This window comes from Camellia sinensis, chromosome 5 (genome assembly GCF_055761805.1).
Source record: "Camellia sinensis isolate YWXY chromosome 5, ASM5576180v1, whole genome shotgun sequence".
NCBI classification, from domain to species: domain Eukaryota; kingdom Viridiplantae; phylum Streptophyta; class Magnoliopsida; order Ericales; family Theaceae; genus Camellia; species Camellia sinensis.
This window is the reverse complement of record NC_138965.1, coordinates 23,534,653-23,606,741: the sequence shown is the minus strand read 5'-3', so window position 1 is coordinate 23,606,741 and position 72,089 is coordinate 23,534,653. Positions and strand designations below refer to the sequence as shown.

At 33.4% G+C, this 72,089-nt stretch overlaps 3 long non-coding RNA genes across 3 annotated transcripts; 1 reads left to right on the top strand and 2 right to left on the bottom strand.

The window, feature by feature from the left end:
- Window positions 1-31,976: 31,976 nt before the first annotated feature.
- On the top strand, window positions 31,977-33,461 carry LOC114287253 (uncharacterized). The gene is made up of 2 exons (XR_003637847.2): window positions 31,977-32,175; window positions 33,186-33,461. It is a non-coding gene; the product is annotated as an uncharacterized LOC114287253 (long non-coding RNA).
- Window positions 33,462-34,188: 727 nt separating this feature from the next.
- On the bottom strand, window positions 34,189-36,177 carry LOC145790489 (uncharacterized). The gene is made up of 2 exons (XR_014329240.1): window positions 35,406-36,177; window positions 34,189-34,703 (listed from the first exon to the last, which is right to left on the bottom strand). It is a non-coding gene; the product is annotated as an uncharacterized LOC145790489 (long non-coding RNA).
- Window positions 36,178-38,770: 2,593 nt separating this feature from the next.
- On the bottom strand, window positions 38,771-39,877 carry LOC114287254 (uncharacterized). Its single transcript, XR_003637848.2, has 3 exons — window positions 39,462-39,877; window positions 39,229-39,269; window positions 38,771-39,109 (listed from the first exon to the last, which is right to left on the bottom strand). It is a non-coding gene; the product is annotated as an uncharacterized LOC114287254 (long non-coding RNA).
- Window positions 39,878-72,089: the final 32,212 nt, after the last annotated feature.

The following is a 72,089-nucleotide window of genomic DNA, read 5'->3' as shown; positions in this document are numbered from 1 at the left end:
TCCGGTTGTCAGTGACCCTGACGAACAATCAGTTCGGTTGGAGCCATTGGTGAAAGACCTGACCGGCGAGCTGCCTATTGAAACCGTACCTCCAGCTGACACCGAGCTCTCAACCGAGGCCGTACCACCGTCCGAAACCGGGCTTCGTGTTGATATTGATGCTGATCTTGACGCCAAAATAGATGATCTTTTTAACTGATTTTGTATTTTTCTTTTCTTGTTTTTGGTCTTGTAACCGGGCTAAGGCCCCTCCTTTGTATTTTGATTTGAATTTGATCAATGAAAATCATATTTTGTTTTCAACACTTATTCCGGTTTGATCTATATGCTTGCACTTGTAATGTGTTTTTCAATGAATTCCTTTGCTCCGACTGTTATCTCGGTTTACTTTCTTGTTTATGCTTGCTTTCTAACTGCAACTTGAGCGAAACATAATATTTTTCGACCGAGATATTTTATTCCGGTCTTAGCTGAGCAATCTGACAGCTTACTAGCCAACCACTCTTTTGCCGATATACTCACTTCGGCTGAAGAGTACGAAAAGTGGTTTAATCCAGTCAACCACTCTTCAGCCTATACCCTTACTTCGGCTGAAGAGTAATAAGAGTTTAATTCAGCCAACCTCTAAGTTGGTTTTTTCCAGCCAACCACTCTTTAGCCGATGTCCTTACTTCAGCTAAAGAGTACTAGGAGTTGGTTTAGTCCGGCCAACCACTCTTTAGCCGATGTCCTTACTTCGGCTAAAGAGTACTAGGAGTTGGTTTAGTCTAGCCAACTACTCTTTAGCCGATGTCCTTTTCTTCGGCTAAAGAGTATAAGAGTTGGTTTAATCCAGCCAACCTCTAAATTGGTTATTCCTGCCAAGTTAGAATAAAATGTTTGGTTATTCCGACCAAACGTCATGCAGCCTGGATTCTTATCCTGGGCTTAGGAGGGGTGTTGGTTTTTCCAACCAACCTATAGATTGGTTTTTCCAGCCAACCTAGAGTAAAATGTTTGGTTATTCTAACCAAACGTCCTGCAGCCTGGATCCTTATCCTGGGCTTAGGAGGGGTGTTGGTTTTTCCAGCCAACCTTGCTTTTGATGTCCCTAACTTACTAATACAATCTCTTACAAAAAATAACTATGCTGAAAAGAATCGACTTTGTTTTATTGAGACAAAGGAAAATTACACATACTAAAAATAAAATAATTTGAGATTGGTAGTATTCCATGGCCTAGGAATGGCTTTGTCGTCCTCATCTTCCATGTGGTTTGTCCATTTTCCAGCTAATCCGACCACTTTGTAAGGTCCTTCCCAATTAGGCCCTAACTTGCCATCTCCTGGTACCAAGGTGTTACCCATCACTCTGCACAGCACCCAATCTCCGATCTTGAATTGCCTTGGATACACTGTTTTGTTGTATTTCCTGGATAACTCTTGTTGGTATAAGGCAATGTGAACTAATGCTCTTTCTCTTCTTTCTTCGGCGAGGTCGAGTTCCAATGCTATGGCTTCTCCATTCAAGTCAGGATCAAAATTTTCGCTTCTAATTATAGGAAGGCCAACTTCCAGTGGGATTACTACTTCCATGCCGTAGGCTAAGGAGAATGGTGTTTCTCCTGTTGATCGTCGAGGTGTGGTACGGTAAGCTCATAAAACATGAGGAAGTTCCTCCGCTCATTTACCTTTTGCCTTCTTTAACCTTTTCTTCAGTTCATCCAAGATGACCTTGTTTGATGCTTCTGCCTGGCCGTTGGCTTGGGGATATGCTGGTGTAGAATTGTAGAACTCTATTTTGTATTCTTCACAAAAGCCTCTAAAGATTCTGCTATCAAACTGGGTACCGTTGTCTGATATTAGGGCTTTAGGTATGCCGAATCGAGTAATGATATTCTTCTAGACGAACTTCTTTACATCTTTTTCCTTGATTGATGCCAATGCTTCTACTTCCACCCACTTTGTGAAGTAGTCTGTTGCTGCGAGAAAGAACTTCCTGTTTCCGAGCGCTGTTGGAAGTGGTCCTTCTATGTCCAAGCCCCACATTGCAAAGGGCCATAGGCTGGTCAATGGTAGGAGTTCTCTGGCCGGCTGATGTATTTGATGTGCGAACTTCTGACATTTCTCGCACTTCTTCACATACTTTTCTGAGTCTGCCTGCGTGTATGGCCACCAGTATCCTTGTGAAATGGCTCTGTAGGCTAACGATCTCCCTCCTTGGTGGCTTCCACACACCCCGTCATGTATTTCGAACAAGAATGCTTCTACTTTACTAGGGTGGACACACTTTAGATAAGGTCCTGAGAATGACTTTTTGTACAATGCCATAGATGGGGAGAGCCAAAATTGTTGTGACTTTGCTCTAATTTTGTTGGCTTCTTTTTTGTCTTCCGGTAAGACGCTGTCTTTTAAGAACAGTATGATGGGATCCATCCATGAGGGGCCTAATTCGGCGCAACATACCTCTTCTACTTCGGGGTCCTCAATGCTTGGTCTTGGTAGGTAATCAATTAGTAGTGGGTGAGGGATGAATGTATCTTCCATTGACGCAAAACCTACTAGTTCATTTGTTCTGCTATTTTCCTCCCTGCCAATTTGTTCTATCCTTACTACTTCAAATTTTTTGATCTCTGTTCTGACCAATTCTTGGTACTTGGCCATCCTGTCATCCTTTGCTTCATAGTTGCCAGAAATTTGGTTTACCACCAGCTGTGAGTCGCTGTAGACCATTAGTTCGGTGGCCTTCATGTAGAATGCTGATTTGAGTCCTGCAAGAAGTGCTTCATACTTCGCTTCGTTGTTTGATGCTGGGAAGCCAAGGTTGATTACTTGCTACACAACCAGGTCGTCTGGTAAGATGAGGACTATGCCAAGTCCTGCACCATGCCGGTTGGATGCTCCATCCACAAAGAGCTTCCACATGTCACCAACGAATAACTTCCAGCAAGTGGAGGGGTCAGATGATGTCGTGGGGTCAAGAATGTTGCTGGTGTTTTCTTCAAGGTCCATGCTTGCTGTCTGCCCCTCGCGATCTGATTGTACCAAGTCTTTATTTGTTGGTGAGTCTTGGCTCGGTGTAGCTTGGTTCGCTTCTTCCTTGCTGTTTTTACTCTGGTCTGCCATGGGGTCTGACTGAGCATCATGTACCAGGGGTTGAGCTATTCTGGCGTCAATTTCTACCCCTAGTTCGGTTATGTCAGTCGGGTCGACTGGGCAGATATGGTGACTTCCTGGAGTAAATTCTGCGACAAAGTCTGCCAAGGCTTGGGCCTTTATCGTGGTTCTGGGTTGGAACTTGATGTCGAATTGTCCCAACTCTACTGCCCACTTTAAGGTTCTCCCAGAAAAGTTCGCTCTTTCAAACAGAGCTTTTAATGGCAAAGCTGTGAGGACAACTATGGTGTGGGCATGAAAGCAGTGCGACAATTTCCTTGATGCCATCATTAAGGCTAAGGCCAGCTTTTCTAGTGGCAAATACCTTGTTTCGGCACCCAGCAATGTCTTGCTGACATAATATATGGGCAGATGTTGGATTCCTTCTGCACGGACCAACACTGCCCTAATTGCGTGCTGAGAGACCGCCCGGTACAGGAAGAGTTCTTCTCCAGGTATTGGGGTGACCAGTAGTGGTAGAGAAGACATGTATTCTTTCAAGCTTTCTAGAGCACGGTCGTATTCTTCATCCCATTCGAACTTGGCTTTTAACGCTTGAAAAAATGGTCGTAGTCTGTCTAACGACCGGCTAATGAATCGGTTGAGTGCAGCTGCCATGCCGGTGAGATGCTGTACTTCTTTTACTGAGTTAGGTCTCTCCAGATCCTGAATAGCTTTGATCTGGGAAGGGTCTGCCTCTATACCCCAGTTGGTTACTAAGAAGCCCAGGAATTTTCCAGATCCTACACCGAACGCGCACTTAGATGCATTAAGGCACAACTTGTGTCTTTTTAGAATCTGGGACATCTCACCTAGGTCCCTTAGATGGTCATTCTCATCCTTGCTCTTGACCACCATGTCATTGATGTAAGCCTTCATTGTTCTGCCTAATAACGGCTCAAACATCTTGGTGACCATTCTCTGGAATGTTGCCCCTGCGTTCTTTAGGCCAAAGGGCATGACCTTATAGCAATACAGTCCTCTTGGAGTGGTAAAGGACGTAACCTCCTGGTCTGGTTTGTACATGGCAATATGATGGTAGCCTCTGTATGCATCCAGAAAGCTAAGCCGGTTGTGCCCTGTCGTTAGGTCTACCAATTGATCTATCCGTGGTAGGGGGAAGTTGTCCTTTGGCATGCTTTGTTGACTGTCTTGTAGTCGACGTAGACGCGCCATTTGCCATTCTTTTTTGGTACCACGACTGTGTTGGAAATCCATCTGGGGTAATGTACCTCTCTGATTGCTCCTGCCTCCAGCAGGTTTCCCACTTCTTCCGCCACTATCTCAGCGTGGTGGAGCGCCGACCTGCGAGTGCGCTGAATGATTGGTCTGGCGGATGGGTGGACATTGAGTTGGTGACAGATGAAGTTTGGATCGATGCCTGGCATGTCGTATGGTGTCCAGGCAAACACTTCGATGTTAGAGGTCAGGAATTCCAAGACCTCTAATCTCTTAGTGCTGGACAACGACGAACCTAGCAAAAAGAACTTATCTGGGTTCTTATCATCTATTCCTACCTTTACCAAGTCTTCCACCGCTTTTTGGCTAGCTGCTTTCCCGACATCTGCGAACAGTTCATTGCTCTCGGGTTCTTCCACCGAATGAACATATCCCTTGGCAGCGCGGCTGCCATTAACCGTGACGAAGCACTGTTTGGACATAATTTGGTGTCCAAAGACCTCTTCAATTACTTCGGCTCCGTTGGGGAACCGCATTACTTGATGATAGGATGACGCTACTGATTTCATGGCATGGAGCCATGTTCTTCCCAAGATTATGTTGTAAGTGGAAGGGACCTTCAACACCCAAAATTCCACTGGTTTTGTCATGCTTCCTGCCCTGACTGGCAGGATAATTTTGCCGACTGGCCATTCTGGTATTGAGTTGAATCCGATCAGGGGGGATACAGCTGGTGCCAGGTCTTTGTCCTCTAATTTCAGTTGTTTGAAGGTGTCGTAGTACATTATCTCACATGAGCTACCTTGGTCTATCAGAATTCGTTTGACGTCATAATCCTTGATGCGGAGGGTGACGACCAGTGCATCGTTGTGAGGGCAATATATTCTTTCCAAGTCCTTGTCTGAAAAAGACATGACGTTCGTGGCGTCTATTCTTCCCTTTTTGATGGTAGGTTGGGCACTTAATACCTCCCTTAAGTGCTTAGCCTTCTTGATCGACCCTCTGAGCTCGCATACACGCTCAGGCTCGAATACTCCATGTATCACATTGATCACACCTTGAGGTGGGGCGTCAATTGGCATTCCATTGGGGTTATTGTGGTCCTGGGGGGGCTGGTTGCGTCCCTCCTTCAATGTATTTATTCAGGTGACCGGTTGCCACCAACTCCTCCAGATGCTATTTCAATGGCATACAATTTTTAGTGCGGTGCCCCTTTTCTTTGTGGAAGGTGCATCGGGATCTTTCATCGTAGTCTTTCTGTGCTTCTCCTAGCTTAGCTGGCCATCTGACGAAAGGTTCATTGCGTATTTCGCTCAGAATCCAGTAGATCGGTTTCTTGAATACCGTGGTTATGGCAGTGCGAACTCTCAGCCATCTTTTATCCTGGTCCTCACCGTTGTCTCGCCTGCCTCGTCTGTTTTTGTTCGGACGTTCTACCGTGTTGATCTTTGCTGCGGTCTTTTTATCTGGTACTGCGGTCGTGCCAGATTTTGTTTTGGCACGGGCGCCATCCTCCTCCACCCTGATGTGCTGATGCACTCTTTCCATCAAGGCCTCCATGGTGAGGGGTGGTGTCATGGTGATTGAGTCCCTTAGTCTGTTACCGACTAGAAGGCCTCTTTTGTACTGTGCAATGGCGAGATTGGTGGGGTAGTCCCCAATCTGGTTGAATGTCTCCCAGTAACGACTATTGTAGGATCTCAGTGTCTCATTTTCGCCCACGCCGATGGAGAGTAACTGGTTAATCTCCACCGGGGTTTTGGTGTTTGTTCTGAATCTTGTGACGAACGCCTCCGCCAACTGTGCCCAGGAGGCTATGCTGCCTTCTGGAAGTTTTTCGAACCAAGTCAAGCCTAGGTCACCAAGGCTTGATGGGAAGAGGATGCACATCAAAGCCTCGTTTCATCGATATACCACCATAACCTGGCGGAAGTGGCTTAGGTGTATGTAGGGGTCCGTCTTCCCCTCGTACATGGTGAATTTGGGCTGAAGGAAGCCTGAAGGTAGGGGCGCATTTTCAATTGCCGAAACAAACGGCGAGGTCTGCAACCTTGCTAATGCTTTGTCCGTTGGTTCGTAAGCAGGGCGTGGTAACGGCATTCCGACCTCGAAGCTTCCATGCGTCCGAGGAGCCAACCGCTGAAGGGCAGATACCCTGTGAAGGTTGCGCGCCCTAGTATCCTCCTTCCATCGTGCCTTTTCTTCCAACATGTTCCGTAAATCGGACGATCTTGGTAACTCCGTTTGCCTGGATAATGTATGGTGCGTGTGTGAGGGCCGATAGGTACTTCCCTCTGTGTAAGACCTCAATGATCTCGTTCTCTCAGACTTGGAGAAACGAGTTCTGGAGGTTCTGGATTGAGTATCGCCTGCCCTGAGGCTTCTACTCTCTGCTTGTGATGGTGCGGAATGCCTTCCGCGGTCATCTGAACGGCGAGGGGGCGTCTTGCTTTTGCGCCCCTCTCCTGTTGCCACTCCTTTTCCCTTCATCTGGCGCTTCATGACCTCCATGTCTGCCGTCATCTTCCTTATTAATTCATCTTGCTCCTTCATGCGGTCTTCCAGAACTTGAGGATCAATCCTCCGCCTTCGTCTGTCAGGACTTCGTGAATGAGAGTGACGGGGGCTGTTAGTCCGCCTCCTTCCCCTTGTATCCCTCCTGGGATTTTGTCGTTGTGGCTCTAAGTCCGCCATGGGAGGGATAGAAGCTAGGCCTTCGCATCTTGTACCCCCCCTGGTGTTTGTCCGTCGATGGTGGACTGCGGCAAATCTTCGTTGTGCGCCATTGCTTTTAAAGAAGAAAAACTTGATCAAGAGGTTTTGTTCTAGTCTGTAATTCCCACAGACAGCGCCAATTGTACGGGAAAGAAATAAACCTTCTCGTATAATCCTGTTGATCAAGTCTACGCTCCTCCGAACGTTGTCGCTTTATTCCCTGAAAACACAAACGTGAGCTAGCCGGTGGGTGTGTGCCGGATACCTCTCCGATGCCTAAGTCAGCAAAATAGACAAAGACAAAAAGCTCTATGAATCAAAGTCGTGTCTTACCTCTCCATAGGTGATGTTGTGAGCTTTTATAGGTTCCGTGTGGCACAATCCTAGTAGGGCTCTTACTCCTCCATGTAGAGTCCTCCTAGGAGTCATACTCCTGAAAGATAATGCTTATCCTTCAACACCCTCCTCATTGCTTAAACCAAGTGAGATGGTTTTACCATGGTCAGACTCCACTGTGACCGAGGTAAGCATGGCTTATGCTAAGCCGCAGACTAGACCGAGCTAACTTTAGTTCGGCTCTGGCCGAGATAACCTCGATAAGCCAAGACCGGGCTAACTTTGAGTACGGCAACCGGGCTATGTTCAAAGCTTCCCTTAGACCGGACTAACCTCAAGATTCTTTCAAACTGGAGTAACTTTACACCTCTCTTGGACCGGAATAACTTTATCCCTCTCTTGGGCCGGAGTAAGCCTTTTTACTCAGCCCTTCGCAATGTGGCCCATAACGGCCCATTACCCAGCTCGGCCCAATTGAGGAATAACCTACAATGGAAACAACAAATGACTAATCAGGTCAATACATTGGGTACTCGATTCGATGAATTTGCCGCCGCTCATAATTCACTAATTCAACAATTTGGTGAGTTTCGTGTAGACTTAGGGAGACGTGATGAAGTGATAAGGAACCGCATTGATCAGATTGACCATCGAGTCACTCAAATGTACCATCACTACTTTCCTCCACCTCCATCTCGACCACTACCCGACAATGATGCTTAACTTGTTTCGATGAGCGTTTAAATGGTTCACACATGCTGTGGTTACATTTTTTTTTTTTTTTTTTTTGTTGTAGTTATTTTGTTTTCTCATTTTGTTGTGGTTATTTTATTTTGTTATTTTGTTGTAATCTTTTGTATTGACGTAATGAACAGTAAATTTCTTTTTTGCACTGTAAAATTAACCAGTGACAATGTTATAACAATTTGTCAGTTATATTATGAAATTAAAAAAAAATCGTACAAAAATTAATAAAAAGAAATTAAAATTAATAACAAAGCCTTCATTTCAATAAAATTGAAAAATTAAAATTAAAAAAGTCTACGAATTAATAAAAAAATTAATAAAAACTTGTTTGGTATAAAAAATACTTACAAAACCATTATGTTAATAACATGAACAAAAAAAATAATAATAATAAGACATTTAAATTAATAACAAAGCCTTCAAATTGTTTTTAAATGAGAAAAATAAATTAATAAAAATATGTCGTCTACAAATTGATACAAAAATTTAATTAATAACAAAACCATTATTTTAATAAAATGAAAAAAACAAATTAAGAAAAAAAATTTGGCTAAAATGAAATAAAAAAAAGTTAAAAATTAATAATTATACATTTTTTTAATAAAAAGCAAAAAAAATTAATAAAAACTTGTTTGTTATAAAAATTACTAACAAAACCATTATGTTAATAACATGAACAAAAAAAAAGTAAATAAAAAGACATTTAAATTAATAACAAAGCCTTCAAATTGTTTTAAAATGAGAAAAATTTGTGAATAAAAATATGTCGTCTACAAATTAATACAAAAATTTAAATTAATAACAAAACCGTTATTTTAATAAAATGAAAAAAAAAACAAATTAAGAAAAAAAATTCGGCTAAAATGAAATAAAAAAAAAGTTAAAAATTAATAATTATACATTTTCTTTAATAAAAAGGAAAAAAAATAATAATAAAAACTTGTTTGTTATAAAAATTACTAACAAAACCATTATGTTAATAACATGAACAAAAAAAAAAAAAAGCAGTTAATAAAAAGACATTTAAATTAATAACAAAGTCAAAATTTGAATAAAATGAAAAAAAATAAAGCAATACAAAAATGTCGTCTACAAATTAATAAAAAAAATTAAAATTAATAACAAATCTATCAATGGCCAACATTTTTTTTAAAATAAAAACTTAATGAACATCATAAACTGAATGAATATTATAAAGTACAATTTTTGCATACATCATTCAACCATCAAATTCAATAAAGTGTTTGACCCTGCGTAATATACATCGCATCAATAACATATTTAAGTGTCTTCATTAACGGAATAACATTTTGTTTGATGATCTTTGTGGTCCCTTTCCTTTAATTGCCATTTAGCCCAATCGTTGTACTCATTGTTAGTTATCCTACAAAAAGAGAAAAAAAGTCATTAAATTCACAGTTACGTAAAGTGGGCGAAGTTATGTAATAAAGGTGTTATAATGATTGAAACTAGTAAAATAATTATACATTTACAACCATTAGTCACTACAATATTCACTTGCCTTGTTCACATCACAAATCTATCCATGGCCAACATGATTTTGCCACATAGCTGTAGCAATTGCATCCCTAAAGTTAGATTGGTATGTCAACCCATGTTGTGACATGTCAACATAGTTAGGTTGGTCTCCAACAAACCTGTCTGCTTCCACTTCTGTTGCCATTTCATTATCAGCTTCCATGAAGAATGGGTCCATATTTGCATGCAAACGGATCCAATTGTGCAGTACACAACATGCGATCACGAGAGGGCCTTGTCTTGTAGACTTGTAATTTGGCATGGACCGCAATATTGGGAATCGCTTCTTCAGAACATCAAATGTTCTTTCTCTGACATTGCGTAATGACGAATGTTGATGGTTAAACAATTCCTTGGGTCCTGAATAATGACGGTCATGAAACTCTTGCAAGTGATAGCGTTGGGAATGAAATGGGGCAAGAAATCTAGGCATGTTCGTGAAACCAGCATCCACTAAATAATACTTGCCTATATGTAAATAATGAATGCACTATTCTGTCAAACAGATGTACAAAAAAATAATTTCAAAATGTGTGTCGTATGTTATTTCGTGACACTCACCATAGGGTAGGTGTGGGAACTGTAGATCTGCTCTTGTAATAGAGTCAACTAAAATAGCGTTGTCGTGAGTTGTACCTTCCCATCCAGAATTAATAAATATGAACAACATGTCGAAGTCGCAAGCTGCGAGTACATTTTGCGATACCGTAGATTTGCGACTACGGAATGTATTTTGTCTTGAAGCAGGGACCCATGCATCCACCAATGTGCCATCGATAGCACCAGCACAATCCTAATTGAAAGATATTTGTTTGGCATTAAAAGCGAAACAAACTTGGATATTACTTTTATAACAGGAGAAAAAAAAATCATCCCATATTGTTATTAAAAACTTACAAGACAATCATTAAATTCATACCTTGAACCAGGGAAAAAACCTCTTGTCATTTAAAATTTTTTGCTGGTATCTCATCTTGGTTATGTGGTTTGATAACCGTTGATGCAAGCTTGCACAATGCCCGCATAACAATTTTGATGTGCCAACAAATTATTTCCGTGGAGTGTTGAAATCTATCTGCTAGTAGTCGATGGCAATCATTTTGTGCGAAATTGTATAAAAAAATTCCAAGTGATTCCTCGACATTGATACGCATATGTTCAGTATCGATAAAGCCACTTTGGAGTAAAGTGTCTTTCAATAAAATGAATGTTTGTGCATCCATTCGCATAATGTCCATCATTGTTTCTGGATGGCCATTTAATAAGCTGAAAATGTAATCATCACCTTTGAATGGACAAGTTCGCTGTGGTCGGCGACTACTTGACGCGTTGATATGGTCATGAATGAAAACAATCATCAAAAAATCCATAAAATCTTCAATAACCTCATCCTCCTCTGATGAGATCTCCATTGCATTGTTTTCTGTGTCGGATGACATATTGTTTTGTCTACATCATAGTAACAACATAATTATAAAATAATGCAATGGAGATCATTTGTTTAATATGTAGTCATCTTGTAATAACACAACATATTGATGTAGAACAGAAAGTACTTAAAAGTTCAATAAAATTAAACATATGAAGATAGAAAAGAAAGAGCATCTCATGGGATGAAAAAAAAATGATAAAAAACAAATCAGTAATCATCAAATCATTTTGCAGAACGACAAGGAGAATCGCTAACTCAATCAAAACACAACTTTTGACTTCACTGCAAAGCGAGGATCATAGCTAGGCGCATATGGATAGGAGTACGCATAAAAAACCTTCGCCATTCCTTGTCTTTAAACAGTGTCAGTGCCTTAACGTACTGCACCGATGGTATGTCCCCCAGCTCTAGCAATGCATCTTGACATACATCAAGGGAATACTCATCACCACATGCACTTACAACCTCTGTGTCATTCGATAGTGCACGTGAATGTTCTGTTTTTTCTTGTACGTAGAATGTGTAAGCTACGCACACATTATCAAACCCACTTGATCGTGACTTTTTCGAACGACCACTGTCAGTTTGACTGCTTGTAGGGCCCCTCTTGTGACTTTTGCCCTTCGCTGGATCCGTGTACTCATCGCGGAATAAGTCAACAGGAATGGCTTCAGCAGCATTACTTCCACCAATTTCAGGGTTCCAAAATTTATTTAGCATTTCATCTTCTTCATCTGAGTCGAGGGCTCCTTGTGTGAATGCACAAGACAAGGCCCTTGTGGCACAACAATTTTCAACAATTTCTGCCATTTCTTGGAAATACTCAAATTCTTTTGTCCTAAACTTCTTTACATTTCTGGTAGCCTACAACAATTGAAAATATTAAATTAAGCATACTGTATGTGTGATGAAATGTTAAAAAAAAATTGAAAATGGTACAGTTAATGAAAAACCTTATCCCAAAATTCATCGAGTGCAACAATAATGCCTACAATGGGATCCCATCCCAGACTAGTCTATGCCTGTAATCGCTTAAACGTCTGATAATCAGCTTTCAATCGCTGATATTTTTGTCGCACCTGCTTTGCTGTATACCGAAATCCATACAGATTGTGCAACTGATTTGCAAAATGATTCCAATGCCTAATTGTCCACACAGTAGTACGGCCCTTTGTTTGATTTTTTTTAACCTCTTCTCTCAACATGTTTATTAATTTCATTTCAATTCTGGGAGTCCACATTTTTGTATCCTGATTGCCATCGGAATTGTTTCCATCCATCTATAAACATACAATTTATATTTAAACTACTCTGGAGTAGATATAAAAGAATAACGAGCAAACTACTCTGGAGTGGATATAAAAAAATAACAGAGCAAAAACCAATTACAATTATTTATGTAGGAACCAAAATTAATATTTATTTGAACTTGGTAAATAATGTTATGAAAAGAAGATGGTTTGAAAGGTAACACAGATAAAAAAATAAAATCACATAACATTAATGTTTATTTCAACTTGTTAAATAATGTTAAGAGAAGCAGATGATTTGAATGATAACACAGAGAGAAAATAAAAACACATAACATTAATGTTTATTTGAACTGTAGGAAAGACAGATGATTTGAAGGCCAAAATAGAGACAAAATAAAAATCACATAACATTGTCTGTAAAAAGTTTGTGAAGCAAGTTTACACAGTAAAAAAATAACCACAAATAAGCAAAAGAAGAAGGCCATAAGAAGAAATAAGCAGAAGAGCAGAAGAAGAGAAAAAGAAATAAGCAGAAGAAGAGAAGAAGAGAATGGGTAGGGAGGACGACCGGCCGGATAACCCGAGGGACGACCGGCTCAACTTCAATCGTTCAAAGAGTTCAGACAGAGCAGAAACTATCTCTATACTCGTTTGGATTTCTTAAAAATCATTGCAGAACTCATTTGCACATAACAGGTGATTGAAAGAGATACGTTCCAGATTAGTGGGAGTTAAATAGTTATCACCGATGATGGAGTGGGTACAGTGACTGAATGCGCGACTCTTCGGTAGTCGTCTGATTCGACAATAGGTTTGATAAATTTGACCTGAGACAAAAAAAATTGGGAATAAAATTAGGGATGATTTTTTCAAATCAGTGACCTATAAGAAAATATGTGAAATAAATTTGTGATTTATTTGACTTCGGTGTCGTCGTTGTTTGGTTGCCCGTAGAATGAATCTTCCACAACGCACAAATTGTAACTCACTTGATTTGTGGGAGATGGTATGACTAGGGAACGGGTTCACAGACATAATTTATAAAATGGTCTTCGTTCTCTATGAACACTACCCGTGACGAATCTTTAATCCTGATCTTTGAAATAGAGAAAGATGAATGGATCAGTTCACGTGAACCTTTTCAGAGACGATGAACATAGAAGCTTTTCAGAAAGAAAGAGAAAGAAGACTGAAGACGTTGAAAGCGGACAAATGAAGAACAAAGCTGCCAAACGGGTTTTCAAATTGTAGTTTGAATGATATGATGGAATTCTATTTTGAAAGTCGTATTCAAACGTGAAGCGAGAGTGATAGGGTAGAAATGTAATTTCAAAACACATCCAAACAGAGCCATAAATTTTATGTTAACATTTAGTTGAAAAATAATAAGATACCTTAATTGCTTGTTATAATCTGATTTCTTATAATGGTAAATGAAAATTCACCCAACTACACAATCAAACCCACCACTTCAAATTTTGTGCACATGGAATTTTGGTGAATGACATGAAAATATGAGATTGTGTTGATTGTTTCTTGAAGGCTCCATTTTGTTACATCCGATACAGTTATATCAAGGAGACATTTGATCCAATGTAAGTGAAATATAAAAGAAAAAAGAAAATGGAATATATTTGGATTGCTTTGTCTCTATTCAAAAATTTGAATCCAACATCAATAGGGATCATTCAACCCTTCATCAATTTTTTCATCTAATTTGATTTCAAATTTGAGTAAAAAGCTTGATTTGATATGAACTACTTCAACCCTTTCATCACATTTTTATCAAAATTTTTTTAAAAAATTCCTCTCTTGAAAAAAAAAAAAAAAAAAAAAAAACTCTCAAATTCTTATTTTTTTAAATTTTCAAAAAATTCTAACTTAGAAGGAAGGGAGGGTATATATAGTTAGGACGGAAACAAAAATGGACTTTTAAATACGGCTCGAATACTGCACAAGAATCTCTCTCCAGCGTGTTTTTAGAAGGAAAATGAGAGAAAATGAGTGTTCAAGAGCATACCGGTCCATATACAAAATCATTTACGCTGTGTTTGGTTGGGAGATTTGGGGAGGGATTTAGAAAGGGAAAGAGAAAATGTGTGTGAAATTAGGTAAAATAAAAGTACGTTTTATTTATATTTTACCTACTTTTTCATTTCCCTTTTCAAATTTTCAAATTCTCTACCAAACACAGTATTAGGTCATTGTCTTGGGCTTCAAAATTGAGGAAAGCCATGATTACAATGAAGTCTAGTGAATTATAATTGTAATATTGAGGATCAAAGATAATAAACTAGAGACGAAAAATTTTTAAATTGAGAGAGAAATCTCTATGAATAAAAGGGAAAATACTATTCACTATACATGTAGAAAATGCATTATCCATAAATGGTAAATTTATATATATTAATTGTTGGTTCATTTTAATATCATTTATTTATTTATTCATTTTGTTCATGAATCTTCCTTGGTTCTTATTCATGAATTTTATCTTGTTTTTGAATGGAGATTCATTGCTTTGGTTTTGTTCATGAATAATATTAATTATAATTCATGAACTTGATGGTGAATTCATGTTTGGGTACATTCTCCCTTTTCTCTAGGTTCTTGGCCATTATTATTGTTGATGTATTTTGTAATGTCTTTGAGGCCTATAAATAGTTCCCTCTTCTGCTCTTTTCTTCAACAACAAATCAACTCACCAACTATTTTCTATATAAAAGAGATTGCTAGCAAAGAGTGGTGTTTTTCTTGGTGGAGCTTTGGGTTCACCATCTTGTGCAGAGATGGCTTGAAACATACGACAAGTGGTTGGGCTGTTGTATCCTGGAGGGGACAGGTCATAGTTTTGTGATTGCTGCATCGGTATTTTAGGTTCTTCCAACCGCAGTGGGCTTGATCCCCTTAAAGAAAACGAGATATCCGTGCCTTAGCCCAATCTATTTGTATCTTTTTTTCTTTGCATTATTTATCAATAAAATATATTTTTCTAGTATTTTCACCAACAATTTTAAGGAGATCAATGCATGGATCAAGTACCAGAAAAAACAAATGATGGAATTGGAGATCTTAACAAGCCTTTCAAGTTCAAGGGAGTTCATTTTAAGAGGTGGAAAGGAAAAGTTCTTTTTACCTTAATCTTTTGAAAGTTGCATATGTTCTTACCGAGAAGAACCCAAAAAAAATCCCAACCGAGGAGATGAATGATGAAGACTACGAGGCACATGAAGCAAAAGTGGCTTCCTATAATACAGATGAGCATAAATGTCATTTTTATTTCTCAAATTTCCTTGCTAATTGATTTTATGATTACTATGACACTACTTACACTTTGTCTTCTATTAATTTTTTGCATGCTCGCTTGTGTCATATTAACAGTAAATATGTGGGAATCATGAGTAGTTTAGGATTAATTCCTAAAGTGACAAAAAATTTTGAGAAATGTGAAGTTTGCAGTAAAGCAAAAATTACCAAGAGGCCTCATAAAAGTGTTGAAAAAAAATACCGAATTGCTAGAATTATTTCATACTGATTTGTGTGAGTTTGAAGGAATTTTAACTCGGGGTAGTAACCGATATTTTATCACTTTTATTGATGATTTTTCAAAATACACAAACGTATATTTATTAAAAAATAAAAGTGATACTTTTGAGAAATTTAAAGAATTCCTTCTTGAAGTGGAAAATCAATTCGGTAAAAAGATTAAGAGAATTAGAAGTGATAGAGGCCGGGAGTATGAATCTCTTGGATTCAACTCTTTTGTTCAGTCATTAGGAATTATTCATGAGACTACTCGACCATATTCATCTTCATCTAATGGCGTACTTGAAAGAAAAAATAGAACGTTAATTGATTTGACGAATGCTATGCTTATTGATTCAAGTGCTCCCTCAAATCTTTAGGGCGAGGCTATTTTGACAGCTTGCCATGTGATAAATAGAGTGCCACATAAAAAGACTAAAATTGTACCTTATGAGTTGTAGCGGGGGTGTAAACCAAATCTAAGTTATTTGAGGGTTTGGGGTTGTTTAGCTTTTGTGAGACTTGCAGATCCTAAACGACCTAAATTGGGTGAACGAGCTACCACCTATGCTTTTCTTGGGTATGCGTTGCATAGTACAGCTTATAGGTTTTTTGATATGGAAAATAATATTATTTTTGAATCAGGTGATGCTATTTTTCATGAAAATAAATTTCCTTTCAAATCTAGAAATAGTGGGGGTCAAATAATTTCTGAAAATATTTTATCCATACCTAGCTCTTCTACTCCTTCTCAAGTTTTTCAAGAATAAGAAAATTTTCAAATCTAACCAAGGAGGAGTAAACGAGCTAGAGTTAAAAAGGATTTTGACCCTGACTATTATCTTTACAATGTGGAAGAAATTCCTCTTACGGTGCAAGAAGTTTTATCATCACCTGATGTTATTTTCTAGAAAGAGGTTATAAATGATGAGATAGATTCACTACTTTCAAATAAAACATGGAAGCTAGTGGATTTACCTCCAGGTTGTAAAACTATTGGGTGTAAATGGGTCCTTCGTAAAAAACTTAAACCGGATGGAACTATAGATAAATATAAAGTGAAGCTTGTCGCTAAAGGTTTTAAGCAACAAGTTGATATTGATTTCTTTGATACTTTTTCTCCGGTTACTAGAATTATATCCATTAGACTGTTGATAGCTATGGTTGCAATTCATGATTTAAAAATTCATCAAATGGATGTGAAAACAACATTTTTAAATGGAGATCTAGATGAGGAGATTTACATGGACCAACTCGAAGGCTTTGTGGAGCCTGGCCAAAAAAGCAAGGTGTGTAAGCTAACTAAATCCCCTTATGGTTTAAAACAAGCTCCTAAACAGTGGCATGAGAAATTTGATTCTTGCATGCTTGAGAATGGCTATAAGACTAATGAATGTGATAAGTGCATATATTATAAAACTTGTGAGAATGTACATGTAATTATTAGCCTATATGTGGATGATCTACTTGTCTTTGGCTTTAATTTGCATATTATAAATGAAACTAAAAATATGCTTAGTAGCCACTTTGATATGAAAGATCTTGGGGAAGCCAATTTTATTTTGGGAATTAAAATTACCAAGACTAATGATGGTATTTTTCTTGATCAGTCACATTATGTTGAGAAAATTTTAAAGAAATATAATTTTCTAGACTATAAACATGTTGCTACTCCTTTTGATGCAAGCATACATTTATCTATTGTAACAAATGAAAAAGAAGTGATTAATTAAAAGGAATATGTTAGCATGATTAGTAGTTTGAGATATGCTACTGATGGTACTAGACCTGACATTGCATATGCTGTCGGAGTACTTATCAGGTTTACTAGCAAGACAAGTCAAGATCATTGGCTAGCCATGGAAAGAATTATGAGATATTTATCTGGTACCAAAAATTATGGTTTGTTTTATAACAAGTATCCTGCAGTACTTGAGGGATATAGTGATGCCGATTGGAACACTTTGTCAAGTGATTCTCTCTCTACCTCGGGTTTTATTTTTACCTTGGGTGGTGGTGCTATATGTTGGAAGTCTAAAAAACATACTATAATTGCTAATTCTACTATGGAAGCTAAACTTATAGTGTTAGTTTCAGCATGTGAAGAAGCGAATTGGTTAAGAGATTTCTTACATGAAATTCCTTTTTGGAAAAAACCAATTCCTCCTGTGTTAATTCGTTGTGATAGCACTGCTGCTATTGGTAGAGTGAATAACCATTTTTATAATGGTAAATCCAGACCTATTCGAAGGAAACACAGTAATGTGAGATCCTATTTGAGTAATGGTATCATAACTGTGAATTATGTAAGATCTTGTGATAATCTTGCGGATCCGTTAACCAAGGCCTTGGCGAGAGATAGAGTCTGGAATACATCAAGGGGGATGGGTTTGAAGCCTATAAAATCAAAAACTATGTATGATGATACCCAACCTAGGGACTAGAGATCCTGTAACTAGGTTCAAAGGAAAGAACGAATCATATGGTGGTCGTCAAAAATGCACTCCTTAATATTTTGTTATTCATCTCTATGATGTAAGTGCATTTGTCCTGTAATATGGAGGGTTGAGTTTTTATACTCTTAATGAAATTATGTAGCTCTTGTTGAGTGGGGTGTGTCAATTACAGGAACATCTTTGACAGATTTTACCTATGTGAGCATGAAAGTGGGGCCGCTTTCTATGAGAACAAGGCTTATTCTCAAATATGCTCATGAAAACTGGGATAAGCACAAGGTCGTAATGTGCTGGCTATTAAAACTCATGCCAACACTTGGATTATCATGTGTGAGTAGTAATACTTTATTTCCCCTAAGCAGTCATAGTTCAAGTTTGAGACCACTACTGACTCTGGAGTAGAGGTTGCTGTTTCACTAATGAAGGTTCGATGCAGAGCACACTTTCATGATGCATACTAATCTATCTTTGTTTGGTAATCTCTCTTGTCCTTGTTGATATTAAAATGAGTGGGGGATTGTTGGTTCATTTTAATATCATTTATTTATTTATTCATTTTGTTCATGAATCTTCCTTGGTTCTAATTCATGAATTTTATCTTGTTCTTGAATGGAGATTCATTGCTTTGATTTTGTTCATGAATTAATATTAATTATAATTCATGAGCTTGGTGGTGAATTTATGTTTGGGTACATTCTCCCTTTCCTCTCGGTTCTTGGCCATTTTATTGTTGATGTATTTTGTAATGTCTTTGAGGCCTATGAATAGTTCCCTCTTCTACTCTTTTCTACAAATCAACTCACCAATTATTTTCTATACAAGAGAGATTGCTAGCAAAGAAGAGTGCTTTTCTTAGTGGAGCTTTGGGTTCACCATCTTGTGCAGAGTTGGCTTGAACCATACGACAAGTGGTCGGGCTGTTGTATCCTGGAGGGGACAAGTCATAGTTTTGTGACTGCCGCATCGGTATTTTGGGTTCTTCCAACCGCAGTGGGCTTGATCTTCTTAAAGAAAACGAGATATCCGCGCCTCAACCTGATCTATTTGTATCTCTTTTTCTTTGCATTATTTATCAATAAAATATATTTTTTCTGGTATTTTTACCAACATTAATAATGAAAATTTTGAACTTTTTCATACATATGTAAATATTTTCAAAACTAATTGGATTGTAATTCCCCATAAATAAATGGGAAAATAAGAGGAATAGTTAAAACACCCTATTTAGGGATTGTTTGACAAATGGGTTGGGCTAATTTAGCTTAAAAAAAGACAAAATAAGTTAAGAAGACAAAATAATATTTAATTCACAATCATTTTACTTTTTATCTCACAGCTATCACATCTAAACCAAAAAACGCTAAAAGTTTATTCCAAATAGAATTTTCTTAGTCAAGCTAAAAAAGTTTATCTTGAAGGAAATCTTATTTTTCTTGAATCATAAGCATTGATTGTTTTCACATAAATTTAAAAAAAATAAAAATAAAAATAATTTCATTTTATTTTTTTTCAAATTCTTAATTATTTTTTTTTTAAAAATTATTATCACTAGTTTGGAGCAACACAACCCTCTCAACTCCTTTCCATACAAAATAATAAAAGTAAATCTTAACTGTTTTCTCCCTCTCACAATATTTGTTTTTCTTTTTTTGAATTAATTATCAGTTAATTCGCATGAAGTGAACTTAAATGCTTAAATTATATTAATTTTTTGACTTTTTGGCTACCAACGGAGGTAGCAGTGAAAAAATGTGGCACAGTGACGGCAGATGAAAGTATTAGAATAAAGGGTAAACTTAGATTGACGTGAGCTAGTGCAGTAAATGGATATATGAATTTTCTTAATTTGACTAACGAAATGGCCTTCAATATAATTGAGTAGAGAAGAAATATTCATGTAACCGATATTATTTGATGGGACTTAAGATTTGATTTGGTTTTTACCATTGATCTATACTCCATTGTAGATCCACCACCACTGTTCACCAACTACCTCTATGATCACCGATTTACACTTCACCGTTGTCGATCTATACTCTACTATCGTCAATCCATCAATCTATACCAATCTAATTGTTTTAATGGTGAAATAGACTCCAAATGTCTCCAAACAACAATGTTTTCTAGATCTCACCCATCCCTTCCCCCTTCTCTCTTTATTTCTTTAACCAAATTTGCTACAAATTTATTTATCAACGTCTCTTGTTCTATAGGTGTAGAAAATAGATATCATGTGAATAAATGTGCGGGTGTTAGACCATCCCTAATCATTTATCAAATTTAAGTTTGATGAAAAACTGATGAAAACAACGCTCAAACCGTTTCATCAGTTTGGTATAAAATGAAGGAAGTGGTACTTTTCTCATTAAATGAAATGAGCATTTATCATTTCATCAAATTTGTAGATAACTGTTTGTCCGAACATTTGGCCAAACGTCCTCCCGGATAACCAGTTTTGGGATGAACTTGATGAAAACTTACTCTAGACGAACGATCGGCCGGACCACTGGCCAGATTTGGTGCATTGTATCAGATCGAATTTTACTCAAATTTAATGAAATATTTGATGAACAATTGGAGATGCTGTTATTGATTAACTAGATTTAGTGTATGTAATTTTTTGTTACAAATTGCTTAATGATAATCTAAATGTGTTTTAATTCTTTTGTTAATCTTATACTGATTTGCAATTGTAAAAAACGATGAGAATGTATGTGACTAAGAGTGAAAAAGAGTAATTGATTAAGTAGTATGAAAATATTAATAAATATAATTAATTCTTATTAATAGGGGTGTTAATGGTTTGATTGAGTTTGTGTTCAAGGCTTATATAGCATTGAAACAATCATTTTGGTTTTTACGATTGAGAAATTTGTAATAAATTTTTATGGTTCATAATATATTTCTAGTGTGCTCTTTGAAATATGCTCCGTAGGGAAGAGGGTGGCACTTCTAGGCTTCATTTCCCCTGTTTCTGTTATCCTAATAATGACAACTCGAGAGGGGAGTGAATTGGATTTTTCAAAATATTTAAGCAATAATAAAAACAAATGCAGTTTGAGCTAACTCAAAAATAAAAACAGAGATATAAAATTTAAACAATCAAACAATAACTGATGAATAAGTAATGATGAATAAGTAATGCAAATAATCACCGAAAAATATAAGCAATGATAAGAGAAAGGAGATCAACACCATGATTTATAGTGGTTCGGCTTAATCCAAGCTTACATCCACTCCCTAAGTATCGTTCTTGAGAATTTCTTCACTATCTTCAAATAGCGTTACAACCCCTACCTTTACAGGTGCTAGTGAATCTTTTTAACAAGTGATCTATCCCCAATCATTTAAGTCGACTAGCTTTGAATCCAGTGCCTAATCACACCTAACCCAAATGATTTTATCTAAAAAATTGCTCACAAAAAGATCATGACTAGTTTTGAATTCGGTACCTAATTACATCCATTCCAAGTGATTTTATCTCAAAAATCACTCACAAAAAGATCACTCTTGCAAGAGTAAGAAAGGGGTGCGAACCCTTTATAATAAAAGTTCAACTCTCAACAAAGAACGGTTTCTCAGTATTATAGGAAGCTTTCTTGAATATCACCAATGTATACGTGCTTCTTCTGTGTTTGTTCAGTCTTTCAACTGAGGCTAGACTGCTCCTTGTTGGAGTTTTAAAAAAAATTGTCGTTAGAATTGATTCCGTTTTTCAAATCAATTCCTCTCCTATATTGAACCTTTCCATATTGAATTTCTATATTGTTCAATTAATCCCACAGTCCATGTTTTCCTTCCTCATGTACGTCTTCAATTTAAAATAGCAGATCAAAGGAATCTTCAAATTCAAATTCAAATTCTATCTCTAAACTTCCTTTCCTGAATATCAACAAATTTCAATTTGTCTTGGAAAAATTCTGAACAAATCCCTTTGATTCTACATTCTTTCCTCATAGAGCAAATCTTCCTTGTATATCAAATCCAATCAAAATTTTCATTTTAAATCCTTCAATGTATTTTGAATTCAAACTCTTCATATTTTATTTATGTTTGAAGAATTTGCTTCTACAGAATACTTTGAGTTGACTTTCTGTGTTGAGCTAACTTTGAAAATTTTGAGAATTTCCTTTTGCAATCCAATAATCTCTGAGCTAGCTCATTCTAAATTTGAATTAACATCTTCATTTCTAATTCAATTCAATATACTTTGAACTTGTTCCTCTTTCTTCAGGAATTGACTCGAATCAAGAATATTGCTCCAATCAATTCTACAAATCAAACAGCCTTTAATTAGTTTTAAATTTAATAATAACTTATTATAAATAGAATCACGTAGGCTTTGTTATCGTCAAAATCAATTATATAATCCTTTAAAAATCATGGGGCTAACAGTTTGTTTTACGATGATTTCTTCATTATTTTGTTCATCGTCATCGGCCTACCATTAAAGAAGCTTTCAAACCTTGTGGTGCAATTCGATTTGCATGAAATTATAAAATTTAATATTGAAAATAAATAATATATATATATATATATATTACTCTAAATATTTTTTGTTAGTTTTTTTATCACAAAAAATATTATATTTATTACTTATCATATAATTTATCATGTAATGTTTAAAAAAAATATAATGTAAAAATACTCAAATATAATATTCTATCAATTTGGTTTGTATTAATATAAAAAAAAAAATTAAAATCAAAGCAGACCATATGTTATAAAAAAATATACCAAAATTGAAATTTCGGTCAATCAAAAGTCGACGGGTTCTTACATCCCTACTTTTCAAAAAAAAAAAAAAAAAAAATCTGCCAAAAAGTATTGCATTAAAAAAAAAAATTTTTTGCATATTTTGTTGTTTTCAACAAACCTTTTTTTTATATTTTAATCAATTTTCTTTTAATTAAATGTGCTTATAAATCAGAACATTTATAAACAAAAAAAAATTAATTAATAAAAAAATTACAAAAATATTCTGTCATGTCCCAACCCCTTTATTTTATAGTGCCCCTTGCTTACTTTTCTTCCTTATTTTACCACTTTATTTACATCTTCTGGGTCTGCTGGAAGGGCGTGAATGTGTGATTATTGAAGGATATTTTGGACATTTTGCGCTACCACAATTTAATACAGAAACAACATTTGTATGTAAATGGGTAAAACTTCAACGCCATTTCGGGTCCAATCCAGATTATTTATTTATTTTTTAATGAATAATCTGTCGAATAAAAGTGAAAAAATATTTGAAATTATTATAAATCGATGGTAAACCTTATAAAAATATGAATAAAGCTATACGCATTAACTGATATATTAATTAGTATATTAATAAATGATGTGATATAATTTTAAAAAGTTTGAGTCTTTATAATTTGTATAATGGATGAGACTCATAATTTTAAAGTGGCAATATTATAGCATATGTTGATATATTAATTGATATATCAATTGGTGTGTAGCACAACTATATAAATATTAATAATAAAAATCTTAATCTTTTTTATGAATTTGTAATTTTTTTTTTCAAAATACCACTGATTTGTATTTATCCTAATAAAATTTAAGAAGAATAAAAATCATTAGGTTAAGTCTGGAAGTCAGCCAAGCAAGCCTAACTCCACCTCTCCACTTAAATTACAAACTTCTCTATTTTATCAAGGCTAAAGATATTAATTGGGTGTGAGGATTGCTTTTTTGCAACTTTTTTATTTTTTGGTTTTTATTTTATTTTGGATAAATTACATTTAGGCTTTTTTTGACAACATAAAAAAATCTGACTTATTAGTTTATTTAGATTATATCACCTCTCTGCTATGTCTTTTCATAATAAGTAAAAAAAATTACTTATAAGTCATACCCAAAACAACCCTCTAAGTCTCACTATCCTTGACCTTTAAAATAGTAACATTAAACGCCTTACATTTCCAATCAAATTTCAATATAATTCATTTATTAACCGACGTAAAATAGGACAAACCAGACGTGTAAATTGATCGGATTCAAATCAAAACTGTCAAAATCCAAATCCAATCCAATTAAGACAACTCCGAATCCGATCTGAATCCGTTTATCGCATAGTCAACTATAGATCACCCAATTTCGAATTTGATAATTTCGGATATTCGATCTGATAATTTGATCCGATCCATTTATTTATTTATTTTAATTTTTTTTTTGGAGCTACAATTTTATATAATTTGATTTTTTTTTTCTTTTCAATTTGTGTTTTCTTCATCAACAATAATAAAGACCTCATTTTTGGAGGACCCCTACAACTCCCAAAGTGACCCACACTACTTATAATGTGGGCCCCACACATCATGAGTGGTGTGGATCACTTTGGAGGTTGTGAGGGTCATCCATAAAGAAGGTCTCACTCATTTTCCTTTCTTTATTCAAATTGAGAATAATTGGATTGGATTGGTTTTTTGCATATCTGATTTGTTTAATAACCATTAAACTGATTCGGATTACCGGGTTGAATTTTTTGTAAATAGATTCGGATTTTCAGGTCAAATTTGGATTAAATCCAATTTATTGAAAATCCTAAGTCAAATAGAAAAATAGGTGCCTTATTTAGCGTGGCGTAACAAATGGATTTGCTTAGAACTTAACTGAAAAACAGTGGGTTGGTAGAAAACATTAAAGATGGAATTAAATTTTTTCCCTTCCCGTTGGTTCGGATCAACTGCACATGGAACGACGTATTGATATGCTAAAGTCGTCATGAATTCGTACACCACAATGGAAATTCAAAAAATGCATACTTAATCGTGCGTCGTGTAAGGAAAAATCCAGTAATGTTGTTGTTGGGCACGTAATGTGTTTAGGTACATTTTTTTTTTTTTTTTTTGGCATTGTGGGTGAAATGTTGAACAGCGATCAATCTTGACTTCAAATATGGATACATGGTTCCTGCAGGATTATAGGTATATTTTTTGGTTTTTTGTTTTGCACTGTGGGTGAAATGTTGAACAACAATAAATCTTGTGTTGGGGGAAGTAGCATAATGTTGCATGAAATCTGGTAGGTTTTTCTGAAATGTGTTTTGGTGGCTTGGCAAGTTGAAGTTGTTTTTGAATGTGTCCAATGGTGGTGTTACATGTGTTCTGACTGACATTGGCCGAACGTATGACGAATGATGATAATCGCATGCATGGTTTGTAACAAACACTCAGATGAACCAACGGTGCGATGTCACATCATACCAACCAACTCACCATATAATGTGACTGAAAAAGTAGTGGGCTGGTAGAAAACATTGAAAAACGAATTAATTTTTTTCCCTTCCCGTTGGTTAGAATCAATGGCACATGGAACGACGTATTGATATGCTGAAGTCGTCGTGAATTCGTACACCACAACAGACATTCAAAAAATAAATATTATTGCTACGGTAACATGTAATTCATGATTTGATGGAAAACGTAATAAACATGTAAATTGACATAAAAATTCCATTAAGCTGCAATTGTATAACTATAAAGTAGGAGTGTGCACAAGGTTGGCTTATTGTGAAATAGGTGAGGTTTGGCGGTAAATCCACAATGTAGCTGTAGGAGAGGGTTCAAGAAAGGAGTTGGAAAATTCGAAGATCTTCAAAGATCCTTGAAGAACAACTTCGAATTCTCTAGAATATGATGAGAGGCTTAGATTCTTCAATAATCTCAACTTAGGAACACAACAACAAAGGAGATGATGGAGATAAGAGATTGGGTGAAGAATAAGGCAAAATGGCTAGAGAATAGAATAATGGCAAGGCTCTCCCATTGATCTCCCACTTTCACTCTCAAGGTTGATAATGGAGAAGGGAAATTAGTTCTTTCCCAAGAGTTAAAAATCTCCAAAATCCATCCCTTGTAAAGCTATGGGTGGGTGCTATTTATAGGCACCTCATGATGTAGGATGGAGCCCATATGCAAGGCACATGGGGGATATTCTCTCTAACCACCTTGTCCGAGGAGGTGACTTCTCCGAGGATAAGAAAACCCCGAAGAGGAGATCAATCCCTCGGCGAACCCTTCTTCTTAGCCACACCTAACCAATGATCCCCAATCATCCCAAAGGGTCAGGGGTAGTCCCAGAGGACGTCCTGCCGCAAAATATTGCCGAGTCTCATGGACCCCCCGGGGTCGTGCCACCTCGACCCGGGTATAGGCTAGTTTAACCGAAGAGTGAATTTGTCTCCACTCACCGTCCTCGGGATCGGGTCCTTTGTTCGAACTCCATTACGCCCATGGTTCTGGTGCGCAGATCCCGAAAAGCTCCGAGCCCGCAAGTGTTCTGGGACTCATTAACGGAGCGACTTCTAGATTGCGTCTGAATCCGTTCGAAGCCAAGTACTTCGGATCTCTAGATTCGTGGATCCGAATCCTTTCGAGTCCGAGTGCCTCGGATCTCTAGGCTTGCTTAATACCCTTTCGAGTCCGGGCCCGAGTAAGTCTTTAGGTTCGTGGATCCGAACCCTTTCGAGGCTTAGAGCGATTCAATCCGTTTGATGGCGATAAATCTGGGCCCACCGATTCTTGGACTTGCGATAAATTCGGGCCCACTAATCTTGGGCTATTGGGCCTAAATAATTTAGTGGGCTCAAATTAGCCCCTCTTACAGTAGCAAACGACCACAAGTGCCGATGTCACGACATTGGTTTCTTGCATTAGGCACATCAAGTAAGAGCATTGTTGACTGTGATGGACAAGGGTTAGCTTCGTCCTCTCCGGTGATTATATTAACATTGAGGGACGTCGTCTGTAAATGTATCCTACACCATCGATTAAGCCATTCCTGGAGTTATTGCCGATTTCTATGAAACCCAAAGGTGTGTAGCTGTGCAAACTGAAATTGTTTATGTATTTTGGGAATATGAACCATGTGTTTTGAGTTTTGGTTGTTGGGTTTGTGAGTGGTTGTTGTATTGACACATTCACCCAATTTAAGTCGCAACGTTAATTTAGGGCAAAGTTCCTCTGTGATGTTGCAATCGTTAATGTACATGGCATTGGTATTCTGACGTTGGTTCTTTGTGGTGATGTTGTGCTTGTTGATGTTAGTGGGCTAAGTAGAAAACTTGATAACCAAACCTACATATAAAGAAAATATTCCACAATAAGAATATATAACATCAAGCGGGCAACACTATCACCCCCAAAAATCACTCCGCACATGCCTTCTTAACAGTATAGTAATGTTAACCACATACCTTATCCACACATACCCACTAGCGGTAAAACAAGGATACAAAAGGAAAATCAAAAAATTAATATATCAAACAAATATAACATATCAAAAAAAAAAAAAAGACTAAATGGTTTAATAAAAAACATTCAAGACTAAATAGAGCAACATTTCCCCATACGAGATTTATGAGTAATTTTTCCATAATTTTGTAATTATTTTTGAAAAGTTGGATTGAAATGTAATTTTGCTTTTAAAATATATTTTTTAAAAATTAAATAATTTTAAATTTATTTCTAAAACTGAATGTTATTTATACCGAATTCATGTTGACTTTAAAATTAAAAAATCCTACTTTCAAAACACAATTTTAGTTTAACTTAATATAAAACTTTTTGAAGTGAATTTTTAAAACATAACTTTCGAAAATATCTTATTTAAAAAATAAACAAATTCAATAACCTTCATTTAAAAAATTTATTAATTTTTTGGGAAGAACCTTTTTTTTTTGGCAAACAACTCGCAATTGTGGCACAAAAATCATATTCATGCAAAAGGGTCCATTAATAATGGGGGAATGCACCACAAGACTATCACATATGGGCCTTCCCTTCCAGTAGTTGTCAAAGCATAGGGTATTATTTTATTTTATTTTACTTTACTTTTTCACAACCTTTTTGTTGGACCAATCTATTTTATTACTATAATACCCAAATTCCCAAATTTATGAACATCAAAATGCACAAATTATAATCGTTCAAAAAAAAAAAAAAATGCGCCAATTATAAACTCTTAAAAATAAAAATAACAGACGCAAAACTGATTGTCCATTTAGGTTTTTTAAAACAGATTTTATAACATAGATTTGAAATTCAAACTTATGAAGAAATATTAAATAATTAATTAACTAATATGCTAGCAAATAAACAAATAATAATAACCAATTTTACAACCAACTCAAAACCCTAAACAGAACCCCCCAAAAAAAAATCCTGAAAAAAGAATAAAACTTAATCATTGTAAAAAAAACTAAAAAGCTATTTTTTTGTGATTTTAATCATTGTAAAAATTTAATCATTGTGACTTTTTTATGTTAAAAAAACTAATTTTTTTTGTGATTTTTTTGTGTTAAAAAACTAAAAAGCCAAAAAGTGTGTTGTTCCCAAAACACCCAAACCCAATCCAAATAGAAATATCATCACAGCCTCATACCACTAAGTAGAATCAGAAGCAGAATCAGAAGCTGTAAAAAAAAAAAAAACAAAAAAAAAAGGTGAATCGGTGATCAACCAAACCCTAAACCCTAAAACAAACACAAATATATTTATATTTATATCTATCTATCTATCTATCTATCTATACTATTATAAAGTGAACACCTTTTATGGTGTCCTGAAGTTTTACTCTCCTCATGCCATGTGGCAGTATCTTTTATTTTTTAAAAAAAAGGCTTTACTCTCCTCATGTCATGTGGCAGTATCTTTTTTGACAGTATCTTTTATTTAAACTCTCCTCATGCCATGTGGCAGTATCTTTTATTTTTTAAAAAAAAGGCTTTACTCTCCTCATGCCATGTGGCAGTATCTTTTTTGGCAGTCTCATGCCATGTGGCAGTATCTTTTATTTTTTTAAAAAAAGGCTTTACTCTCCTCATGCCATGTGGCAGTATCTTTTTTGACAGTATCTTTTATTTAAACTCTCCTCATGCCATGTGGCAGTATCTTTTATTTTTTAAAAAAAAGGCTTTACTCTCCTCATGCCATGTGGCAGTATCTTTTTTGGCAGTATCTTTTATTTTTTAAAAAAAAGTTAAACAAAAAGATAGGCAAGACTTGAACCCATGACCATAGGTTTAAGTACGAAGACTCATACCACTTAAACTAAGTACATATTATAATATTAATTTCATTATTATTTTTTTTTATTCCTACTTATTTAAATTGCATACACATCGTGTGTGTCACCCACTAGTATATACATATACACACATGGATACGAGCAAGGATCCTCTAGAGTGATTTTTTCCTAAAGTTTTCTAGAGTGTTACATTGTGTGGTTGAGATTTACTGGCAAGTCACATCAATTTTTCTGATGTGACTTGCCAGTAAATCTCAACCACACAATATAGTACTCTAGGAAACTTTAGAGAAATTTCACTCTAGAGGATCCTTGGTGCATGGATACACACACACACAAAGGGTTGTTGATTTGGTAGATGGAAATGAAATCATCGGCTGTGATGATGGATCTGATCAACCACCCTTAGAAACAACCCATCTCTCTCTCTCATCAGCCTCATTCTTCTGGGTTCAATTCTCCCATTTTCTTTTCTTGGCTCCTAAATTCTTCTATTTATAGTAACCCTAGTTCTCACTTTCGTCCCTGTTTTGAATCTCGTTTTACCCCTTTTGAGAAGGAAGTCTCCTTGACCCAAACACCAAGGATCCTCTAGAGTGAAATTTTCCTAAAGTTTCCTAGAGTGCTACATTGTGTGGTTGAGATTTACTGACAAGTCACATCAATTTTTCTGATGTGACTTGCCAGTAAATCTCAACCACATAATGTAACACTCTAGGAAACTTTAGGGAAAAATCACTCTAGATGATCCTTGCTCTGACCCAAATTGAGCGTCAAAGTAAAGAGAAAATATTCAAAAAAACATTTATATCTGTTTGGAAATTTGCATTTTGGCTAAAATAATTTAATAAAGATAAAATTTCATAATCAAAATATAATTATGAATGAAAATTTGTGCTAGGTAGGGGATGTAAAAAAATAAAAATAAAATATGTTTATATGAAATAATATAAATAGTTAGAATTTTGTATGTAAATTGTGAAAATAAAAAAATTATTGAAACTTATAATTTAAATTTTATAATTTTATCACAATTTATGCATCAATTTTTAAATTGTCACAATTTCAATAATGTAAATTTCAACTCACTTACTAAAGTTTATAAATTTAGACAAGTTGAACCCAAACAACTCGAGTCAAACCTATAAATTTTTAAAGATTGAGTAATTTAATTTTTTATTCGATAAGAATCTATTTAAAATTCACAAATTCGAATAAATTTGAATGGATTTGGACAAAGATATCAAATAATTTGAATAATCGAAACAAAATTGTATATATAAATATATGAAATTATTTGCTAATTTATTTTTTAAGATTAATTAAAATTTTAATATTAATGAACAAAAAGCAAATACACCTTTTAAAAAGGATCATCAAATAAATTGATATTAAAAAAATTATATTTTATAATAACACAAAATAATTTAAATATGATTATTCAAAAATTATTTTTAATTTAAAAATTACAATAAAATATTTAAATATAATAAAATTAAATTTTTTCAAAATAAAAGTATCTGTATAAAAAAAATAAGAAGAAAATTTAGAATGAGATTCTCATTTGATCTGAAAATAATTATAGATGACTAATAAATTGTTCAGGAAAAATGTTTGAGGGCCACAATTTTTACGGCTCAAATGACTCAAAATTACCAAAACGATAAAACGACATCATTTTATACTCAAAAAGACATCATTTTAACAATTTTGAGTCATTTGAGCCACAAAAATTATGACCCTCAACCATTGCTGATTATCCAGAGCTGTTACAGACCGAATCACATTGGTGCGAATGGCTCGAATGAGGTCGTCTGTCCATTCTTCACGCGCAGCATAACATGTGTAGATTTCACGCGCCTACAAAATAATATTCACCTTGCTTGGTTTTCAGTTTTCCAAAACACTTTTCAGAAAATTTTACTTTCTTATTTTCCGTGTTTTTTTGTTTTTACTGAATTTTTTTAATATTTTAAGCAATTTTTTTTACTTTTTAGACACACCTAACATAAATACACCTAAAAAGTAAAAAAATTGTAAAAAAAATCTTTTAAAAATTCACTAAATACAAAAAATACAAAAAAATACAAGAATTCAGTATATTTTTTGTATTTTTATGTATTTATTAATTTTTTAAAATATTTTTTCACAAATTTTTTACTTTTTAAATACATCTAAGTAAGATGCATCTAAAAAAATAAAAAAAAATGTTTAAAATTTAAAAAATATTCACTAAAAACAAAAAAACACAAAAATCAAAAAAATCAATTTTCAAAAAACTTAGGGTATGTTTGGTTTGTGTTTGAGAGATATGTTTTAGAGATAAAAAGTACGAAAAGTTATTTGGTTTGGTTTTTTTCAAAAGATGTTTTGAAAAATTATTTTGAAAGAGAGTTTTGGAAAAAGTGATTGATTTGATGTGTGTGAGAGAGAGATTTGTTTGGAAAACTTGTTTGGTTTACAAGATTTGAGAAATTTTTTTAAGAAAATTTATTTGATTTGATTACTTTTAAAAACTTATTTGTAGAGAAAATTTCCCAAAAATTTTTCAGAAATACAAACCAAATGAACCCTTAATCTAGAAAACTCAAACCAACACAATTATGACCTAGAAAGACCACTTCGCGGGAGATAGAAAGACTACGACCTAGAGGACGATGACGACGACCTAGGTGGCGACGACGATGACGACCTAGGTGGCCACCGACGACGAAGAAGACCACCGGTGACCATTGACCACCGTCTCCCACTCCCTAATTCCTCCGGTTTCTCTGAAAATTTTGGCTCCACCCACCAACAACGAACTGATTCGTGGGTCACTACTGGTATTGCTTCAAACATATTCTTTGCTTTATATTGGTTGAAATCTGCTTGGTGTATGATTTTGCTCCTATTTCTTTACATTGGTTGAAATCTTCTTGGTCCATAATTTGTTTTAGGCATGAGTTTGGTGCTTTTGTATTGATGCATTCTATGTGTTTGTTGAAAGTCCACATAGAAAGATTTTGTTTGTTAAGACAATTGTTATGTGTATGGTACCTTTATTTCATTGTTGAGAAATGTTGAAGTTCATCACAAAAACCAAACTGTAATGAAGAAATTAATGTAGAGCTGGATTCAATTTGGAGATGGAAACAAAACAGAAACAGATTGAACATTCATTGAACAAAATCTCTTATCCATTGAACAAAAATTAAACTGTTTGAACATTAAACAAAAACCAATGATGGACTACCAATGATTTTGGAGTCATTTTACAACTCTTTCATGGCAGTGTTGCCCACAGCTGGGGCTTAATTGGTTGCATGAGCTTAATTATAATTATAAAAAATAAAAATAAAAAAAGGAAAAAAGAAAAAAAAGGGAGAGAGATTGGGGTAAGTTTGTAAATAAATAGTCAGGAATTTGTTTCATTTTAATTGGCTCTGTTCTATCTTAAGAGTAAAATTACTTTCTACATCATGTAGTGTTTAGAGGTTTGATAAAGTATATTGATTTCAATTTCTTGATGTTGTTCTATATCACTTGATTTTGTATGTGATAATTTTTGGTGGAATTTGATATGCCTATAACCTGAATTGTCTTTGTAGCTTGCTTGTGATCCCTCATTGATGATTCTTATGTAGTAAATGGTTTTTGACTGGTTGTATTCTATTCTCCAAGTTGCTCCCAGCTTACTTTTTCTCGATACTGTCCTTTCTCTTGAATGATTTATTTACCATTTCCCCATAGTTTCCCTTGATCTTATGTCAATTACTCTTTATATAATATCACTGGGTTTATTTATGAGAAAGCAACTAAATTTTTTCATATTGTTTACTTTCCCATTGAATAGGCACAAGGTGGCCTAATGCAAATGGTGGACAATATTGGAAGCGCATCTCTTAGTCATTCAAGAATGGTGAACAATATAAGCAGTCAAAGTGGATCAATTGCTTCAAAATTTGTCAACTTGAATATAAATGTGGATCCAAATGCCCCTTTTTATTTTTAGTTTTTAGTAGTAATTTTATGACCTTGTTTTGTAAACTTTGGATACTTTGGTTTGTTTAGGATCCAATCAAGTGATTTTGGCATTAAACAATATATTTTGGAAGGTGACTTATTATTCTCTTGGGTGTTTGGATGATGTTGATATGGTTTTATATTGGCTTAATTCAATTTTGGTTCCAGCTTAATTCGGTTTTGGTGGAAGCTTAATTTAGTTTTATGTTGATATGGTTTTATTTTTTAGAAGGTGACTTGAATTGTGCTTACCTGTTTTAAACATGTCTATGCTATATGGTTAGCCGAATAATGGGAAGTTAGGACAGACCCCTGATACCACAGATGTAGTAGAGTGGCTGTAGTTTTAACTCTCTTTGTGCTTACCTTTTTTTTTTTTTTTTTTTTTTTTTTTTTTTTTTTTTTTTTTTTTTTTTTTTTAACAAATGCTATCAAACCATTGAGAGAAATTAGATATTAAAGTTCTGCTTAAGGATTAAAATGAACAAGAGCTCCTTTGGAAAAACTCTCTTTATGGAGGTGGCATCAAGATTTGAACGTTATCTCACTGAATAGTTATGGTTAAGAGATCATAAAATGGTTCTGTAAATCAAGAGATGTATGATTATACTAAACTAGTCTTTAATATTTCTCTTTAGGAATATGTCTTATGGTTGCTGAAATGTTAAGACAAGTTTCAAGGTTTCTTAGGCTTTTTAGTTGAATTGGTGGTAAATTTACAATCTTTTAGTCAGTATCTTAGGATATTTTTTAACATGTTTCCTGGGCACTATTTTGATGTGATAAACGTATGGTTTATGGTTCTTAATTTTATATATGTATGTCATATGGTATTTCAGGGGAAAGAAAAAGAGTACTCATATATTTCATTGAAAAAATCATATTACCATGAATCAGCATCAGGAGCAACACATAGAATCCATAAAGATACCCACATTCGTCAAGCATTCTACAAAGCATTCTACAAAACCCTACGTGCATCCCAAAACCAAATGTATAAGATTTACAACATTCATTTTAACATTAAACAAATTAACACCATTAAACCAGTACACACTATGATTCATTGTTTCTGTTTGAATCATTCCTCCCCTCATCTTCATTCTTCCTATGAATAAGATTAGGCCTCCATTGGATATTTGATGCATTGCCATGTTAGGTAGTAGGCACCCACCATGCAAAGTAATTGCACTTGCCATCTGCACACTTGAAGTAAAGCCTCCTTGGATTTTTCTATGAGTCTGATATCTTAATGGCCGCTTTTTTGCCACATTTGCAACTTCGATTTTCGAACAGGCAACAATCGTTGCTTGAACTAGTGGAGGTATAAGCCATTGACATGTTACTCCTAATAGTAGCATTTTAACAAATAATTAGTACATTATTGAGCATAAAAAATACAATTCTCCATTCATAATGTCAAATGGCCCATGGAATGAAGATGGTATATGGTTTTGCTGGTGAAGTTTACTGTTGGAAGTATGATAGCCAAAAAAATTTGGTATTGTTATTCAAAATTACGAAGCATTTCATTGAGGCAAAATGTAAGTCTAGAAACAATAATTTGGCCATTCACAAAGCATTTCATTGAGGCATTTTAGCATACACTTGCAATGCAAAATGTAACTGTAGAGAGAATCACACATGCTTTCAATTATCACATATGCCTTCAATTCATCATTTCAACAAGTTGATTTTTCTTTTAAAATCACAACAGAACTCAACAAGTATATTTTCATAACATTCTTCATCACAGGACTTTTGTTCTGTTTTTCAAAAATCCTCTCAAGCTTTTCAGCAAGTCTATTTTATGAAGTATGATTTCATAACATTTTTTTGAGCAAGTATGATTTCATAACATTTTCAGCAAGTATGATTTCATAACATTTTTTTGAAAAATCACACAGCTTTTTATCGTGAGGATTAAATGGAGAGGATTTCAAAAAAAAAAAACGAAAAAAAAAAAAAATTAATCACTAAGCTTTATGATGGCGATTAAATGGCAATGATTTATAATAATAAAAAACAAAAAAAAACAAAAAAATCTGACCTTGGTTGTCAATGGAGGAGATTTGGGGATCTAGGGCTTGGGTAACTGTGCAACGTGTCAACGCAAAGAAGGGACGCCGAAAAACGCAGGAAGCCAGCCACCGCCGTCGATGGGTTGGTTGATTTTGCTCTTGTTTGCTAGACCGAAATAGTGTTTGGGTTTCAATAGAGTAGAGACAGAGAGAGGGAGAGAGAGGGAGTCCTAGATTTGGGTTTGAATAGAGTAGAGAGTGAGATTGTTTTTGGGTTGAATAAGAGAGAGAGAGATGAAAGGAGAAAGAGAGCCACACGTGTCACAGAGTTCATTCGCGCCATTCGCGCCTCACGGTCTCGAGGCCTGAAGTATTTTTCTAAATCATCACCCATAATCCTCATTTAACAAAAAAAAAATTCACAAACCATTATTTTTATTAGAAAATTAATATTTATTTCTATTTGTTTTAACAAAACTCACTTTTTAGCCATTTGAGCAAAAAAAAATTCATTTTTTATTTTAATTTGTTTAATTGACAACCGAGATTAAAAAAAAAAATTAATAGGATCTACCATGTTTTGCAAGTGCTAAAAAAGTCTAGATGAACAATAAAAAAAATGTTTGAGACACTAAAAAAAATCCATAATTGTGTTCACAATGATGTTGTATCATATGTGTCAACTTTTAATTTGCTATATACTCAATGACATGGGACACAACTCTCTTATTATATCATTGTGGGTGAAAGTATCGGTCTGTAACATTACTGGAATAATAAATTATCACATGTAACTTCTTTTTTTTTTTTTATTATGTAAAAAAAATAAATTTCACCAACTATCACTTTTAATAGAAAAAAAAATATTTGGTTGCATTTAGTAGAGCTTTCTAACTATGATTTGATAATAGAAGTTGTATTTTGAGTTTGTGAATTTTGAAATTATGATTTGAGTGTGAAAAATTTATTTAGTGAAATTGTTTTGAAAAAAATTTTGAATTGAGTGGAGAATTTTTGATATAACATATGATATTTGATACAAAAACTTATAACTCATAACCAGACATATAACACAAAATTCTATTAAAACACATAAAAAAAAATTTTAAAATTTAGAAAATATTTTTTTTGAATATCTAAAAATTAATATATGTCAATTGCAAAAAAAAAAAATTTACCCTATTCCGGTCAATCGGTGGGACGTCCGATGGGACGACTAGTGTTTTTAAAAGTGAGCATAGAATTAAGTTTTGAAATTCGAAAACAAACGCCGTGTTCAAAATAAGCTTTGGAACATTAGTTCCAGAGCTGTACCAAATAGAGCCAAAAGGTATGTTTGGTTTGTGTTTGAGAGATGTGTTTTAGAGATAAAAAGTACGAAAAGTTGTTTAGTTTGGTTTTTTTCAAAAGATGTTTTGAAAAATTATTTTGAGAGAGTATTTTGAAAAAAGTGATTGATTTGATGTGTGTGAGAGAGAGATTTGTTTAAAAACTTGTTTAGTTTATAAGTTTTGAGAAATTTTTTTGGAAAAATTTGTTTAGTTTGATTACTTTTAAAAACTTATTTGTAGAGAAAATTTTCCAAAATTTTTTCAGAAACACAAACCAAACGAACCCTCTATTTTTATTTAATTTTAGCAAAAGTTACTTCTTAACTATTTAAGCAAACAAAAAATATTTATTTTTTTATTTTAATTTGTTTAGTTAACAATTGAGATCAAAAAATCAAAAAAAGAATCCATTATGTTTGGCAATTGTTAATAATTTAAAACAAAAAATGACAAAAATAAAAATAAAAAAGTAAACTTTTAGTGCATTTAATAACATATTATGTTTAGACCACTAATATTATGACACATGTGAATATTGATCTCATTCTAATTGTAGCAACATAATTTAAAAAAGAATTTAAATTTAAAATTTTATTCTATAATTTTGGCTATTGATCTGTAGAATTTTGGGTTGAGTTGTTTGTGAATTTGAGCCTCCGTTTGAGAAGTGGGTTGGCTTTTTGGCTTTTTGATTTTTTTGACTTTTTTTGTGAGAGAAAAGTGTAATAATTATGGGTTGGATGTGATGTTTTGTCTGTTGTGGCTCAAATAACCTATTCTGTCTTTTGTGGCTCAAAGAGCCCAAATGAACTCTTCCCAAACGACACCTGAGATGTTTATTTAAATGCCTCAATGAAATGTTGATTTAGTTGCACGTTCAAAAGTGTTAAATAATTCTGAATCCATTGCAACAAATACAATTATGATTTTATGAGATGATGTCAAAATATATATTTTTATTGATAATTTGGGTTTTTTTTTTTTTGTGGTAATTTACATTCTCTAAATAGACAAGCTATGCATTTTCAAAACTGTCTCATTTTCATTGCCATTATTCTAAAAAGACTGTGTTAGCTTCAATATAACTAGTTTGATATAACTAGCTTAGCCTCTGTTTGGGAAGTGGGTTAGCTTTTTGACTTTTTTGACTATTTTAGCCTGGACTAAAAAGCTTGGTTTGGAAAAAGTTTTTTGACTTTTTGGCTTTTTTGACTTTTTTTGTGAGAGAATAGTGTAATGATTATGAGTTAGATGTGATGTTTTATTTTTTGTGGCTAAAATAGTCTATTTTATCTTTTATGGCTAAAATAGCTAAAAAAGCCCAGAAAAACCCTTCCCAAACGGACCCTTAAACAGTTTGTATGTTGGAGCTTTGCATCATGTGATTGTTTGGATGATGGGTCTATATTAATGAGATGAGTTTTGTTTTGACCAAGTCCATGAGATGAATTTTAGAGAAGCATTCCATGCTACTGCTGCCATACTCATGCTGCTGCTGCCATCTGCTAAAATTTGACCCCAAAAAATTCCACCAAAGACAAATAAACCAAAAATTTGTCAAATTTTTTTTTAATATTTAATATTTAAATTTTGACTTGTGTTTCTTTTTTGCAAACTTCTTTTAATATTTTCATTAATTTTTATGGATGTCCAGTTTAAATTTTGACTAGTGTGTCCAGGAAAGCACTACTTTTATGTAGTAAAACTATGGGCATTTTGCTTAATGTTTGGATTTACTCCTGTGCCAAAAAAAGAAGAAACACTAGACTCAAAACAACCTCACCAATCTTCCTAAATGGATAAATGTATATCAGAAGCCAAATGGTCCTGAGTTCCATTTTCCATTCAATTCTTCACAATCCATTTTGTAGGCAAAGGCTTGACTTCTCTTCCACATTTCAATTTTCAAACAAAGGAAATTATATAGACAGAATTCAAGACACAACTCAAAGCTGGAACCTTTACCTATGAACAACAACTCAAAAGTAAACCAAATGTATATTGTGGATTGACAGTGTGCACCAAAATCTTATAAGTGAAATGTGCCAAATTCACAGGGATAGTTTCACACCAAATTCACACCAACATTCATATATTCACACCAAATTTCAATTTCAACCTCCATCATAATCTATTCAATTTCACAGCAAGTTTCAACCTCCAACATTAATATATTCACACCAAATTCAACCTCATACATATTCACACACAAAACAAGAACAAAATCAACTTCATACATGTTTGCAACAATTTCAGCAACATAAAAAAAAAAAAAAAAAAAAAAAAAACATTTCAGCAACAGAGGGACAGCAGTTTGAGCAACATTTCAGCAACAAAGGGACAGCACTTTCAGCAACATTTCAGCAACAGAGGGACAGCACTTTCAGCAACAGAGGGAATGTCTTAAAAAAAACAACATTTCAGCAACATGGATAAATTAAAAAAAAAGGATTGTCTTTACAAAGCTTCAAGAAAAAAAAAATGCAGAGACAAATTTCAATTTCAAAAATGAAAGACTAACCTGTGGAAATGTCTGTAAATTATTATTATTATTATTATTTCCTGTTTTCAACAGAGGAAGCCTCAATGAATAATCTTAAACACACACACACCAGTAGCAGATTTGCAAAATCTAACAAAAAAGAAAGTCTTTACATGGATAAATAATATAAAAAAGGAATGTCTTTACAAAGCTTCAAGACAAAAAAAAAAATTTTGCAGAGACAAATTTCAGTTTCAAAAATGAAGACTAACCTGTGATGATTGACGTCGAACTGGTTTGCTCACAACGAAGCAATGGGTTCGCGATGTGAGGGCAAAGAGAATGAGGGTTCGGTCAAATGGAGGAGAAGAGCGTGAGGGCTCTAGTTTGCGAAGCAGACACCTCGATCGGTCGTCGTCGGGAGTGGGTAACCGTCGACAGTAGGTCGCCGCCGGGATTGGGTCGCCAGTGAGGGTGGGTTCGGTGGAGAAGGGGGTGAGTGTGAGGCTGAGTGAGAGTGTATAGCTGTTGTATAGCCTGTATAAGCTGTATAGCTTTTGGGCGGGAAATTGGCTGATTTCAATTTCATAATTTTTTTTTTTTAAACCGTTGGATGTGCAACGGTTGCAAGAGGAAATAAAGAATGAGAGGTAAGGAGGGGATCTCGACTCGAGTCACATGGGCACTTAAAAAGTGGAGGGAGAAATTGAGAGGGAAGAGAAAATTAGGGGTGCGTTTGATTTGTGTTTTAAAATGTATTTTTGAATTAAAATTTTAAAAAATATGTTTGGTTATAAATTTTTTTTAAAAAAATTAAAATTATTTTTTTTCTATTACACATCAATTAATCATTTTCTCTCTCATCTCTTATTTTCAATCACTTTTTCTCTCATATATATCTACTCAATTATAATAAAATATCAAATCATTTTAAACTCTTAAACTCCAAAACTATTTTTAAAATATATAAACAAGCAAATTAAAAAAATTTCAAAATTCTCGTTAAATTGTTTTTAAAAAAAATTTATTCCAAAATACAAATCAAACACACCTTGAACGTTTTAAAAAGAAAAAAAAAATTATTTTTACACATCTTTTAATTTCTATGCATATTATATCTTAATTTATATATTTATAAATTTAACTAGCATATCACCCGTACTATGGACGGATTGTATTTACAATTATCTATATATATGAATTGTGATTTTTAAATTTTTTTTTTAAATGTCTTTTTTTTTCTTTTTTATATTATATTAAAGTTTAATATTTTGATAATAATCATATGTGTTGGACTTTTCAACAAATTAAATGTCTTTTTTTTATTATATTATATTAAAGTTTAATATTTTGATAATAATCATATTGTGTTTACAATTATCTATATATGTGAATTGTGATTTTTTAATTTTTTTTAAATGTCTTTTTTTTTCCCTTTTATATATTATATTAAAGTTTAATATTTTGATAATAATCATGTGTTGGACTTTTCAAGAAATTAAATGTCTTTTTTTATTATATTATATTAAAGTTTAATATTTTAATAATAATCATATGTGTTAGACTTTTCAATAAATTTTTTTATGCTTGTTCTTAATGAATTAAAGTATTATTATGAGAAATAATAATCATATGTGTTGGGACTTTTCAAGGAATTCATATGTATTGGATTTTAAAGAATTTTTTTTATGCTTATTCTTAATGCATTAAAGTGTTATTATGAGTGTAAAACTTGAGAGTTGGGAGAAGTTAATAAATGCTAAGGTTTTTTTTTTAAATCAAAAAATCTGAAAATTTAGATTGAGAGATTGAAACTCCCACAAAGCTTGGGGTTAAAAATCCCATTTTACTTAATATATAGTATAGATATAGATAGATAGATAGATATATCTTTTTATTTTTATTTTTATTTTTGTGTGGTTTCTATACGGGTATTTTTTTTTTAATTTATTTAAGATGGAGTTGTGGGTATCTTTTTTTTAATTTAATTTATCTGTGATTTCCATTTGTTTTTAATTATTATTATTTAGGTAAGTTATGATGTGAGTTAGATATGTGATAGACATGTGAGCTTTATTAATTTAAAGTTTATTTAGATAAACTTTAAAGATTTTTTTTTTTAGTTTTATATTTTTTTTTTATTATGTTATAATATAATATATAAAATATAGGTAGATATCTACAACTTTAATAAAAAAATATTATCTGATTTTTTGAGGAAGAGAAAATGAATGCAGGTTTTAATATATTTTTTTTAAAATTTGTGAGAGAGATTAGGAGGGAGAGATTATAAAATATTTTTGTTATTAAATAAATAAATCAGACAATAGTTTTTTTTAATCTATTTTGTAAATTAAAAATCAATAATTTTGAAAAACTGATTAATTTGTCTCATTAAGTGATTTAAAATTTTAATAGATATACAAAAAAAATACATAATTATATTATTAAATCATAATTTAAATTTAGATGTTATATCTTTTTGAGATCTATAGCTAAATTCTTTTTCTTTTTTTTTTTTGTGTGTGTAACCATAGTGTATGGGAGAAATTGAAAAAGATGTTGCAATAATTATGAGAGAAGTTAAAAGAGATTGTGGGTTGGGAGAAATCAATAAATGCTAAGGCTTTTTTTTTAAATCAAAAAATTAAAAAATTAGGATTAGGAGATTGGAGTTCCCATAGGCCTTGGGGTTAAAAATCCCCTTTTGCTTAATATATAGTATAGATCTGATTTTTTGAGGAAGAGAAAATGAATGCAGGTTTTTATTTTTTATTTTTTTAATTTGTGAGAGAGATTAGGATTAGAAGATTGGAGTTCCCATAGGCCTTGGGATTAAAAACCTCATTTTGCTTAATATATAGTATAGATCTGATTATTTGAGGAAGAGAAAATGAATGCAGGTTTTAATATTTTTTTTAAAAAAAATTTGTGAGAGAGATTAGGAGGGAGAGATTATGAAATATTTTTGTTATTAAATAAATAAATCAGTCAATAGTTTTTTTTTATCTATTTTGTAAATTAAAAATCAATAATTTAAAAAAATTGATTAATTTGTCTCATTAAGTGATTTAAAATTTTAATAGATATACATTAAAAAAATACATTATTATATTATTAAATCATAATTCAAATTTAGATGCTATATCTTTTTGAGATCTATAGCTAAATTCATATATATATATATATATTTTTGTGTGTGTAACCATAGTGTATGGGAGAAATTGAAAAGGGTGCTGCAATAATTATGAGAGAAGTTAAAAGAGATTGTGGGTTGGGAGAAGTCAATAAATGCTGAGGTTGGGTTGGGAGAAGTTAATAAATGCTGAGGTTTTTTTTTTTTAAATCAAAAAATTAAAAAATTAGGATAATGAGATTGGAGCTCCCATAGGCCTTGGGGTTGAAAAGTCCAACAGATATGATTATTATCAAAATATTATACTTTAATATAATATAATAAAAAAAATATTTAATTCCTTGAAAAGTCCAACACATATGATTATTATCAAAATATTAAACTTTAATATAATATAAAAAAAGAAAAAAAAAAAGAAGACATTTAAAAAAAAAAGGAAGATATTTAAAAATCGCAATTCACGTATATAGATAACTGTAAACACAATCCGTGCATAGCATGGATGGTATGCTAGTTATTTATATATGTGAATTGTGATTTTTAAATTTTTTTTTAAATATCTTATTTTTCTCCTTTTTTATATTATATTAAAATTTAATATTTTGATAATAATCATATGTGTTGGACTTTTCAAGGAATTAAATGTGTTTTTTTTATTATATTATATTAAAGTTTAATATTTTAATAATAATCATATGTGTTGGACTTTTTAAGAATTTTTTTTTATGTTTGTTCTTAATGCATTAAAGTGTTATTATGAGGGATAATAATCATATGTGTTGAGACTTTTCAAAGAATTCATATATGTTGGATTTCAAAGAATTTTTTTTAAACTTGTTCTTAATGCATTAAAGTGTTATTATGAGGGATAATAATCATATGTGTTGAGACTTTTCAAAGAATTCATATATGTTGGATTTCAAAGAATTTTTTTTAAACTTGTTCTTAATGCATTAAAGTGTTATTATGAGGGTAAGACTTGGGAGTTAGGAGATGTCAATAAATGCTAAGATTTTTTTTTTAAATCAAAAAATCAGAAAATTTAGATTGAGAGATTAGAGCTTCCATAAGGCTTGGGGTTAAAAATCTCATTTTGATTAATATATAGTATAGATAGTATAGATTATATATTATTAATTTCATTTTACACACTAAATATTTTAATTATAATCCTAACTTATCTATACTATATATTAAGCAAAATGAGATTTTTAACCCCCAAGGCCTGTGGGAGCTCTAATATGCCAATCCTAATTTTCTAATTTTTTGTTTTAAAAAAAAAATTTAACCTCAGCATTTATTAACTTCTCTCAACCCACAAGACTTTTTGACTTCTCTCATAATTACTGCAGTATCTTTTCCAAAACAAATAATTTGTATATTAAAAAAAATTAAAATAAATATATATATCTGTATCTATCTATTTATCTATACTATATATTAAGCAAAAGGAGATTTTTAACCTCAAGCCTTGTGGGAGTTTCAATCTCCCAATCTAATTTTTCTGATTTTTTGTCTTTAAAAAAAAAAAATCTTAGCATTTATTGACTTATTCCAAATCCCAAGTCCTACCCTCATAATAACACTTTAATGTATTAAAAACAAACATAAAAAAAAAAAATTTTGAAATCCAACACATATGAATTTTTGAAAAGTCCCAACATATATGATTATTATCTCTCATAATAACACTTTAATGCATTAAGAACAAACATAAAAAAAAATTATTGAAAAGTCCAACACATATGATTATTATCAAAATATTAAACTTTAATATAATATAATAAAAAAAGACATTTAATTCTTTGAAACTCCTGATCATCATTTAAAATCACCTCATACAAATAATTATAGATACAATCAATGTATAATTACTGCAGTACCATTTTCAACTCCTCTCATACATTATGATTAGTGATAAGATTGTTAAATTATTTTTATAAAAAATCTTATAAAACATAATTTATATATTAAAAAAAATCTAAAACAAATACAAATATCTAAAATTATTCCGTGTATAACACGGGTGATAAGCTATTACCCGTTATCCAAGTAGACTTTTCCACACACCGTACATTCAAACCCCTAAATTATTCACTGTCAATGCATTCTGTGTTTAGTCTCCGCAATTTCCGTACACTGCTTCCAATACCTGGTAAGAACATCTTCCAAGTAATCACCACGTATTTTTATCGGATAAGGGGTGTGGTGCCTTCATTTGAGGTATATTATAATCTTATTTTTATGATCCAAATCGTCCATTTTGTAAGGTTTGTTGAGTGCTTCATGCTTACTAAAAATCATATTAATCGGATATCAAAAATTATATGATCGAATTGCATATTAAGTATGTTATTTCTCAAAATAAAACTTATTATTTATTTTTTTGGTTATCGATCATATAATTGTTAATATCCGATTAATATGATTTTTGATAGGCATGAAGTACTCAACAAACCCTACAAAATAGACGATTTGAATCATAAAAATAAGGCCATAATACACTTCAAATAGAAGCACAGCAGTGACCCTTATCCATTTTTACCGTGGTATGTGTCACCCACTCCTAGGTACTTTGATGTTCCATTTTGCATAAGGGAAATATTATGGATTATGAAATTTTTTTATGAAAATGATCATAAAAAATTTGTGATCCTTGGATTACGTTGATTAGTGTATAGTGCTTTATTTTAAGTGTAATCTAAAAGTCATAAATCTTTCACGATCATTTTCATGAAAAATTTTTCATGATACTTATCATTGCCGTTTCCATAATAGTTTGATGTTGGTTGTCAAAAAGACCAAAATAATTCATTCGATATTGATTTTTTGAATCAAATAGATTTATTTAATTTTGTATTTTTGAAAATTTTATATTTATTTAATTTTGTACTTTCGAATAAATTTTATCAGTTGAAAATCAAATTAATTTATGTTTTTGAAAGTTAATTTCTAAAATCATGAAATTATCTCAGTGGTTGATTTTCGAATATAATGAAAATTTTCTGTACTAGTTTGCTGAATTAAAAATCGCGATCAGGAAAAACAAAATTTGCACATAAAATCAGATTTTCATTGCTGCATTTTGTAATGAAGGATAATAAAGTGTGTAATGCAGGAACAATATTTTAATTTTTTGTTTTTTCAAAAGATGTGTACTGAGAATTATTATTTTCAAAAGATGTGTACTTAGAAAACTTAATTTTAATATTTAGTGTGTATATTGATGTACGTTATGGTCATTTTATTTTAGGTGGTATTTGGCTAGTGGTTTTGGGGTTAAAATAGTCACAAAAAACAAAATAAGCTATTTTAGCCATAACAAACAAAACATTACATCCAACCCATAATCATTACACTCTTCTCTCACAAAAAAAGTCAAAAAAACCAAAAAGCCCTTCTCAAACCAAACTTTTTAGCCCAGGCTAAAATAACCAAAAAAACTAAAAAACTAAAAAGTCAACCAACTTCCCAAACGGAGACTTTATGTTAAAATTGTAATAAAAAATTATTTCATTAAATGTATGCGTAGAGACTAATAAGTGCGTGAAAATAAAAATTTTCCTAGTCCTTGGGAGTTAAGATCCTATATCTCAAGTTTGAAATTTTTTGACTAATCTTTTGGACGTAACGCTAGTGGTTAGGAGGTTAAATTTGAAGTTGTTATTATTACAACACTTGATGTGGGTTCGATATTCTCCTACTGCCCGAGTTCTGATTTAAGCGAAACTTATCTTGAGGGTTGAGATAAATTCTCAAGTTATAATCTCTTATTCAAAGTAGATAACAGAACACTTTGATAACCTCTATAAAAGTGGCTGTCTTAAATCTGTGGAGAGTATGAGGAATTTTTTGTAAAAAAAAAAAAAAAAATGTGGAGTCACCTACGAAAGGAGGGAGAAAATGAGAGTTGTTTAGAGATAGAAATAATGAGAGTGTTTTGGAAAGAGGGTGGGGCACCTAAAAGAGGAGAGAGAAAATAAGATTGGTTTAGAGAGAGAAAGAGATAGTGAAAGTGTTTTAAAGAGAGGCATAAGACTTGTTTAGAGAGAGATAGAGAGAGAAAGTGAAAGGTTCTATTTAGGTCAAGTTTGGGAAGACTAAATAAGTGTACTTTTTGTCTTTTTAGACTAAAAAGTTGAGGTTAATAATATGAATGTTTGGGTTAACTTTTTTACTTTTTATGAAAAAATGTGTAATAAAAAATTGTAAAATTAGTTTGTAGGAGAAAATTAGAATTAAAAATTGTGCAGCCGTAATTGTTGACTTTTGATGAATAGTGATGACTTTTTAACTTTTTGAGTAACTTTTTGACTTTTTAGCTTTTTTTAAACTACCCAAACTTGGCCTTAGTTTAATTTTAAAATCATGATTTAAGTATGTAATCATGACCTATTTTGGAAAGATGATAAAAAGTAATTTTTTGACTTTTGACCAAGCTCTTGGCTTTTTTAGACGAATGATTTGAGAAGTTAGTAAAAAATGACTTTTGACTTTTTTGATTAATATTTATTTATGATGTCATATCATAATAAAATGATCAAACTACTTCCATTTAGTTTAAAATATTTACAACTTCACTCATGCAATACATTTTGACCTATGAGGGATAGAATTGTAATTTCACCATTGGCTAAAAACTAATTTCTCAAATGAAATTTTTTTTTTAAAAACCAACTTTTGACTTTTACTATAAATTAAAAAAAGTGACTAAAAGCCAACTTCTCAAAAGAAGCCAATATTTTAAATGATGAGTTTTAAATTAAATTTAAAAAAAAAAATTATTTAGTCACAAGGAATATCTTGAATGGTTCGGAAAAAATTTCAGTGTTTACATATTGGATATATATGAGGAATATCTTCATTTTAAATTTGCCTATTTAAAAGCACTTTTTACACTTTCTGATATATATGTACATATAGTACATATAATCAGCCTTATTTAATTAATTAGATAAATTTTACTTATATCATCATTTGAAATTTTAAAAAAATATATGATTAATTTTATAAATTTGATATAATTATACTAAACTTTGTTATAATTTTAATTTAAAAAGCACTTGATTCCCTTTCTGTTACACTAAATTATGTATTTTTACCTCATCTATATTAATTTTCATCTTTTTTACCTTATTAAAAGAGTAATTAATATAATTATCTCAAAATTATAAAATTCGTTATATTTTTTTCAAATCACAATAAAATCATTGGTCTCACTTGGTAGAACTGTGAAAAAGTAATTATAGATTATAACTTAACAAATTATGACTTATAGCTATGAACATAAGCTATTAAACTATTTGGTGCAGTTGTGGGATTATGAATTTAAGCAACAGAGTAGTGTTTGGTTAATAAGCTGTAAAATAGTTTTTAACTGTATAATTGTCCGTTCTACCCTTATATGATATAAAAATGATTATTTTGTTATTTTTTTCAGTTTTAATTTTCATTAATAAAAGTTAATATAATTAGTATTATTAATTAGTATCAATTAACATAAAAATTGATACATTTGCTAAAACTAAATGGAAGTATTATTGTCACAATTATATTCTATTATAAATTAATTAGTATTAATTAATTGCTTAATTAGTATCAATTAATACTAAAATTATTAATTAGTATCAATTAACGGCTTAATTAGTCTCAATTAATACTAAAATTATTAATTAGTATACATTAATATTAATATTTAATTTTTATTAGTATCAAATAATATTAATAATTAACAATTTTTATTAATTAGTATCAATTAATAATTAATTCATTACAAAAGTATACAATATTAATTTATTAATAATTAATACCAATTAATATTGATTTTTTTTTCAGAAATATACAATTTTTTATTTTTTAATTAATATAAAAATATACAATATGAATTTATTAATAATTAATGCCAATTAATATTTATTTTTCAATTAATATTGATTTTTTTCTTTTTCTTCGGAAATATACAATTTTTTATTTTTTAATTAATATTAATATTAATTAATATTAATATTTGGATATTGACGAGGGCATTTAAGTAATTTTAGCCCTCCCATACCAGCTGCGCGCTTAAGTAAAAAATTTAAGCACTCCCTAACTAACTTTTGAGATAAGCTAAGCAATAGCTTGATTTAAGCTATAAGTTGGTAAACTTAAACTGCACCAAACACAATATTTTAACTTAAATTAAGTTAAAAATTAAAATATGCAGCTTATAAGTTTTACCAAACAGGCCTATTGTAGTTTATCCCTTTTAATTTTTCTTTCTTCCAAATTTTACTTTTTTTATTTTTTTTATTTTTAAAGGTGTGAAAAGCATTAATTTGATTTGAAGTATACTATGGCCCCGTTTGGTGTAGTTGTTAAAACAGCTTATAGATTATAGCTTAACAGATTATAGATTATGACTTTAATCAGAAGTTGTTAATTTGTTTGGTGTAGCTGTTGGATTATAGATTTAAGTTGCTGAGTAGTGTTTGTTAAATAAGCTGTGAAATAGCTTTTTCAATTAATTTTTATTTTTTGTTTGTCTACATTTCTCATAAAAAATAATAATAATAATCTATAGTCCATTTAAGTCTTTTTCTATTTTTTAAAAAATAAAAAATAAAAAAATTTAAGAGTATAAGTATAAATTAACATGTCCACAGCAGAAGTTGATAATCAGAAGCAAGGGATGAGCAGCTTCTCAGAATCAGCTTTTTTGAGTTAAAATAAACTGTTAGAATCAGAAGCTATTTAAAATAAATTTAACCAAATAGTCCAAAATAAATCTTTTAAAATTAAGGCCTAGTTTGGAAAGACTAAATAAGTGCACTTTTTGACTTTTTTTGTATTATGTATAGAAAAAGTAGAGAGGAGATGTTGATTGATGTGACCCAAAAAAGATAAAAAGATGAAATAAGTGCACTTTTTCCTTTGTAGCCAAACTTGGCCTAAATGTCATAAATTGACTCTAAAAAATTAAAACAAACTTGTGAGGCAGTAAGGTCGGTCTGGCGTGCTGAGTCAGATAAAACGCGGGCAATTCTTCGATGGCCAACGGGGTCCCTCCCGGATTTGGGTTTCGTGTTGTAACTGTAAGATCACAGGGTGTTGTAGTATTTTCATGATGGTTTTTTTCTCGAGTTTTTTTTTTTTTTTTTTTTCTTCATATTTTGAATTGTTTATATTATAAAATATGTAAAATATATTATTTATATAAAAAATTAAATTATACAAAAATTTATAATTCTATGATCAGATTATAAATATTTAAAAAAAATTATCAAAATCACATTAACAGTTTAATTTTTAAAAAATAAATACATTCTTATTACAAAGTTATAGATGTCCAATCAATTTAATATTTTTACATGAATAATTTATTCAACGAACTATCAACAAGTTGAATTATCAAAAAAGCTCTCACAGAATACACATTGTACTGCTATGGCTTAATCACAACAGCATCCCTCGATCAGATTTCTTCCTCAATTTTAATTGGTTTAGGCCTCGTTTGGGAACCTTCTCTTTTAGCCAAAAAGCCAATAACCCATACTAAAAAGTTAAATACTCTCTTTTCTCTCTATTTTTTGCACATTTTTTCGTAAAAAGTCATCCCAAATATACTAATTTTTTTTAGCTCATATTTTAACTAAATAGTCAAAAAATTAACCTATTCCCAAACGAGACTTAGGATCCATCAACTTCTTTAGGTGCATGGGAAAGTAGAAAATTACTTGTGGGTGTACGCACACACTCCTGACATGTTTTATGATTTGGGGAAATGAAATTGCACATTTTACGATAATATTACGGATTTTTATAGGAATAGTACATATTTTTTTATCAATTTTTTTAAAATTACAAGACGTGTAATATTATCACAAAATACGTAACATTATAATAAAAATACATAACTTTTTTTTAATCGCAAATTATCATAATTCTATCAAAAATTTACATCATACTTTGGAATTGCTCAATAATTTTTCGTTATTAATATCGTGTTATTTGAAAATTAATGACATTAGGTGTTAATTAATAGGGAGGTTTTCTAATGGAGGAAAGCCAAATCCAATTTCATAACATTGGATGGTCAATATTGTTAAGTACATGAAAAAAACGAAGATAATAAGAACTAATAATACAAGTTACTCTTTCATTTATTTCTCATGCACAGAGATTTGATTTGTTCTTTATCAAGAATTAGTTCAATTGATTTTAATCTTATTTTTTCCTCAAAATCTGACTCCAGTTTCTCCTGCCTCATCTTCTCATGCATGCAAAATTTGTTAAAACTAATGTTTTCTTCTTTCTTTTTCTGCACCTATGTTAGTAAAGATTGCACCATTTCATAGAGAAAAACCCACACGAGAGAGAGAGAGAGAGAGGGTGATTACGAGGAATCATGTTGGTCAAAGGCATGGAGCTTGGAGTATATTCCTTTCATGGTCTTAGCTTCAAAAAAATTTTGAGAATAAATAATTTTTTAAGACTAGTTTATATGGAATTTTATCTCCTCTTTAATTAAGTTTCCCGTTAGGGGATAATAGGATTGTTTAGGATTGCTCCTCGAAATTAATCGCTCTATTGAGTCGGATACCAAGTTATAAATGTGGGAGCCAAAAAGAGGATATACCTAAAATGGCAAATAGATTACATCCAAACCCATCACAGATGTGCCGAATGAAGCCAAAGCCCACTGGACTTTGGGTCATAGCCAAATAGACACAGAAGTAGGATAATGAGTACGCTGAATAAAGGGTACCTGGGTCACACGATTAAGCCAACTATATCGGGTGAGTCGGCCAGACCATGTCAGGTGAATTCAGACTGTCCCTTTCTAAAAAGTATAGTAAGAAGATGAGCCCCGACAGAATGATGATGAATGGCTAAGCTACATGAAGAATATATCAAGGAAAAGAACTTTATAAAAGAAAAGGAGAGGATGAAAGAGGAGGTATGTGCTAAAAAACTTATACCTTAAGAAACCAAAAAACTAATCTTTCAACAGAAGCTAGCTTGCTCCTCGGAGCGCTGATTTCGATAACACTAACTGGAGTTTTATTTTTGTTTCAGGTGACAGCTAAGAAGATCATACATGGATTTGTTTCGATTGAAGGAGTATTCCAAAACTACCTTCCCACAATTAGCGTCGTTTGTGGGAATACTCAAACTCGTCCATGGCAAACCCAAATCAAGATCCTTCGGTCATCAGAGTTAACAATGCTATAGTAAGAGCAACTCTTGGTCCAAAAGAAACCCCTGCAAGGAGGTCTTTGAATTTTGACTTGCTAACCCCATTCCAGTGTTCAACATCCACAGAGAATGCCATGTAAACATTGATGAGTCAAATGCAACGTAGTGAACAATGTCTCGAGGACATGGCAGTAGAGAACAAGGGTCTACGTCAGGAGTTAGCAAAGTCCCAATAACTGCCACCTCTTCACGAGCTTGGTCGGTCGCTAGGTGTGCAAAAGAGGCGACAATGTTAGTCTCACTGGCATGATAGTAGCACTTCAGATTCGTCTTGGTCGAGACCCAAGAAACCAAACTGAAGTGATGATTTCACTTCGACTGATGGAGAAATTCTTCTCGGGCTTAACGCACACGAAAAAAGGAAGATTTAGATTTAGAAGATAGGCATCACCCTTTGTTTGTCGAATTGCAAAGGTGATCTTGCCTAAAAAGTTTAAAGCACCGTCATTCACTCTATACAATGGAAAGTCAGACCCCACGGATCACGTTTGTCATTACACGCAAGCAATGACACTGCATGTTGACGATGAGGCACTCATGTGCTGAATATTCCCTAGCAGTTTGGGATCGCTCGCCGTTAGGTGGTATTACAAACTTGAACCAGTTTTGATCGGAAGTTTCCATCAACTCCAAAAATCTTTCAGGGTTAGATTCATCACCAATGGGACTCAACCAAAACAAGCTGACTTTTTGTGGGTAATGAAAATCAAGCCAAATAAGACTTTGCGCAAGTACTCGGCGCGCTATTGGAAATGCTTTAATTTGGTAGATGACGATTGCAATGATTCCATGGCAATCATTGTCTTCAAGATGGGATTGCATCTCGATAACCTGCTTAGGAGTTCATTGACTCGAAGGCCCCCCAAGATAGTCTGCGCCTTGATGAAAAGGGTGGAAGAGTACTACAAATGGAAGATGATGCAATCCGAGTTAAAAACTTGATACATGAAAAGTCAAAGTGGGAAAAAATAAATTTTAAGTGATAAAGTGAAAAAATTATCAAACATAAAGAGGATAAAGTGTAATTTATCCTAAATATTTGACTAAATACATGGGTATGGGATTTATGTGTAACGCCCCAATTTCTATACACAAGTGACAACACAATAATCATGGCCCTTTTTAAAGAAAAACCAATTGTACATTCCCACCCTTGCATTTCATAGTGTAAATAGTTCCTCGTGCTATAATACATTAACTCCAACAACAAGTAAATAAACAAATAAAATACCCCCAAGGGTTTACAAGTGTCCAAGGCTTAAGCCCGGTTACACAAAAAGGTTATTCAACCCACACATACAAAGCCCTTGGCTTACAAATAGAATCACAGCGAATGAGAACCTTGTGCTCTCAACATACACATTTCCACGCCCTCACTTAGGCAGATTCACCACGTCTTTTCCTGCACAAAAATCTCATAGGGTGAGTATAAAGCCCAGTAGGAAAATCCTTCACAAAGTATATACATTTTATACATATCTCAAGAGATGAATGTATATGTCATGCTATGCCTTTTTGTAAATAATTCATATCTTCATCTTTTGAAAACCATCATGCTCAATGATGCTATGCAATTTCCATTATTCAAAGCTTAACAATTTAACTCAAGGGGTGGTAAACAAAACGTTGGTAGTCCCTACGTCTGTGTCTACAAGTAGACTATATAAGTACTACCAATTTGTCATTTTTACCAGTATCAACTCAAGAGCTCGACACCCATAATCTGTCATTTTTACCAGTATTAACTGGAAAGCTCGACACCTATCCTCTACACTACCTTTCAAGACTTACCACTGTATTCACCTCAAAACCAATTCATGACACCTTGTTTCTCAACATTCTTTACTTAATGCAAAGTTTTCAAATCAAATTTCAAAGCTCATCATTATCAATGAATTGATATGCCAATGTATCAATTAATGCGATGTAACATTTTATTTATTTTCAATTCTTCCACACAATATTTCCATTGTGATCAAAATTTCCATTTTTCCTTTCAATACAATTTCACAAGATAAAATAAATGCATTTATTTCAATTCATCCAAGGGATAATACAATTCTCACATTTCAAGCAATCTCAACAATTCCCATATTCCATAAAAACATCATTTATATGTAAATAAATAAACAATTTTTCTAACATCATTTATTTTGGCACACAAAATAAATATAACAACATTTTTCAAAGATTTTCAACATCTTTCTAAAAATCTCCAATTTCTAGATTTTCTCACCAAAACTACTCATCTCCAAAATATTTGAAGGAATCTCAACAAGATCGTCTTTCTTCAATCAATATAGTCAAAATTCTAAATTTCTATTTTAAAAGGAACTAAAAGATAAACCCACTTTCAAAAATTACTCATCTTTTTGAATTAACAATAATTTTTCAAAACTTAACAAAGGATGATTTCGAAAATCATCTAGATCTTGCAAAAATATATATATAACTCAAAGAAAATCCCTACCTTAAGTGTAGAAGACGGACAAGCAAGATCGAAACTCCAAAGATGACGAAACCAACTCTTACTTGGATCAACACGAAGCTTTTGAAGCCATCTACCTTATTCTCAAAGACACTATGGTCAAGAACACAACGGATCTAGATGAAATCTTAGAGAGAATGTGTATTCTAGAGAAAGAGTATGAAAACCTGCGTTTTTGGAGAGTTTTTGAGAGAGAATGAGCTGCAAAAGTGTTCTGAAATATCTCATTCACGATCTGATATAAACAGGCTCGCTCGAGCGAAGGAGTTGTCGCTCGAGCGACTAGACACAATAAGTCGCCTCGCTCGAGCGCAAGAAGCGTCGCTCGAGCGTAGAGTGCAAAGCTTCAGGTCTGTGACCAACACAGATGCACGCTTGAGCGCAATAAGTCTCGCTCGAGCGAAAAAGCCAAAATCTGGGCAACAACATTCTAGACCAACTAACAACCAACCTATTCCAAACACGCCCAACATAATCCAAAACTCAAATACAAAGAGTTAAAGGAAGGAAACAAAACATAGACAACAGTATACAATCACGGAATCCGAGTCCGGAACACAACGAAAGTCGGGGTAAAAACCTGGGTCGCTATAACCTACCCCCCTTAAAGAATTTCATCTCCAAAATTACAAATCATGTTTCAAAACCATGTCTTAGCCGATTTCCAAAATGATTACCAACAACATAAACAATGCTTCCAAGAGTGATACAACACCCGCAATATTCCATATTCTCAAAACATATGTAATGTTTATATTGAATCCATGTTTTTCCCAAACAATTATAACATATACAATGTTCTTACAAGTTCAAACATATACAATGCTTATACTTTTCATTAACATAATTAATTTCTCAATACCTGCTCATGCATCAACAAACAAATTTGGATATTTCTCTCGGACTTCTAACTCACGTTCCCAAGTCGCTTCCTTGACCCCGTGATGTTTCCACAATACTTTTACCAAGGGAATTGTCTTGTCTCGCAAGACTTGATCCCGTCTATCCAAGACTCTCATTGGTCTCTCCTTATATGAGGCCTCCTCATCTACCTCTAAGTCAGTCCAATCCAACACGTGTGATGGATCTGACTCATATTTTCGAAGCATACTAATATGAAACACATCATGAACCCCAGAAAAGCTGTGGCGGTAACACCAGACGATAAACAACCTCCCCAATCCGCTCAAGGATTTCAAAAGGGCCAATAAACCAAGGGGACAGCTTCCCACTCTTTCCAAACCTTATCAAACCCCGTCTAGGTGATATCTTCAAGAAGACATGATCTCCCACCTCAAAAGACAAGGGTCTCCTCTTACGGTCGGCATAGCTGTTCTGGCGACTCTGAGCCGTAGCTAGCCTCTTACGGATAAGTACTACTTTCTCCATCGTTTCCCGAACCAGCACTGGACCTAATAATAGTGCATCTCCTACCTCGGCTTAACAAATAGGAGATCTACACGATCGACCATACAAGGCCTCAAACGATACCATGCTAATACTCGATTGGAAACTATTGTTATAGGCAAACTCCACTAAGGGTAAGTGTCTCTCCCACGAACCCGAAAAGTCAAGGACACGGCCTCGAAGCATATTCTCAAGGATCTGAATAGTACGCTCAAACTGCCCATCAGTTTGAGAATGATACGCAGTACTAAAGGTCAATTTAGTGCTCGAGGCACTTTGCAAACTCTGTCACAATCGAGCGGTGACTATGTCCGAAACAATCATAACAAGGACCCCGTGCAACCTCACTATGTCCCTAATGTACAAGTCGACAAGATATCTACTGAGTCACTTACGCGCATAGGAATAAAATGCACCGACTTAGTCAGCCGGTCTACTACCACTCAAATGGTATCACTACCCCGTTAAGTTCTCGGAAGGCCCATAACGAAGTCCATGGTAATATGTTCCCATTTCCACCTCGCTATAGACAAGGGTTGCAACAAACCCGCTGGCCTTTGATGTTCGGCCTTCACTTGTTGACAAGTAAGGCACTTTGACACAAACACAACTACATCCCTTTTCATGCATCTCCACCAAAACTGGCGACTAAGATCGTGATACATCTTCGTGCCTCCCGGATGTACCGCAAGGCGTGAGTGATGGAACTCCCGAAGTACTTCCTCTCTACAAGATTCTGGTACAAACAGACGGTCCAGGTAACTTACACTCTGATCCGAGTGGATGTTCAAACCTTTTTCTACCTTCCCATTGGAAATTTTAACCTAAATCGACTCCATCTCTTGGTCCTTTTGTTGTGCCTCTATGACCTTACAAATCAAGGTAGGTTGAGCATTCAAAGTAAACAAGGTTGCACTCTCATTGGATCCACCCAAATGCAAATCAAACTTGCCAATAGTACTTAGCATAACCCATTCCCGAATGGCCACACTTGCTAAGCTACTTACAGATTTCACAGATTTCAGACTCAAAGCATCGGCCACTACATTGGCCTTCCCCGAATGATAGCGTAACTCAAAGTCATAATTCTCCATGAATTCCATCTATCTCTGTTGACGTAAATTCAAGTCTTTTTGAGAAAACAAATACTTAAGACTTTTATGATCGGAGAAGACTTCGAACTTCTCACCATACAAGTAATGCCTCCAAATTTTTAAAGCAAAAATTACCGCCACTAATTCTAGGTCATGGGTGGGGGTAATTCTTCTCATGAGCCTTCAATTGTCGTGATCCGTAGGCCACAACTTTACCCTCTTGCATCAAGACACAACCAAGTCCATCCCCAGACGCATCACAATAGACAATGTAATTCAAACCCCTTTCCGGAATTATCAAGACCGGTGTTGTAGTCAATCTAGTCTTAAGTTCTTAGAAATACTTTTCACAAGCCTCATTCCATACAAACTTGATACCCTTCCTAGTCAACTTAGTCAAAGGTGCAGCTAGTCTAGAGAAGTTCCTTACAAAACGTCGATAATACCCCGCTAATTCCAAGAAACTCCGGATTTCAAAAACATTCTTGGGTTGTTCCCAATCCTATACGGCATCTATCTTTGAGGAGTCTACAGTCACTTCTTCACTCAACACTACGTGCCCCAAAAATTTCACCCCGGTGAGCCAAAACTCGCACTTATCAAATTTGGCATACAAACGGTGCTCCTTAAGCAATGCAAGCACTACTCGTAAGTAAGCCTCATGTTCCTCCTTGAGGTTGAATAAATTAAGATGTCGTCCACAAAGATGACCACAAAAAGGTCCAAGTATTCTCAGAAGATTCGGTTCATCAAATCCATAAAGGAACCCGGTGCATTAGTCAACTCAAATGGCATTACAAGGAATTCATAATGGCCATAACGTGTACGAAATGTCATTTTCTAGATGTCCTCCTCCCGGACTCTCAACTGATGGTACCCTGATCTCAAATCTATCTTGGAGAAGTAGCGAGACCCTTTAAGTTGGTCAAACAAATCATCAATTCTAGGCAGAGGATACTTGTTCTTAATGGTAACCCGATTTAACTTGCGGTAATCAATACACAACTGCAATGACCCATCCTTCTTCTTCGCAAAGAGAGCCGGTACTCCCCAAGGTGATGTACTAGGGCGAATGAAACCCTTATTTAGTAATTCCTGGAGTTGAATCTTCAACTCACTCAATTCAGCGGGTGCAAATCTATACGGTGACATGGAAATCGGTGCCATGCCAGGCACTAATTCAATGAAGAATTCAATCTCCCAGTGAGATGGTAAACTAGTAAGATCTTCGAGAAAGGCATCCGGGTATTCACAAACTACTCTTGGTAACTCAACACGGGTTCCGTCACTCTCACTATCCAAGTGTGTTGCAAGAAGGCCACTAAGTTTGCTTCTACTACGAGGGTCAAAGACTGGCGACAAGACCCGATCAACTCGGTTCCCCAGAAAGTAAAAACAATCACCACCTGAGGTGTAAACTGTAACCCTCTGATGGTAAAAATCTATCACAGCTCGGTACGAACACAACCAGTCCATGCCTAGAATGACATCAAAACTCGACATGTCCAGCAATACAAAAGCAAATAGAAGTCGACGCTCGGCAACTTCTATTTCACAGTCACGACAACCCCGGTCTAAATTAACTATACCCCCAACATGTGACTTTACTCTGAGTGGAGGCACTAACCGTGCTACCTCTAACCCCAATTTAGAAGCAAATGCAGTAGATATAAATGAATGAGACGCACCCGTGTCTATCAATACATTAGCCAAACAATTACACACAACAAAAATACCTCTCACAACTGAGGACACTGGCACCTGGTCTGACACGATAACAGCATATACGTGCCCCTATGGCTGATGATTAACTTGCTCCCCTCTCGGAGCATAGGCCTGATATAATGACTGAGTCGAAGCGGCTCCCTGATTAGCTCGTGAAGCCTGAACTAAATGAGCTTGCTGGTGGCTCTGAGTCTGCCTCGACCCTGATGCACCAGATGCGCTTCCCAATTGTGGGCAAGTTCTCTTTATATGCCCTGGCTGACTACACTGGTAACAATTAAACCCTTGTCCCCCTATTCTGGGACTGAGACTAACTCTATGATCGGTTAGGTGGTGGTGGTGGCAACATCGACTGCTCTTCTCCCTTCTGTGGGCAAGCAAAGGCTTTGTGACCTGGCTGGCCACACTTGAAACAAGAAAAGCTACTCTGTGTACTTTTTCCCGAGCCTACACTGGGCAAAGGAAAAGTAGATTGAGACTGTTGTGGTTGGGACTAGGATGAAAAGGTACCCATGCTCTTCTTATTCTGCCTATAGTCTCTTTGAGACTCTTGGCCCCTAGACCTCAAACTCCGAAGCCTCTCCTCCTCGGCTTGCACAGAAATCTCTACGTATGCCACCGACTCTACAAGACGGTCATAGTTCCGGATCACGTTCCCAATAATCTTAAATAAAATTTTGGTTTTCAACTTTTTCTCAAATTCAATGCAACGACGTTCTTCCATTGCCACCAACTCTGGTGCAAACCTAGATAAACTAGAAAGACTGCCTGAAACTCAGCCACGGTCATGTCGAGTTGTTTGTGGTCTTTGAACTCTTGCCTCAATCTCTCCCTAACAGCAGGAGGTAAATACTTATCTTGGAAACTAACTACAAAGGCTTCCTATGTTGGCTTCACTCTACTCTTGGCATACTTCTACTATTGACCCGCATCTCTTTTAAGGTAGTAACTCGCTAGAGTCACTCTCAACTCGCTATCATCAATGTGAAGCATCTCAAATGTCTTCACAGTTTGTTCGAGCTATTCATCCGCTTTCTTAGGCTCGGGGCCACCATGGAATTCATTCGATTTGGCCCGCAAAAACTCCCTAGTAAAGAAACTCGCTATTGCCTCTAAGGTGTTCTCTCGGGCTTGGTTCTCCGCCCTCAACAAGTTCATGGCCCCTGCTATTTCTCTAGCTAGGGCCCTCATTGCGTTTTGTCCTACTTGGTCCGCTTGTTCGGCCATATTAGCTTGGCCTGACTCTTCCTCTTTGACCGACACCTCATACACACCCCGACGAGCCCTACCATGTCTCCCGCCTCTACCACCACGAGTTTGACCTCTTCCTAACATCCAATAAAGGACAATAGAAATGATTTAGCACACTAACCAATACGTGCCTGCAATTTACCTTATACATCTAATCGTTGCAATTCTATATATTTCACTACTATATAGACATTTCAATTTCATTTCACATAAGCACTTAATCATATAAACACATGCGAATTATTCTTTCATGATGAAATTCGTCCTACGAAAAATCAAGAATTCTTAGTAGAACAAGTATTGATCAAGTACCCTTCTAAAAAGACCTCAACGAATTTAACAGGCGCGAACAACATCCCAAAAGTCCAATCCCATACTCACGTAGCCACATAAACATTTAAGCACATAGTCACACTAACGTTTTCTTATTATGCAACATGAACCCATTGTGGTAAAATAACCACTTCCCACGAGCTCCAAGTATTCAAACCCGGTAGCTTTGATACCAAGTCGTAACGCCCCAATTTCTATACCCAAGTGACAACACAATAATCATGGCCCTTATTAAAAGAAAACCAATTATACAGTCCCACACTTGCATTTCATAGTATAAATAGTTCCTCATGCCATAATACATAACTCCAACAACAAGTAAATAAACAAATAAAATACCCTCAAAGGTTTACAAGTTTCCAAGGCTTAAGCCCGGGTACACAAAAAGGTTATTCAACCCACACATACAAAGCCCTTGGCTTACAAATAGAATCACAGCAAATGAGAACCTTGTGCTCTCAACATACACATTTCCACGCCCTCAGTTAGGCAGATTCACCACGTCTTTTCCTGCACAAAAATCCCGTAGGGTGAGCATGAAGCCCAGTAGGAAAATCCTTTACAAAGTATATACATTTTATACATATCTCAAGAGATGAATACATATGTCATGGTTTGTCTTTTTGTAAATAATTCACATCTTCATCTTTTGAAAACCATCATGCTTAATGATGCTATGCAATTTGCATTATTCAAAGCTTAACAATTTAACTCAAGGGGTGGTAAATACAACTCTGGTAGTCCCTAGGTCTGTGTCTGCAAGTAGACTATATAAGTATTACTAATTTGTCATTTTTACCAGTATCAACTCGAGAGCTCGACACCCATAATCTGTCATTTTTACCAGTATTAACTGGAAAGCTCGACACCTATCCTCTACACTACCTTTCAAGACTTACCACTGTATTCACCCTAAAACTAATTCATGAAAACTTATTTCTCAACATTCTTTACTCAATGCAAAGTTTTCAAATTAAATTTCAAAGCTCTTCATTATCAATGAATTGATATGCCAATGTATCAATTAATGCGATGCAACATTTTATTTATTTTCAATTCTTCCACACAATATTTCCATTGTGATCAAAATTTCCATTTTTCCTTTCAATACAATTTCACAAGATAAAATAAATACATTTATTTCAATTCATCCAAGGGATGACATAATTCCCACATTTCAAGCAATCTCAACAATTCTCATATTCCATGAAAACATCACTTATATGTAAATAAATAAACAATTTTTCTAACATCATTTATTTTGACACACAAAATAAATATAACAACATCTTCCAAAGATTTTCAACATTTTTCTAAAAATCTCCAATTTTTAGGTTTTCTTACCAAAACTACTCATCTCCAAAATATTTGAAGGAATCTCAACAAGATCGCCTTTCTTCAATCAATATAGTCAAAACTCTAAATTTCTATTTTAAAAGGAACTAGAAGGTAAACCCACTTTCAAAAATTACTCATTTTCTTGAATTAAAAATAATTTTTCAAAACTTAACAAATGATGATTTTTAAAATCATCTAGATCTTGCAAAAATATATATATAACTCAAAGAAAACCCATACCTTAAGTATAGAAGACGGGCAAGCAAGATTGAAACTCCAAAGATGACGAAACCAACTCTTACATGGATCAACACGAAGCTTTTGAAGCCCTCTACCTTATTCTCAAAGACACTATGGTCAAGAACACAACGGATCTAGATGAAATCTTAGAGAGAAGGTGTATTCTAGAGAGAGTATGAAAACCTGCGTTTTTGGAGAGTTTTTGAGAGAGAGTGAGCTGCAAAAGTGTTCTAAAATATCTCATTCACGATTTGATATAAACAGGCTTACTCGAGCAAAGGAGTTGTCGCTCGAGCGACCAGACACAACAAGTCACCTTGCTTGAGTGCAAGAAGCGTCGCTTAAGCGTAGAGTGCAAAGCTTCAGGTCTGTCACCAACATAGACGCACGCTCGAGCGCAAGAAGTCTCGCTTGAACGAAGAAGCAATTTCATAAGGCTCGCTCGAGCGCAAGAAGCCTTACTTGAGCGAAGAAGCCAAAATTTGGCAACAACATTCTAGACCAACTAACAACCAACCTGTTCCAAACACGCCCAACATAATCCAAAACTCAAATACAAAGAGTTAAAAGGTAGGAAACAAGACATAAATAACAGTATACAATCACGGAATCCGAGTCCGGAACACAACGAAAGTCGGGGTAAAAACCCGGGTCGCTATATTATGTGAGTCAAATTTGGTGTGCATCTTACACTCATATGAGTATTGTGTAAAATATCTTATAATTTATTTGGGAGACCTAGTATTGCTTGCCGGTAACAAAGGGAGAGTGACATAATTTTAAATAACGATATCGAAATACATATCAATATAAGTGATACAGTTATACCAATCGATATATCACTAAACAATGGTTTTAAAAAGCTAAAATCTCGTTATATAACAGACAAATATGACAAGTAATGATAGATATTTAAAACTTGGCAAAAATTACCCAAAAAAAATCTAAGAATTTGACCCTTGTAAGGAAATAAACCTTAAATTTTTAATTTTGTCAATTTAAAGCATATCTTTTAATTTGTTTTGAATCTAATAACTCATCAATCCATTTTAGTTAAATAAAATTGATGAAAAAAATAATATTTTAGTCATTAAAAATGTAGTGTACATAAAATGTTTAAAATATTTTTTTTCATTGAGTTTAATAAAATATCATTTTCTCGTCAATTTTGCTGAACGAAAATAGTCAGATAATTTAGATTATAAATAAATAAAAAAATTTAGAGTTTAAGTTAAGAAAATTAAAAACTAAGAGATTTATTTTATTATAAGAGTCAAACCTTAGAAATTTTTCTATAATTTCTCCAAATATTTATGGAAATATTTTAAACTATTATCAAATGCATATAATTTTAATATTAAAACTTGCATTGGATAATTTAATTTTGTGTTACACCAATTAGATTGTTTATTTTATATGTTTGGCATGGGCTTTTTTGGATATTTTAGACATAAAAAGATAAAATAAGCTAAAAAGTCAATAAAACAAAATATCATATCCAAATCAAAATCATTTTATTTTTTCTCTCACAAAAATCTAAAAAGTTAAAAAGTCAAAAAATTCATCACAAACAAGACTTTTTAGCCAAAACCAACCCACATCTCAAACGAAGGTATAATATACTATAATATTTTGCAATGTGGTTAACCGGACTTAAAATAGTAACTAATTTTTTTCTCATTAATGTTAAGGATTGTTAAGTTATATATACTCTTTTTTTTTTTTTTTTGGGGAGGGGGGAGGGAGTTGCTTCATCAATGTTAGGGATTGTTAAGACTTTTTAGCCAAAACCAACCTATATCCTAAACAAAGGCATAATATACTATAATATTTTGTAATGTGATTAATAGGACTTAAAATAGTAACTAATTTTTATATATACTTTTTTTTTTGGGTTTGGGTTTTTTTTTAGGGGGGGGGGGGGGGGGTTTGTCAATGTTAGGGATTGTTAAGTTATATACACTCTATGCACTCTTTGGGGTGGTTTTCTGTGGTTTTCTTCATTAATGGTACTTATTGTTAAGTTATATATACTCTTTTTGGAAGAAGGGTTTAGTTTATTAACTAATTTAGATCACATCATATTTATTTTTTATACGTATTTTTATAATAAGTTAAAAAATTAATTTATAAGTCATTTTTCAAAACAATTTTGTGGCTTATTTTTGTGTTGTTTGGTCTTTTTTTTTTTTTTTACTAATTTTTAAATAAATTTTAGCTTTTAATGAGCATTTTAATTAATCAATAATCCAGGTTCTTTAAAAAATTTTGTTTTTAAAGTTATGTCCAAAAGTTATAATATAAAAGTCAAATGTCAAATAACGAACAAACCGGGGTGCTAAAAAGACATATAATTATGATATTTACTAGAGTAAATATATTCACCTTGCATGAAATTTAGAGAAAATCAATAAACTCCTTAGTTTTAGCATAATAATATTTTTTTTTAATAATACTAAAAAAATCAAAATAAATGTAAATGATGTAAAACATAAAAGTAAATAAAAATAAAATATACAAAGACATCGTTTTTAATCATATGACTAGTGAATTATTGATAAAAAGGGAGTTGTGTTATTTGAATTAAGAGCTTAAAATAATTTAATACGATTTTGTCAAATTTATAATTTTTTTTTTTTTGATAACTTACGCGCACCTCGACTAATCTCTGAGAGACTAATCACACCGTTCACTAGTGAGTGGCCCAATTAAAGCTAGAGCAGAACTCCAAATGAACTGGTTTAATACAAGAATTGATAGCACTTAGGAAATTTTGAACTTGAGACTCAAAGACATCGGGTTGGGTGGTTTTCTTCATTAATGTTAGGGGTTGTTAAGTTATATATACTCTTTTTGGAGGGGTTCAGTATATTCATTTATTTAGGACACATCACATCTACTTTTCACACGTATTTTTATAGTCAAAAAGTTAAATTATAAGGCATTTTCCAAAACAACCTTATGGCTTATTTTTGTGTTGTTTGGTCATTTTTTTAAACTAACTTTTAAATAAATTTTAGCTTTTAATGAGCATTTAAATTAATCAATAGTCCAGGTTCTTTAATAAAATTTTGTTTTTAAAGTTATGTCCAAAAGTTATAATATAAAAGTCAAATCTCAAATAACGAACAAACAGGGGTGCTAAAAAAACATATAATTATGATATTTATTAGAGTAAAATATATTCACCATGCATGAAATTTAGAGAAAATCAATAAACTCTATAGTCTCAGCATAATAATACACTTTTTTAAAAATACTAAAAAAATCAAAATTAATGTAAATAATGTAAAACATAAAAGTAAATAAAAATAAAATATACAAAGACATCGTTTTTAATCATATAACTAGTGAATTATCGATAAAAAAAGAATTGTGTTATTTGATTTAAGACCTTTAAATAGTTTAATATGATTATGTCAAATTTATTATAATTTTTTTTTTAATAACTTAAGGTGTTTGGCTTAGTTTACATATATCTCGACTAATCTTTGGGAGACTAATCACACCATCCATTAGTGAGTGCCCAATTAAAGTTAGAGCAGAACTCCATATGGACTGGCTTAACATAAGAATTAATAGCACTTAAGAGATTTTAAACTTGAGACCCAAATAAGAGCAAACTCATAAGTCCTAAACCTACGTCATTAGGCCAACCCTTCCAAATTAATTTATGAAACTTATTATATTATATTTTTTCCAAATCTTAAAGGATATGAGTTGAATTTATCTTTTTTTTTATTTTTTTTATTTTTAATATTGAAATATGTGTAAAAGTATTTTGGACAAGGTGAGAGATTAATTAAAGTTTTGAAATTAAAGAAGAAATTAAAAGTTCTTGAATTGTATTTTGTATATTTTTTCTTCTTTAATTTAAAACTAATCATTCTTAAGATTACAGAATTGAATGATCAAATAATAGATAGAGAAGTTTAAAGGTAAATGCACAACAAATCAAAATTAAGATTAATCCCAAATTTTGGTACATTGATCATGCAGATTTATTTTGTGCAATCAACATGCTGAAAACTAATAATCATAAAACAGAAATTAAAATGACTATTATATCGACAAGAAAAATTAGGGATCGTAAATTTTTTTTTTATAAAAATGATCATGAAAGATTTGTGACCCTTGAATTACTTTGATTTGATTAGTGTATGATGCTTTATTTTAAATGTAATCCAAAAATTATAAATCTTTCTTAATTATTTTCATAAAATTTTTTTCATACTACCTAACATTGCTTATCATCCATCTCAGCTTAAAATTACTCGCTCTTCCATGAGCTTATTTTATTTAAAGATATACTATAAGCAAATGGGTGAGAATTTGCATGTGACAGAAGACAAAAGATGGTTAAAACAATCTTGATGGTTGTTTTTTGTTGCAGGGAAGGGAATTGATGAAGTATGAGGTCATGAGCTTCAAACACTTGGAAACAGTCGTAAACATGCGGCGCTTAACGCTTCCTCTAACCGGAGGGACTATAACTTTGTTCTTTCCTGTTGTTAAATTTGCCATCTTTGGCAGCTTCTCCACCTCAATCTTCTTCCCCTTGAACATCTTATATGTGTATATATATATATGGACTCTATGTTTTTATGATGTGTATAGGGAGAGGGAGAGGGAGAGAGAGAGAGATGAGGTAGATGAGAAGGGTTTTGTGTGAAGGAGTGAGCAAGAAGGGGTATATATAGGGAAACAAAAGGGCTTTCAAATACAATTTGAATCCTGCACAAGGAATCTCTCTCTAGCTCATGTTTTTATGAGGAAAAGAGAGAGAAAATGAGATTGTAGAGAGAGAGAGAGAGAGAGAGAGAGAGAACGAGAGTTGGAGAGAGAAGAGAGGAGAGTTATGAGGAAAACAGAGAGAAACTGAGAGTTGGGGAGAGAGAGAAAACGACAGTTGGAGTGAGAAAGAGAGGAGGTTTGTTTGAGAGAGAGAGAGAGAGAGAGAGGAAAGAGAAAATGAGAGGTGTTAGAAAGAGAAGAGTGGAGTCACATGGGCACTTAAACAGAGGAGGGAGAAATTGAGAATCCTGAAGGGAAGGAGGAAGAGGGAAAAAATTGATGTTTTAGAAAGAGAAGAGTGGGGCCCTTGGGAGTTAAGGGGTGTTTGGGAAGCAGGTTTGGGAAGGAGGTTTTTTGATTTTTTTGAATTTTTTTATTAAAAGATAAATTGGTTACAAAATTAAAAAGATTAATTCAAATAAAATATCATATCAAATCTCATAATTATTTTTTTTCTCATAAATATCATATCTAATCATAAAAAAACCTAACTATTTTTTCAAATATAAAAAAAAATTCTCCAATAAAATCTTATAACTAAAAAAACTTAAAAAAAACCCACTTTTCAATCACATACTTTGAGGGTAATCCAGTTGAGTCCGGATCCTCTCAAGCGTGAATCCACGTCCGGTCTTCCTGGTGACGGTTCAGATGAAGCCACGTTACCCTACAAAAAATTGCATGGTTCAGATTTGTTTCTTTAAACAAAAAAAATTCAAAACATACCACACTGAATCATTTCCTTTTTCTCTGACCCTTCTCTCTCCCTCACTGCACGCACAAATCCCACCACACACACACTCTCTCTCTCTTCTAATAAAAAATTAAAAAAATTATTTTAATCTTTTTTATTTTATTTTCATAATATATAATTTTTAATATAAAATTTTAATTTTATAACATTAATATCATTAAAAATATACCTTTAAAATAAGATTAATATTAAATATATTTAATAAAAATTTAAAATAAATAAAAACTAATTACGATGTTTAGTTATGTTTTCAAATTATTATTTTTTAAATATAAAAATTAATTTGATGAAATCAACACACAAAAATCATATATTTTTGAAATTCTCAAAAACAATCTTTATTCTAAAAAAAAATATAAAAATAATGACTTTTAATTTAATTTTATTAACCAAACGGATTTATAATTTTTTGTAAACAAAATAAAAAAATTCTATATTTGATTTACACCTATGCATAGATTGAATGAAGATTATTTTCATATATGTAAAATAAAAAATTTACATCTATGCACAAAAGTCATTATTTTCATATATTTTTTTTGGAATGAAGATTATTATTGAGAATTTTAAAAATATATGATTTTTGTGTGTTTATTTTTATCAAAATAATTTTTATATTTTAAAAATAATACTTTGAGCATAACTAAATATAGTAATTACTTTTTATTTATTTTAAATTTTTATTAAATATATTTAATATTAATCTTATTTTAAAAGTATATTTTCAATGATATTAATTTTTTAAAAGAAAATTTTATATTAAAAATTATATATTACGAAAATCAAATGAAAAATATTAAAATAATTTTTTTATTTTTATTAGAAATGTGATAGAGAGAGAGTATGTGATAGAGAGAGAGTATGTGTGATTTTAACTTTTTGTTAGAAATGTGATAGAGAGAGAGAGTGTGAGTGAGTGAGTGTGTGTGTCAGGGAGGAAGGGACGGAGCGAGAGAGTGTGTGCTGTGAGTACAGTGTAGTGTATTTCTTCTTCTTTTTTTAAATAAACAAATTTGAGCCGTGTGTTTGTTTATAGGTAACGTGGCTTCATCTAGAGAGGATCCGGACTCAATGCAGTTAGTTAGGAAGTTAAATTTTAAGTTGTTATAATCACAACATTTAATATGACTTTGATATTCTTTCGTTATGTGAATTTTGATTTAAACGGAACTTATTTTAGAAATTAAGACGAGTTCTTAAGTTATAATTTTTTTTTGCGGAATGGATAATAGGATATTTTGAAGTGGGTTAACTTTTTAATTTTTTAATTTTTTTGACTATTTTAGTCTGAGATTAAAAAGTCTGATTTGAAAAGGACTTTTGATTTTTTTAATTTTTTTGACTTTTTTATGAGAAAAAAAATGTAATGATTGTAAGTTGAATGTAATGTTTTATTTTATTGAATTAAAAAATTTATTTTATTTTTTGTGACTATTTTAGGTCAAGTTTGGCAACTCAAAAATAATCTATCTTTTTATCTTTTTTTCATCACATCATCTCTCTACTTTTCTGTACATCTTTTTAAAAAAAAAATAAAAAATATATTTATTTAAATCATCCCAAACAACCCCTTAATCAAAATAACCTACCAACCAACTTCCCAAACGGAAGCTTTAGTAATTTCTACAAGGAGATGCTATATTGGACAATGGGAGAATGGAAAGATTTTTCTATATAAAAAAAAAAAGAACAGAAAAGAAAAGAAAAGAAACGAAGTCACCTAAAAGAGGAGGGAGAAAATGAGAGTTGTTTAGAGAGAGAATAATGAGAGTGCTTTGGAAAGATAGTGGGCACCGAAAAGAGGAGAGAGAAAATAAGACTTGCCTAGAGAGAGAATGAGAAAATGAAAACCGTTTTAAAAAGGGATATAAACTTGTTTAGAGAGAGGAAGAGAAAATGAAAGATCCTATTTGGTTTAATTTTAAAATTATGATTTAAATATAAAATTATATTTTAAATTATGGGTTTGAAGTTGAATTTTTTTAAAAAAAATTATTTAGTTACAAGGAATGTCTTGAATGGTGCGGAAAAAATTTCAGTGTTTGCATATTGCACATATATGATATGAGGAATATCTTTAGTTTAAATTTGTCTATCTAAGCTTTCGTTTGAGATGTTAATTGATTTTTTAATTTTTTGACTTTTTAGTTATTTTAATTTAGAGTTAAAAAGTTTTGTTTGAGATGAGTTTTTTTTGATTTTTTTGACTTTTATAAGAAAAAAAATGAAATAATTATGATTTAGATGTGATATTTTATCTTATTAATTTTTTTTTATCTATTTTATATTTTTGTAATTATTTTAACCCCAGAAGAGGATACCAAACATAATCTAAATGGATTTTTTATACTTTGTGACATATATGTACATATAGTCTTATTTAATTAATTAGATAAATTTTACATAACTTATTATTTGAAGTTTGAAAAAAATATGATAAATTTAATAAATTTGATATGATTATACTAAATTTTGTAATGATTTTAATTTATATAACACTTGATCTCCTTTCGTTACACTAAATTATATGTTTTCATATCATTTATATTAATTTTCGTCTCTTTCACCTTATTAAAAGAATAATTAATTTAATTATATCAAAATTATGAAACTTGTTATATTTTTTTTCAAATCTCAATGTTAGTGTAGTTTACCCTTTTTAATTTTTCTTTCTTCCAAACTTCACCCTTTTTTTATACTTATTTATTATTATTAAGGAGTGAAAAGCATTAATTTGATTTTGAAGTGAAGTATAAAGCATAGAGTGAGGCAGTAAGGTCCGTGTGGCGTGTTGAGTCAGATAAAATGCGGGCAATTCTTCCATGGCCAACGAGATCCTTCCTGGTCTTGGATTTTGTGTAGGGATGTAAATGAGTCAAGTTAAGTTGAGTGTTTTGCGTTTGAATTTGGCTCATTTACTTATTAAGTTTGTTTGTTGAGTTTGAGTTCAACTCGATAAGTATTTAGATTCGAACTCGACTCGGCTCGTTAATATTAATAAAACTCAAGTTCGATTCAGTTTGACTCAATAATTTTTTTTAATATTATTTATATTATTTTAAATAAAAATATTTAAATAAAAATAAATGAGTCGAATTTGATGAGCCGAACTTATTCGAGTTTAAATTTGATCCGTTTACTAAACGAGCCAAGCTGAACCAAACCGAGTCCTTAATGAGCCGATTCAAACCTATTCCTAAACAATTCGGTTCACCTAACCCCCTCCCTTCTACATTTAACCTATGCCCAATACTTACGAAAATCCAAATCACTCCATGACAGAATGAGGAGAGCAATTTTGCAGACCAAAATTTGATGTGCTGTTTCTAAAATTATTTTCCTATAACCTTTTTCTATTATTTTTTGTTGAATTTAAGTAACAAATTGTGTGTTCCGCTTTCTTTTTAGCCTGCATTGCACTTGTTCACCGAGAGAGAGATTTATAGTCTGGCTTTGGGCCGTGGAAGAAGCCGAATAGGATGGGGCCGAGTAAGTTTGGGCCGAGCTAACTTGGGCTTATCCGGAGCTGGTCTCGCTCGGTCATGGCCCAGGCCTGAGGACGAGGTCTCATGTTTGGACCGAGCTTTCCTAGATTTGGACTTGCTCGGTCAAGGCCCATCCCCGAAGTCTACCTTTGCCGAGATGAGCTTCTGCTACCCAGGTTTTGCGGAAGCACGATTAGCTCGGTTATGTCGGAATGCTACCGAACTCGGCTGTATGAAGCTCGGCGAGAGGAGCATTCACGCACGTTGCGCAGCGCGGTCGTGGAATGCCGAGGTAATTCCGTCGGGCTGCCGAGTTCCCGCTAACGTTGTCTGACAGTTTGGTTGGGAGGTGATTACTGGATTTGTGCTGACGGATGGAAAAGCAGCACCACGTGTCGAGAGACTAATGGGAGTAGATTTGAGCGCATAAAGTATATAAGCATGACTGCGCCCCCCATGCTAGGGATGGAACATCATTTTGGTGAGAACAACCTAAACACTCAATTCTCCTCTATCTCTCTCTCTCTCTATCTGAGTGTGTGCTAACTTGACCGTCGGAGGGGTTTTCCGGCCACACACCGCCGGGTAGCTCACCGCCGTTGTTTTCGCAAGTCGATCAGACAGACAAGGAGCTTGGTAGAAAGGAGTACGAGCATCGCCGAATATTTGCTCCCCGTACAATTGGCACCGTCTGTGGGAACTTGATAGACAAAACCTTGTCTTCCAAGCTCATCTGATCGCCTTTTATGGCGAACAACGACGAGATACCGTTGTCCGCCATCGACGGAGTTACCCCGGAGTCAACCAGACGGAGAGACGGACTCCCCGCCAATCCACTTATGGCGGACCTGGAGACTTCCCTAGGAGGACATTCAAGAGACGCACGGGATAAGCGCAGAAGGAGTTTTGGTCACTCTCGGAGCCCATACGGACACTGGAGGCGGAGAGAATCACACGTCAGACATTTGGAGCACAAGTTGAGGGACTAGGATGCCGTCATCCGAAGAATGGCGGCAGAGATGAAAAATCTCAAGCGACATGTCAAAGGGAAGGGTGTTGCTGGAGTGGGAGACCACAGTGAGCGCACCCAACCACGTCGTTCAGGCAGTCAGAGCCAGCGGCACACTCCCTCCCTTTCTATTACCAGAAGTTTCAGGGTTGGAGATTCCGACGCGCCTGCAAAGAAGTCGAGCACGCAAGACAGTACCTATCAACCCTCGCGTCCGGCGACGACGTCGAGGTATTCCTACTCCACGCGCTCCGAGGACTTGCAGGCAGTCTTGAAGGAGCGGGCTCGCCGGCGAGAGACTCAGAGGGTGCCGGCACTCCAGCGGCTATCTTACGGGGGTCATGCCAGTGAAGAGGTCATAATGCCACCACCCCGCCTAATTGTGCCCCTCCTTCTAGACACAGATTTGGCGAGGCTGAGCGCCACTCCCTTCTCCCTGGAGATAGAAACAACACCTCTCCCTGCGGGCTTTCATCAGCCCAAGTTTACGCTCTACGACGGGAAGACCGATCCATACATGCATGTAAGCCACTTCTGACAGGTCATGGCCGGACATAGGCGGAATGACGATCTTATGTGCCTAATCTTCCCGTCGAGTTTGGGCGAGCT